Here is a 72,089-nt window from a genome sequence, read left to right as displayed (position 1 = left end):
TGGTATTTCTTTGGAATTGTCTAAAAATGAGGATTTAATCTGGGTGGAATTCATGGCATAATTTCCAGGGCAGGATATAATTCTTTACAGAGGCCAATTTTTCATGAAGGTGAACTTTCTCCTGCATTTAAGGGGGCTTATCTGTAAAGGTTTAAAAAAGAACCACAAACCTGAAAATCTAGGTTGTAAAACCTGTGCCTGGATCAGATAGCTCCTGCTCAGCAATCCTGGGAGCACCAGTGCTTCAGTGATAAACATCATCTTGGTCTCCTTGAAATACAATGTGGCTTTAGATAGTGAAAGTATTTTACCAAATGCAACAGAACATGGACAGCATAAAGGAAGATTAGGGTGAAATTCAGACATATACAGTTAAAACTGTAAGTCTCAACTAAACTTCAATCTCTCCCCACAGCACCTGGAAAATTCATTTCACTGGGGAGATTTCTCAAGGGCTCTGTGTAGTAGCTCTGGACATGCTAACAGCAGTCACTGTCTGGGAAAGGCTGACAGCTTCTATCCATCTCACTTCTAAACTCATCTATAAGTCAGAATATTCAAATGAGGTAACATTTTGGTTTCATCTTTTGAAGGTCTGATGAGTGTGCATTGCTCATGCCTGATGCATAAGGGTGACATTACAAAAATGTGTCAGCAATCATAGGAGATGAAGGTAGAACTATATCCAGGAGAGGAGAGAGCTGATTCAGTGCCTTTTCCAGCTGGAAGGGGTTCTAGGTTACCTCTCCTGTGTTTGACTTCCTGTGGTGAATCCATGTAGGAAAGAGCATGAGACCCACACAGTTACACTGCAGTGAACAAGCCCTTTGAATTACAGCCAGTGACTGCTGGACAGAAACACTCAAGACTTTCCATATGCATGTACCCCCTGTGGCTACAGAACAAGGAGCTCATGTTCTAGCAAATAATGAAGCTTTATAAATGTCATTTTTAGCTGAATTAAATTATACAAGTTCATGATTAACCAAGAGAAGAGGGAAGAAAGACTTGAACATTCTGCAGCTTTTACAGGAATCCACATAAGGCATTAGGAGACACTAGTCCTGAAGACTAGTTGTTTATGAACTATGCACACATAAACACCCATAATTAGATTTATGTTAATTTCTGTTGTAATTGATCTAAGTAACTCATTATAGTCAGAACTTTTCATTATAAAATATAAATTAGCCAAACATCTCTAATATATTAAATTGCTATTCTAATTTATTCTAATTCCTATAAAAACCCAGCCATGTACTAAAGTTAATAAAGAAAACTGATGTAGTTTTGGTTCTTGCGCCCATGATAAATTTAGTTTAAGAATTCAGACACTATTGCAACAAACAAGTGAAAGATAAAATTCATAAAATGAAATTTTAACCTAATGTGTTGTTTCTAAGCTGTGTCTAAGCTACTTTTTTCTGCATGTTGTCTTGATACATTTAAGAAAACAATTGCATGGATGTGTGAGTATGTAGAGTATAAAATAGCTGTCTAATTCATAATGGGACCATCTCTGGGTGAAGGATCAATGAAGCAAGTATGTTCTGCAAATGGCTCCCATTAGGCTACTGCTAGCATCAAATTTTAAAATATAATCTCTCTCTCTGCTGATTCCAAATTTTGAATTTAATTCCTGCAATTAATTAATGCAATGGTAAATTCACTTAATACTTGAGGTGGTTGTGTGTAGTGAGGTAATATCCTTGCAGAGCCTTAGTTTCCCTAGTGTTAAAATGGTATCTTTAAGTTCATAAATAAATCTGGATAGAAGGCTCTATATGAGGTATAGTTTTTAAAGAAAATTCTAGTGACAGTTCTACATATGCAAATATGTTTTTTTTTAATACTCAGAAACTATTGGGAGTTGTGTTTGGCACCTTCTGTTTGGAGTATCTGTTGAAGACCCAGTCACTGGATGAAAACCTAACCGTAGGGAAACAGTTTTAGGTCAAGCAACGAATTGGGCAAAGACTAGTACCCGCTGCCTGTTTGATCCTAACATTGTCTGTTCACTAGCTGCCTGAGCCTAAAATAGATGGAAAAAATGAAATGTTGCTGTAGTTCTAGACAGCGTCATTTTCACCATGGTCACAAGATGGCATAATTACAAAACCCTTCACATCAAGTAAACTAGAAAACCAGTTTCGTATGTAGGAAAGTTTTATCTGTTTTGCCATTGTTTAGACATATGAGAGCATTTATAGCTTTAATACAAGCAACTCTGTTTGCCTTTGAATTATTACATGAAATGATGTACTTATATACATCTTTAAAGTGTCAAATATCTTCTGTGATGTAGTGTATAAATAAGAAATAACCAATTTGGCCTAATAGGGTGGTTAGTGCTCTGTCTATAGTCACAACGGCTGACACAACGATTACACAGGTTTCTTAAGCCAAACTCAGAAAAGGGCCTAAGTGACTATAATCAAAACTACAACATTTCCGTAATCTATGTAAAAGCATTGCAAGCTTACTGAAGATATTTATTGCTTTGTCAGAAATAAGGGGAAACTATGCTCACATTTTTGAATAAGCAGCTAAGCATTTAATGACAGGCTGCTTGTCACTTGTTAGTGAGCGGGGCAGAATCACTGGATAAGGAGCTATGGTGCAGATGAAACTACCATGAGGGGATTATATAAATGTCTAGAAAACCAGTCTCAGAGACTACCTTGCAGTTATTTCTTATGAAAATGGAATTCTACATTGACTAGGACTTCACATGGGGCTTGGAATAATGTACTAAAATAATGAGGATGTGAATGGTAGAGTAAAGTGGAGATTATCTGAGATGATGAGAAACAAAGGTAGCATATTGGCTAAGCTGACCAGCCATGTGGTAGAGAGTCCCAGCATGGAGCAGGTCACAAGCTATACCTGTTACTGCAATACCAGATCACACGGATCAGGTCCAAAAAAGACAAATGTTTTCCCAGAGCTTACAAACAGGGAGAAAGTCTGGAGGACACGTGAAGTAATCTTCTGTTCTACTCCCCCAGTGTTAGGCTTCACCTGAAGTAATGAGTCCCTTTGTCCTTTCAGGGAGATATCAATCCATTGGAGAGAACTGAAGAGGAGGAATAAGAATGGTTAGAAGTTCAGAAAACATGTCAGAACTGGGGATATAAGTGAAGTCTGAGAAAGGACAAGGTAAAAGTTATCAAATGCTTTTCACAGAGAAAAAGAATATTTGCTTTCAATGCTTCAAGAAGTAAAGAATTTAAAGTGTAGCATGGGAATATCAGTTTGGATTAGGGAAATAGGTAGAGTAATGAGGCATCAAATAGATGCTTTGGAAGGTTATGGGGTCTAAATTATTTAAGTACAGATTAGAAAGGTACAAGCAGACACTTGTCAGAAATAACTTGTCAGAAAAAACTGATACTGTTTCGGGACAACTTGGTGGTCCAGAAATCCTGTTAAGGTCTCTCTTTGTTCAGTTTTCTATGGATATCTGTACACAAACAGCTCAACACATTCTCATGTTCAAAATGGGCCTTAAAACTTGACATGAAAAAATCCATGACTCTGAGTTCCAGACCTAGGCCTTTGGCTAGGCAGAGCAAGAGCTCAAAGTCACATTGTGCTGTGAGGTGGTAAACAGCCTTGAATTGGGCAGGGATGGGGCATGTGGCTCCATCATATAGTGTCCCTGTGACAGTCTGTCACAAAGTCTATGCAAACAAACTATTCCATAAAACAACTACCTTGCCCAGCCTCGTAATTACACAAGTAAACGATTTCTCATCCAAAGGTTTTTTGTGCTCACCTGGTTCCCTTTGTTCTACCTAGATGAAGAAATATATTCTGTTTGCATCTGCCAGAGAACCTATAACTACAGAGGCTGTCTTCCTTCAGAACTACTGCTCCACAGTGTTCAGCGTCTTTGCTAGTAAGAAGCAGTATTGTTTTTCTTTCCACTAGAATGGCATTTTCTAAGGGAGACTAGGAAACTGGGACCTTTCATAAATTCCCGAGTGATCCCTGTAGGTATGAATCAATTTTCTCCTGTCTACATATTGTTAATAATTTCTGAGAATACAATATATTTTAATTTAAAAAAACAACACACATAATAAGGAATAGAAGGATTTACATTGTATGTAAATTAACCTTATAGTTCTTGGGTCTAATTGCTGGATGTGACAGTGTGCCCAGGTGGCCAAGAAGGCCAGTGGCATCCTGGCCTGTATCAGAAATAGTGTGGCCAGCAGGAGTAGGCAGGTGATTGTGCCCCTGTACTCAGCACTGGTGAGCCCGCACCTCGAATACTGTGTTCAGGCTTGGGTCCCTCACTACAAGGACATTGAGGTGCTGGAGCATGTCCAGAGAAGGGCAACGAAGCTGGTGAAGGGTCTGGAGAACAAGTCTTACGAGGAGTGGCTGAGAGGCCTGGGGTTGTTTAGTCTGAAGAAGAGGAGGCTGAGGGGAGACCTCATCGCGCTCTACAACTACCTGAAAGGAGGCTGTAGTGAGATGGGTGTTGGTCCCCTCTCCCAAGTCACAAGCAACAGGATGAGAGGAAATGGCCTTCAGTTGCACCAAGGGAGGTTTAGACTGGACATTAGGAAAAATTTCTTTACTGAAAGAGTGGTCAAGCCTTGGAACAGGCTGCCCAGGGAAGTGGTGGAGTCACCATCCCTGGAAGTATTTAAAAGATGTGTAGATGTGGGGGTGGTGGGTTGACGGTTGGACTCGATGATCTTGGAGGTCTTTTCCAACCTTTATGATTCTATGATTATTCTATGATTCTGTCTTTATTTTTTAACAATTTCCATCACAGTTCTGTTGAATTTTACTGCCGTGAACCAAACCACACCAGATAGCAAAATTGCTGCAGCATTACCAAGGTTGTCCTCTGTACTATGCCCCCAAGCACACACTTGCTTCTATTTCATATAAAGATACACACTATTTCCTTCTTTAGGTCAGTTAACAGGATATGGTCTATTATCTTTGTATGAAGTCTGCAAGCCTCACAACAGGACAGATTTGTCTGATGTGGCCTTGTCTGCCTGGAGCTTTGTTCTAGCTTTTTTAAGCTGTAGCAGCAAATTGTGTAGAGATTTGGTTACTCTTACTTGGTTAGTTTTAGCTTTAGTTAAGCTTTCCACAACTATGTGGCATAACACCTATTTTTATAGTCATTTTGCTTTATTTCTGTAGCAAATAGCTATTCTATGTTGAGTACCTGTTTATGACCCTAAACTAAAAGTATAGTGTAATACAGAGGTATGGGATGATAACCGAGGAAAAGTGCCACCAGTAGTTAATTACTTATTACTATAGGAATGCACCATTGGGAGTGGGTAAAACTGGATTTAGCCATAACAAAGAGAACAAAGAGGAAATATCCAATGTAAACACAACATGCATAATAAAATCAGGTTTCACATGGAACTGAGAATCAATGAAGAAAGAGGAAAGTGTTGTATTAGAAAGCACATGGAAATTAGCACTAGTGGATTCTTGGATAGGGAAGACACTTCCATCAACATCAGAATGTTCCTTTTGGTAGAGAACGTGGGGCGTTGGCAATTTGCCATAAACCCCTCTCCTCTTCCGCCTCCTTCTTGAGAAAATCTGGCACTACTGACTCATTAGACCTCACCAGAGGGACATTAAAAAAGGTGAGAATGACATGAGAGGAAAAGGGGGAGATACTGGGGACTGTGTGTAGAACTATTTCCCCCTGCCTCTCCCTGCCCTCCCCCACTCTTTTTGTAATAATTGAATTAAACTAGTAACCATTTTTTGATTGGACAGTTTTGTTAGACTAACAAAAAATTCTTGGCTCCACACATGCAGTGTGTTCCCTTTTTGTCCCATGACAAATTTTTATATGTAAGAATTGCACTTCGCTTGCATAAAAACAGGGAATTGTGGTGTTTATATGTGATTAAATATTTAGCATCCACATTTCCATGTGTACTTTAAGAAAAATTGATATAGCAGCTAACTAGAGACAAGCAAACCCTAGGATAGCTGTTGCTATTAAGTTCTCCTTGAAGACTATTTTTAAATCTGTAGCGCACTTATGTAAAGAAAAAGAGAACCTAAAATTCTTCTTCAGTTTTTCACATATTCCTGGTTTAAAAAAAAAAAACAAACTTTTTACAAATGCTCCAGTGAAAAAAAGTAAATATTGTTTCTGTTCAGAAGTAGCATTTTGATGAGATTAACTCAGTCTAGGCATAATTTAAATCAGAAAAGTACATATACAAAGATTTTACAGAACACTAGAAAATAAATACTTTACACGTCTGTTAAATTGATTCCATATGCTCTTTAAATACTTTAAAGTGTTATTAACATACTACTTCAGTGTTTCAGTGTTTTCTTTAAAGTGCTTAATTCCCTTCACAGTTCATTAAGCCATTTGCTGTTCAAATTGCTGTAATCATTGTAAGAGAAAGTGGTTTTAAAGATATACATACCAAGTAATCTATGCAAAATAAAACCTTATTTCAAATTTTGAAATAACTGAATGCAGATCTTTCCAACAATACATACCAAGACAAACATTTTTTTCCTCCTCGCTTTTTTCTCTCCACCACCGATTCAACTCAAGCCTTAGCAGTACGCATTTGGATGAGTTCATATGTGTGAACGATAGTAGAATTGCCTGGGTTCTCTGGTGCTGGAAATGGTGCTGGAAAAAGGGAGTAGAACTAGCTTTCTGGTCCTTGTGTGCCTTTAAGAAAGCTTTTTTTCACCTGTAACCCAAGAATAAATTAGTAGAGCTTGCTACAATAAATTAGTAGAGCTTGCTTCGAAGACAGAAACTGCAATATCCCTGCTTCCCTTTATAACCACTGAGAGCGAGTGTCACTGAGATGCCCCAATTAATCCTCCAAATATTGTGGTACATAGGTTTGAAATGAAATATGAGTTTCAAAAAAGAGTGAAATGGCTATGGATTTATCTCACTAACTCCATGGTCACTCCTGGGACTTCCTACAGATCAAGCAGGAAGTGGGGATTGGGACTTTTTGCAATCTAGTCTTCACAACAGACTGCCTTCTCTGCTGAGCCAGAAGAACTGCGAGGAGATGGCAAAGCACTGAGCAGAGCTGCTCTCCAGGAGAGGCTGCCTTTATTTTAGGTGGGTGCACCTCCTGCTCTTCTCTCGCTTCCCAGCTCATCCTTTTATGTATGTTTAGTCAATGTGACTAAAAGTCAGCTTAACTAAATTGAAATAAAGTAGTCAAAAGATACTGTGATCTGTTTACCAACTGGCAATTTTAAATTAAATTAGCTATGTCATGCTGTCTGGCAGCCTTTAGTTTGCATCTTCAAACACATGTATCATTTTCTCAAAAGATTACTTTGAAATTTGCCATTTGTGTGACCACCTTGAAAGGACTGGACTTTAAAACTCATTACTTCAAGAAGCTGGGAAACATCAAAGCATTGCTAGAATGTGAGGGGTTGGTTTGTCTTATTTTGAAATTCTTCCAAAAAGCTGGGGTGAGATAGGGTAGAATTAGCACCTGGTGAGGTATATTTTCACTCATGAGCTGTCAAGTCTGTCTTTTTTAAATAAATAAGCAAAAGATAACAAACAGGAGTGGCAACAAAAAGTACTATATTAATCTCCTTTCTTTTTTTCTAATTCCTTTTCTGTTTTTCTCTACTCCTTTCTATTCTTCTTCCTTTTTATTATTTTAATAAGGCCTAATTCTGGCTTCTTTCAGTATATCTGATGTAATGCTAAATTCTGAATGTAGTTAAATGCATGTGTATGTGAATAATCAGTGTGTCACAGAGGTAACTTAATGTACATGGCAGCTATTATTCCAACTTTGCTACATGGTTGGTTTTAGAAAAATAATCTTCATGAATTCTAATTGTTTTGGTTTAATAGTATGAGTAATTATCGTGGGTAAGAATTTATTTTCAAAGTATGTTTCTTTTTTTTTCTGGGAAGAATTTTAATAGAAAAGGAGGATTGTATTTTGAGAGCTTCTTGGCATTTTTAAAAGTCGTAAGCAAGATAAAGTACAATTAATTCTTCAGGCATATGTACTGTTTGCTTTTCTGCAACATGAATTCTCTGCTAATCTTACAATAACTCTATCACACTTGAAACAATAAATATTCTAGCTGCCTGTTAGAAAAGTCTTCTTAGAAGTTCCTGTTCTTTCCGCAATGGAACCAGGATTTCATTTAACAGAATTAAAACCAACAGAAGTCAAAAAACACTTCGACAAAATGTTTTTAACTTAATCAAGAAAATTGCCTTTTGCTCTCATATTTTCATGTACTGAAGTTCTCACATTTCAAATAGCAGCAAAGCAATTAGTGGATACAGAAATGCCTCTCACCTTCTGAAGTGGTACTGCCTACGTTTTTTCTTACATTGCTTTATATTTACTTTGGTTTTTGGATCCTGGATATTTAAAATGTTAATATGTCAAAATACAGAGTTCTAAAGAACTAAAAACATGAGAAGGAAGATTGCTAGAGCTAAGCTATTACTCACTGTGTTCTTAATATTTTATGGGTGTATGATACATGTGAGCTGCATTAGTTGAACTACTGACCAGTTTATAATAGAATATGCTTATGTCCTTTTTCTCTCACACCTAGAGCAGTTGGATATTTCCTGAAGGAACATGGCCCTTGGAGAGCTCATACTGAAGCAGATTTTTCTGAACAGGAGGAGGAGGAGGGAGGCACCTTAACCCCCAACACCCTTCTGCTGCTGGGGGGGCAGGTAAAGGAGTTAAGAGTTAAGTTGAGCCCAGGAAAAGACAGGGGGGAAGTATTGTTTTAATTTTTGTCTTTGTTTCTCAGTATGCAACTGTATTTTAATTAGCAATGAATTAAATTAATTTTCCCCAAGTCTGTTTTGCCCTTGATGGTATTTGGTAAGTGGTCTTCCTGTCTTTATCTTGACTCACAAGTTTTTTCATCCTATTGTCTCCACTTGTCCTGTTGAGGAGTGGGGAAGTGGGTGAGCAGCTGGGTGGGTGTTTGGATGCTGGTCAAGGGTAATCCACCAGAGATTAATCAACATCTATTTTATCCAGATTAAATTATAATTGAGCATAAGTTCATTTCTTAGTTTACATTTATATTGCATATTCTAAAATGGCTAAATCCAATCTCATTTTACAGACTCTGTCTTCATTGATACAAGTGACAGAGTGTTTTTTCCCTGTCAAATAGAATGGTGAATGTCCTGGTGTGTTTTCCTTTGTGTTAATTCATAATTCCTCTGGAAAAGACTTAGGACAGAACCTCAGGGGCCTGTAAGTTTGTCCTCAGGTTCTCCATAGGCACAGAGATAGGATCCCTGACTCTATTTCAGTCCTTCTAAATCTGTCATTTCTTTGTGAAGCAGCAAGAAACTGCTGAAGAATCTGTTCCAAAAATACCATGGCTGTATGACTAGGATGAATCTGCACTTTCAAAGGTGATGGTAAGAAGTGTTGAATTTTGCTGTTTGATTGTGAGCTACATGTTGCATCTGTCAAGTAGTGTTTTGGCACAAAAAAAATTTGAAAAACCCTGACTTACTATACTTTTGCTGTTCACTTTGGAATACATGTAGAGAACCTTTCAGAGACCAGTTTGTAAAAAGCAGTTTAATACAGTTAACTTGCACTTTCTTCCAGATAGCATTCTTGGGTATTACCAGTTTGTGGTGTGTTGGGTACTTTTATCTCCCTCTCCCTGCAAATCGTGGTGCACCTCCAAGGCTTAGATAAATTTCTGTATCATGTAGTTGAAGGAAGACAGAATTTGAAACTAAGTATTATGGAAATCACAAAAAAATACCCAAAGCTACAGTATTTTCATTGTTCCAGTATTTACCTGTCCTTGCAGTCTGGAAGGATGGGATTCAACTCATTCAATTGAAGCCATTTAAAATGTATGGATCTAGTCTAAGCCAGTTGTCTTACGTATTCTTTACAGAGGTAGGTGCTGGCAGGGGACACTTCATATCATGTAAGACACCTACCATTTGATGGCTAAGTTCCCCTCTGGAAATGCTACCTCTCTGTCTGCATTAACATTTTATATAGCCTAGACAATCACTTTCAACTGTGTAACTAACTTTTAAATGACCAAAGATACCTGCCTGTGATTTATCACAGTAGTCTCCAAGGCTCTGAATCCATAATCAATCATAATCTTTCATTAGCTCTGGATTATTCAATTACACAATAACATTTTGTAAAGCTTACATGAAGTTGAGCTATCTTTCTTCTATTTTTATAACCTAGCAGGGATTGTTGTAGCAATTGGAATACCAGTTACAATCTTTACTTTAAATGTGTATCTTTTTAGCGTGTTTTAATAAATGTATGCATTTGAAATAGAATATATATTCCACATTCTTCCATACCTCTTATGTGTTCAGTACCCTGCTATTAGTATTGAAGACAACCATATTGAAAGATTGACAGGTATTTTGCATATATATTTTTATAAATACTAAAAGATTGATTGTAATTTTGGATTAAATTCACGTTTATATTTTACATATATTCCAATATCTAAATATATATCTGAATAAGTTCTTCTATCTGAGAAAATTATTATTTTTAATACTGTATTTATTTATTTCTTACTGTATTTATCATACTGTATTTCTATTAGGAAGAAAAGCTTGAAAATGAAATAATGAATTTTTTTTAAAGATTTTTTTTTTTTCTTCTATGAAAATTTTTACAATTTATTCTAAGATAAAATAATGGGATACTTTTAATTAAAAAAAAGGAATCCTGAGGAATCAGAAGCCTGCAGATTGCTTTTATCTTCCTGTATCACTGAGGAAAACAATTACAAATTAACTGCTCTTCTGACAAAATATCTGTCCAGTTAAAAAAAAGCTTTTTGTGCATCCTTTCAAAGCTGCCAACATGACCTGCTGTAGTGGATTCTTCTCTCCTTGGGATAGCGCCAAGAGAAATGTTTTCCTGATTGGCTCCGTCTCTTTTACAGCAATATATTTGATTTTCTTTTTTTTTAATTCTGATCACCTTGCTGTTCTAATTGAAAGTAAAGTTTAAAACAATGATGACACAGAAGAAAAAGATGTACTTTTTACCAAAAGGTATGATAATCTTCAGATGGAAAGTGAAAATATTTTACATAAAAACATTATTTCAAAATTCAAATAATTCTTATGGAAAGAAAATGGCTAACTACCAGCTGAAAATGGGAAATTTGGGAATAAAACCAGATCCACTTCAACACAGTCATTTAAATTCATTATTAATGAAAAAGAGAAATGTAAAGATAAAACACCTTTCTTGATATTGCTAACAGCAACTACAGCTGCTGAAATTCAGCACAGAAGTTCCATCAGAAAAACTTGGGGAAATTAATTTGTGGTTCTAGGAGTTGAGGTTGTTTGGTTGTTTATGCTGGGTGTTGAGAGCAAGGGTCCAAATGAGGTTCTACTGAGAGAAAGCGAGCAATATCACGATATTATTCAACAGGACCTCTTGGACACTTACCATAACTAAACTCTTAAAACTTTGATGGGCATGAAGTGGGTTGCCTCTCACTGCAGTGGTGCAAGCTTTGTTATGAAGACAGACAGTTTTTATTAATACAATATACCTAATAGAAAAGCTCCTCAGGCCTCTCTCACCTCTTCCACAAAATTATTTCACAGGCTGTTTTATGAAAGGGCATAAGCCTATTCGGAATGAAAAAAGTGAATGGTACATATCAGCAGAAGAATGCCCAGGTGACAAACACCCTCCTTTCTGTTCAGGAACTGGCTACGTCTTTTCTGGAGACGTGGCTTCAAAAATTGTCAATGCTTCTGTAACGATAAAATACATACATTTGGAAGATGTTTATGTAGGGCTCTGTCTTAATGCAAAGGGAATGCAGATAGTATCTCCACCTAGTCATTCATTGTTTAAGATATACAAGGTCCCATTTTCTCCTTGTCTGTACAATAATATAATTACATCTCATCATATTTGGACGAATAAGCATATACTCTATTGGGAAACACTGCAAAAGAACCATCACACATGTCAGACAGAACAGAAAGGCCCATAGCGGAGAGTCCCTTCTTTCTTTGACAATGGACAAAACAGATGTTTTCTTAGAAGCAGAGCATCTATGTAGTGATAACTTTCAAGGTTCAGGGACATCCTGAATCAGGGGTGGTATAGTTTTTGTATTAGGTTGCATTAAAAGGATTTTTCTTCCATAAAGCAGGCTTTCTCTATTGACTGAATACTGCTTGGTACCTTACTTTGTTTTGGATGAGGTGCCAATTAATTCTTACACTGTTTTAAAATATGGTGAGAGATCATATCAACTATACTGAAGAAAAAGCAATGAAGATGCAATGAAACTTAATTTTTCATTAACACGTAACAATAAGTTAATGTGTTAATTTTATATTGCTCAGATGTAATTAGCCTATGTATCATTACATTTACTCAGATGGCATTTCAATGTGACTGAAGAAGAAAGCATACATGATATCCTTTTTTGGTAAATTAGTGATCGAAATATGGATAGAAACTGCTTTTTTTCAGAAAATCTGTTAGGATTTGCCAGGTCTCTATTAGTGCATGCAGCTGCTATTACTCTCTGTAGTCATATATGCAAAGAACACCTCACACATGAGATACCATTTAGTTGTTTTTATGGAGATACAATAAACGAGGAAAATTAAATGCTGATAGAGTGTTTTGACAGGAGCGTTTTGGGGTATCAGCCATCTACAAAATACCCTCATAGCTAAGGAAAAAATAAGATGATGCTTAATAACCTCGTAAGCTAAAAGTTTCAGTCAGAATGTCTATGCAAGTAAATTGTTTTCCAGATTTCTCTCCAAGAATATAAATTATCTGCTATTCCCAATAAGAATTAAGAGATCTTTACATTAATTACTGAGTGGGCCAACTGGCTAGATTAATTGAATAGATAGAAAAAAGTACTTGTAGCTTTGCAGGAAGCTTATCAGATGCATGTGGGAATCAAAATGTCAATCACATAAATACCAAATACTTCAGCTGGAGCTGAAGTGAGAAACTGAGAATACAACATATGCTTCCCCACTGTCATTTTATAAGCATACATTTTGATGTTTAGTAAAGAAACCTAATTGAATTATATATCTTCGTGTAGAGAAAATAACCCTTTTCTGCAGTTGCTCAGAAAAATCCAAAATCTTCTTCCTGTAGGAAATTCACCTGTAGAAATCAAGGTTATGGACTGAGTTTCCTTTTTTCCCTCTTGGTAAGCAGGTTATTTCTGTGTGTTGTCAGAGATTTGAACCATTTAGAGAGAGTCCAAAGGAGAAAAACATGAATTACGAGGAGTCTGGTTAATTCTCCTGACCAACAGTGAAAACCTGAAGAAGCTAGAACTTTTTTCTCTATGCCATCTTCTAATTCGAGGTTATGTTACACTAATATGCCAGCAATAGCTTAGCTGATCTGCCCTGGGATAGAGGTAAGGATTGTACTTTTCATCCCTACAGCTAGAGAAAGCCCTGAGCAGCCTGGTCTGAGCTCACAGCGACCCCTGCTTTGAGCAGGGGGATGGGGGCTGGAGACCTCCTGAGCTGCTTTTCAAACAGCATTACCCTGTGATCCTATGATTGTATGACATGATATGATTATAGGAACTTATCTAAAACGTGCTGAGATTCTGAGTGATTGCAGTGGCATTTGGACAAGAACCAAGACGCGCTCCAGTAATAATAATTCTTACTGAGAAAGGACTTGCTTCAGCATGCTGCCTATTAGAGCTGACAATACTTGCTGATGCAAATTTTCCAATTAAGTCCAAAAAAAGAGTGCTTACTTGCAGAAGTTTAGCGAGTGTGTCAAACTGATATGTGTATCATGACTGTGCAGTTAGAAAATGTGGGCTCTAACAAACAGGGATGTGTATCTGGCACCAAAAAGAGAGAACAAGCCGTTAAGTACTGCTTTGTTTCTGCAATATATCCTAAGCCCTTTCAAAACATTTCTATCTGTCCCCAGAACAATAAAGACTCTAAAAAAGTGAGTGAGATTTGATTCTGCAATAATCATGGTACAAAAGCACTTGAAATTCATGTTTATATTGTTGTGCTTTGGGGAAATCTTTAGATTTTATTTTGCAAATGAAATCAATATGCCCTGTGTTAAGACATGATGCTGGTTCTTTAAGGCTGGCTGCAGACACAGGTGAGTCTTCTGATTGGGGTGATTTACAAACAGTCATGGCAGAGGTTGTGGTCTCTGTGGGAGAGGTTTGAGCTGCATAGTCCTCTCTCCTCTGGAACCATCCTTTTTTCAAGAAAGTCGTAATTAAGTCAGAAGCACTCTTACTGCTGTGGGTGGAAGAATATTGGAAAAATAAATTCTCTGCATCAGGTTCCTGCACTCAAGTAAGACTAATCTCAGGAAATACAAGCCCAAAAAGATTACTGTCTTCCAGTTCTGATGTTGGCTGGTAAAAATGTAGTATGTTTTGCATCTAGAAATAATTTAAAGCTATGTCTGAAAAAGCTAACTGATAATTCGATTTTGTTACTGCCTTTATGGTTGCTGGCATGTTGTTTACTGTTCTGCTTGTCAGTACGCAGAACTAAAAGAAGCTGTATTTTAGATTTGGTATCTTGATCTTTATCTTTGGGACTTCTGTACTTTAGAAGTTGTTGGAGAAGGCTATAAAACTTTAGGCTAAGTTTTATCTAATTTAGAACAACCATTTGTGTAGTTCAGTGTATAGAGATAGTCCCTTCGGCCATCCCCTATTCAGTGCAGTTTTGTTTTTTTTAATGGATGTGTTCATCCAAAGTATAGAAGAAAAAAAAATACCAGTGCAATCCAATTAAAAAGTAATCTCTTGCCTCTGATATTATATTGATTTGCACTCATAATTGGGGTTGTTTTCCAAACATTTGCATAACATTTTCAGATGACCAGAGAGCTGTTCTTATATTGCAATATATTCCTATTCCTTCTAGACATATGAATAAATTATTTGAAGAGGTCAGCATGAAAACTGAAGTTGCTTGATAAAGAGTAGTATTTTATATGCCACAAACACTGCAAGAGCATAGGAAAAGCGCAGCAATTGTCCACTATGCTGAATGCCTCGAAGGCCCATGGATTATTTGAATTATTCGGTCACTGGTTCCATTTAATAAAAAAAGCTTAGTTAGCTTATCATAGTTGATTGGTCTTCAGCTGTATTGAACTCTTATTTTATGCAAATTCACAAATTCCTTAAATGCTTTTAGAAAATGTTTATTGCCTCTACCATAATGTGATGGTGGCTGTGCAAACAGTAGCTCTTCAGATGGCAATAATGAAATGATACTAGGGGTGGATATTGTGGATTATATATAAAACTCCTATGTAGCTGCTGATAAATGTTTTAAAGAAGTCAAACCTGTAACTAGAGGGAAGGCAAATAAAGTATCTGTGTATGTTTCTAGCCATCATTTGTACCTTCATCTAGTCTTTTTTTTTTTTTTTCCCCCCAAAGCTGGTAATAAGGAAGTTCCATATGGTGATCTAAGGACTTTCCTGCAGAAACAAGCCCTGTTACAGTCAAAGTAATTAACATCATGTCTTCCCCACCCTGCCAAGCTAAATTAAAAGAAAAGCCAGAGGAAATTAACTACACCTTTCTTCTGTTTGTCTACTGGGGTGTGAAGCTTCTCTGCATTTGATGCAGCTGGGCTGCACTGGCCAGGTAATCTGCACAGAGAAATTTAAGTAGCCTATTAGTGGAATACTTAGCACCTGAGATTAATTTGAGGGACAGGTCCATTGCTTGATAGAGGACCAGGTTGTAAGCAGTGGGTTTTGGGTTGGTTTTGTTTTTTTTTTTTTTAAAAAAAGAATAGTGCCCCTTGTCCTTGGGAGAAGGGGGTTGTGACTGGGACACGGCCCAAGTAATTTGTAAACATTGTTCAAACTGCTTCTGTGACAATCTTCTTGGGTTAGAATTGGCATCTTACCCAGGTGTACGGTGTAAGATTTTCTTCAAAAGGACTAATGTCCTGCAACAGTTTCCTGGTTCAGCTGCCACCTACTTGCTGGTATGTAGAAAACCCGTCTGGTGACTTGTAGTTCCTGAGGCCTCAAAATGTTCTTCTACCGAAAAGCTTCTGCACTTAGTCACATTTTCCTTTTTGGGTCTCCATTTCATTATTTTGCTGTAACTATGTTGAGCTTTTTTGCTTGCTTTTTTTTCCTCATAATTTCTACATGGGTATATATTTTTGTGGGGTGTTTTTAATAGATGTTTGTAGCTTACAGTCAGATTCTTGTTCTAATAACAAGACTATCTCCAGACCTTCTTACACAAAGCCTCATCCTGCATGTGTGATTGGAGAACAGGCCATAAGACAAATAGTGGGGCAGGAGCAGGGAATACCTGATATGGGACTCGCATCTAAACGCTGGTGGAATGTAGCTTTCTAGCAGCTTTGCGTTGTTAGAATTTCAGTGATTGTGATTGCAGCCACTGTGAGAAACCTCAAGTTCCTCAGCAGTGCTGCTTTGATCTCTGCTTAACTAACTGTTGACGCTAACAGAACTTTACATGCATTGAAACAATTGCACTTAGTAAGTTTGGTTTTTCTGAAATGGGGCTTACTTTGTCAGGCAGTAGTTGGCTCCAATATGAATTTAGATAGGTAACATTAACTTTCTGGCTAGCATAGTGGGATATGGGTGTATTTTAAATATAAGATGACTTCTAATGCTTATACTATCCCATCATTGTCAATGGTCTGAGTGTAAGGAGCATTTATGAATAATATATTCGGATGCCTTATACAGGCAGGCTAGTATAAATACTGGAGCATAAGCACTATGTGTTCTCAATCTATCTAGAGACCAACAGTGTGCCCAATAACTGAGCAATTGGGGAAAGCTGTTGCAGTAGACCATTCTACAGTTCAATCATATTCTAGGAAAAACTCCTTTCATTGGCACTGAATCTTCCATCTAGGTGGAAAAAGCTGAAGCACTAAAAATGTGTTTCCTGTCTCACTATCCCCAAACAAGACAGTGAGCTTGCAAATGTGCCAACTGATGTAGGGGCAGCAACTACAGTCTTGAGAGTTGTATTAGATCAGCTTAATCACGACTGTGGAACACTCTCATAGGTAAGAACAACTGCAAAAATGAATTTAAATACTCTGATCTAACTGATTAGAGGGGGTTGGTAGTGGTAAATGACAAGAGCTTAAGTTGAATGATTAATGAAAAAATTAGTCATGATGTTAGTATGATGATAAATCAGGGGTTTGGGTTGAGCTGTGGCATGTCACCAAGGAGGAGTGGGCGGTGCTCTTGTCTGGATGAATTATATCTGCCTGTAGATTCTTATACTAGATGTGTATAGAAAAATATAGTTGTACTAATTTTCAATAGTGGAATAACTAGGACTAAAATCAGTGGCGTATTCTACCTTATTTCCTTCATTAAGTTTCTTGCTTTGGAATTAACATCTACTTTCCATAATATTTATATGAAAACCTGTAAAAATCAAAGAAATCTCTTTGCACTTCAGCCATTATTCTGGTTTGTGATTATGATTGTTTCTTAGATTGCCTAATCCCTATTAAAGCTTCCTGAGGACTGGCCAATCTCCCACACACACATTTTTACCCTGATTGCTGAGAGTTTCGATGCAACTTCAATTCTGTGTTCATTCTTAGTTGATGTTCAAAATAGACTCTGAGTTCATGCCATTGAGTATGCTGTAGGTAAGAAAATCTGAAACTTGAAGAAACTGATGTAGATATCATGTGCTTGATATTTCTTATATAGTGTTGTTGAGGAAAATGTGTTAAAACATGCCATGTTTTAAACTAGATAGCATTCCTATGGTGTGAAAGGTCTAGGGCTATGCTGCTCTGCCTTGTGTTGAATCCACCCAAGTGGTGAAAAAAATTCCTGACAGACAAGAATCTTCTTGAAGCACCTCCTTATTCCTTTCAATATATTTTCTTATATTTGAGTTAGGGTAAAGAAGAGAAAGTCAGCTCTTCTTTTTGACAAATACAAAGAAAGTGACAATTTTCAAGTTTTCGCTGGAGAAATGTAAAGCAAGCATTGAGTCAGCTTGGCGGGGAGCAGGGAGGAATGGAGCAAGAACAAGCATCTTGGCCATTGCTTCTTTATCTGAGGAGACACAAGTATAGAGAAACTTATCCTTTTTGTAACATCACCTTTTTAGCACTATAAAAATACCCTTCCCTAATCATTATATCAATCAGTCTTTCTGGTATGAAAGTGTATTAACTTTGTTATATATTAGTTCAGGTTACACACTGCAATGTAATGAGGTAGTGGAATTTTACTGGGGACTTTGGTATTGTTCATGCTTAAATAAAAGGACAGCCTCGCTCTGGAAATAAGAACTTTGCTTCTCAAAATCTTAGAGCTGTCTATGAAGGATAAAAGATACCTCTGGACAACCAAGGTAACGCTAGCATCCTAGCCCTTTTAACACATCTTTGAAACCCTCCCAGGGACATCTGAATCAATAGACAAGCAGTAAGAATGCTGCAAAAATATAGTTGCTTTTGCACAAAAGGAAAAGAACCGAAAAAGACAGCAGTGTTGAATAATAATCCTAGATTAAAGGAACAAGGGCGCGGAGATGTCCAAGCTGGGGCAGAGAAAAGTTTCAAAGCAATGGATCTCAAAGAACCAGAGACTGTAATTGTTGTGGACAACAAGGCCATTGGAAATGGGAGTGCTTGGTATGACAAAAAAAAAAAAAGCCTCCCAAAAGGACCTCTGAATGCTATGGTGCAATCTTTCCCTGCTCTATGCAGCAGGGGCAGCTACGTTTCACCCAGGATTGACAGTTAGCAGGGACCTCTTGTGTAGTCACTATAGGAGCCTCTGAATATGAAATATTTTCTCCTTCTTATGAGAATGCAGTCTTAAACCTTTTGATTAATGAACATAATTACCCCTGTCTAATACCTACAGGGAATACTTTTTCTACCTGAAATCAGTATACCTATTCATCTGGACTCTCAAGACCTTTTTGCATTTACCTGGGGAAAGATACAGCTAACATGGACAAAGCTCCCTCAGGGCTTCACTGGGTCCTCCACTATTGTTCTAAAATTTTAGTAAAAGTTTTACAGGATGTTGTGTTTAAAAAATGGATCCGTTTTTGACACAATATGTTGATGATTTGTTAGTAGCCGTGGGATCTTGTATAGCTGACGCCTGTACCTTACGTTAAGCAACGTAATAAGCTGAACCCTGCAACTCCACTCCCTTTACCGCGGGAAGGAACACCACATCATGATTGTGTGGTAATAATCTGTGAAGCTGGGACAAAAAAAAAAAAAACAAAACCAAAAAAAAAACCACAAAAAACCCCACAAACCCTTGAGAATATACTAATGAATGTGCCATTTCCAGATCCTGATCTTGAACTATGTGTAGGCAGGTCCTCATATCATCTGATCGGTAACCAAGTTACAGGTTACTCAGTAACTACTGTAGATAAGGTAGTGGAAGCTTCACCACTCAGTCTGAAGCTGAGCATGCAAGCGGCAGAATTAATTGTGTTAACAAAGACTTGCCAGCTGTCCAAAGAAAAGACTATAAATATACCAATTCTCTGCATTTGGAGTCTGCCACACCACTGGACAGTTATGGAAGCAATGAGGGTTTATAACTTCTAGTGGGAGTAAATACTGAACTGTTAAAAACTATACAATTGCCAAAGAAACTAGCTATCATTCATCAGCGAACCCATACTGGTGAAAGGACAAAAGAAGAAATAGGAAATGATCTAGAGAAGATTTACTATGATTTATTAATTGGTAGTGTGGGTGTTAGTGATTAGTCAAATCGTGTTGCACCTGAATGGTTTAAAGGTGTAAGAGCCCTATGTAGAACCACATTTCGGGTGCCCCAATTTGGCTGGGACACCTCATACACATGAATAAGTATTTACTCTTTTAATTCTATGCTTTGTGTAGAATAACCTCTCTCCTCGGTTGGCACAGGCCACTTGCGAATTTTTGTAACAGTATACAGTCTATATTTTGTAGCACAAATAGAAAACTTTAGTTCACAGAAACTTCAAATCCTTGTTTTTAACTTTACGAAGCAGAAATATTTGCCTTTTTAAGCTTCTTGAGAGGCTTGAGTTTATGCTTGTGTTGAATTACCGACAGCATTCTCGCATTAGTAGTGTAGGCAATAATGAAGTATACAACAAAATCATCATTAGTATTTTGAATTAACTTCAGAAGATGACCACAAGCAAAGTCTTGATCATCTCTTGTAATTTAATATGAATTAATAACTCTTTTCCTGTCTCTCTGCAATGCATATTCTGCATCGAGCACAAGGAACAGTGGCTGAAAATTTGAAGTGCAGCTCTTTAGACATTTATTCAATATATGTCTGTTTCAAAGTGGGGTGGGCTGTTTCTAATATAATACCAAGAATATGCAACAATATTTTATGCAGATTGCTTTATTTTATAATTCTGCATTTATATCACTGCCTTGAAAAACTATTTTTTTATAACCTTGTACAACTTGATGTCACTACACGGTGCTGCTTGTTTTTATTAATTCATTTCCAGATTGTAGTGACTGATTTCCCTCAGATATCAAGTGGAATTCAATGCAGCAAAACCTCATGCATCAGTGCTCCAAAGTTACAGAATGGTTGCTGTCAGCCCTAGCTGCCTACAAACTACAGAATTGTGTGTTACTTCTGGTGCACTTGATGTCATGTTTTCTACTGCTGAATCCTGAAATCTGTTTGTTCTTTAGCATTTTATTGGTGCATTGGTAAACAAAGATGTATAAGAAATATTCAATAATATATATACTTGTATACTTTAAAGTTGTTAAAGAGTAGTTGTAGTAGGAACCTGTTTGTTGGAGGGGAAATATGTATGCTGGGAAATAACTGTTCTTTTCCAAGTCAAAATGTCATGAAAACTTCACTAACTCATTCTACGGCAGGTTTTAAAATCTCAAACTGTATGCTTTCTACTTTGTACATGAATTAATGCATGTTCTGAAATTGGAGAGAAATAGTTAAGGAAACACACTGCATTCCACTGAAACATTTTTTGTGACTTTTTATTGCAGACTAGGTAACACGTTTTCATAGGTAGGTCTCGCCTTGCTGGAGAATTCCCTTGTGAAAATGAAGTAATTATTATCTGCTATCACTTTCTTCACTGGGATTGTGACTTTGGGTACCAAATTGCTTGGAATTGTTAAGGTAGTGTTGGGGAAGATGGGCATCTCTGAGTTATTGGTAGAAGTGAGTCAGGAGGAAAAAAATACATACAGTTAAGCACAGATTGAAATAATCCAATTTTTTTTTGACTGAGAGAAACAAATATAGATTATCTGGCCATCTGACCTTTGACAGCTGGTTTAGGATTAAATTGCCTGTAGGATGACCATTAAAGAATCGCCTCCCTGGCCACCAAAGGAACGTGAGTACTGTCTCATTCAGTGTTAATGTAGAGGTGCTTAGGATGGTTCTTGAAAGGTCTAGATCCTGCTAGAATGGGGTCTGTCTGTGAAGATATGCCAGAGGAAGCAAAGCTGTTCTGCTTTCAACATGAAAGGCAGTATATTTTGAATAACGGAACTTTGTGGTATATTATTCATGGGTTATTAGAACTTTTGCTTCATAAGAAGCTGTTGTTAGTTTTTATTACCTTGCTTGTCTCCAGCAGATTTTGAAGAGAACCAAGTATTTTGTTCAGAAAGATTGCCTTTCATTCATTTTAGAAACTGCAAGTGTCTCCAGCTGTCTTTGTGATTGCTTTAGCAAATCTTCTAGGGCTAATGAGCAATTAGAAATTCATTAAGCCTGGAGAACCATCAGGCTAACATTACATGCTACTATTCAACTCTAGCTGAGCAGCAGTTCTGAGCTGGTGGGGAAATGGATACACCTGACTTCTTGTTTCTACTGCTTTATTGGCTGTTAAATGCGAGGCATCAAGTCCTAGCTATAGATCCTTGTGGCAGAGAGTCCTTAAATCTGTGGTGGGTACTATAGGCAGCGTACAGGGAATGCCTGTGACCAGTGTGTGAATCACACTGAAAGCAGAGTTATCTAGCTTGCCAGCTGAAGGGTAGGCATGTTTCTGGAGTCCTGTCTGCCTACTTGAGACTCTGTTAGAAAGGCCTTCAGTATGAAACAAAAGATCTTCCTAATATTTTTGAGTGAACATTTTTGAGAAACTTGTATTTTTTTTTAAATATTCAACTGGAATACAGTCTTCTCACTGAAGGCATTAGAAATAGGAAGTTATCCACACTGCACATGCAATCTCTTCTGGGGTAACTTCTATGACAGGTCTTGGACAAGATCCTGTACCATATCCTGTTTTTTAAAAAAAACTGTAGACTTCAGTCTGCGCAGCTGTTTCAATTGTTTCATTTTTTCCCACAGTGTCTAGAGGGAACATTTGAAATACTTTGTGTTTACGTGTGAATCATTTGATAAATGACTCGAGTGTGTGAAAAAACACTGAACAATAATGCACTCTGTGCAGAATCACTGAAACCCTTCTGAACCATGATGCTACTTTAATATGTCAATATAAAAAAGTTGCTGAGAAACCCTATTTTCCAGTTATCTTTTCGTTTTAAAACTGGTACTTTTGGTCTTCTGATGGCTTTAGTCCACTCTGAGACCTCTGGTTTTTTTTATAATTGTGGCTTTGGATTTCTTAATGACTTAATATGGAACAAATTAGTTAAGTTTTGGAAGAATTAAGAGGAAGGGAGGGAATAATAGCAGATTTGCTGTCATTCCTAATATGAATGTGACTTGATTTCAACATCCTTACAATGCTGATAAGCATACTCACATCCATGAGTTGTTCGCTGGGCAACTTGGTATTTTATTTTTCAGAAATAAATTGTAGATGTTCTACCAAATAATATAGAAGAGAATACAAACAATTTTAACTGCATTTTTGTATGTGTAGGACACCAAGGGAATTCAAAGAATAATCAATTTTTCGATTGTAGACTACCTGCCAAATTTCTTGCACCAGTTCTGTATGGATGATTGTTACAGTAGGGTTTTTACCTTAAGCATGCTTTTCTCCCTTTGTGACAGATGGCAAAGCAAGAATGTATTTCGGAAGATCATGTACAGGCATGCTTAATTCTGTGGAAAGCTTGACCAATTGTGGCATTCTTGTATGTGTAGACTAGAGATTCTGTAGCAGCTTCAGATGTTTCATCCACTAGCAGATGCTTTCTTGTGTACTTAATGCCAAAATGGAGTCTTCAAATCCATGGTGCCTTTTCACGTGACGTGGTATTACATTCCTTTTATGGAATGAGTTATAAATTTCTTTAATTTTCAATGTGATACATAATTTCGTATGAAAATGTATCACATTTGGGTAATCTGAATGACTGGGCATATACGTACTTTGGACAGTTGCAGTTCTGGCATATTCATGGAAATGGGAAAGACTTGTGGTATGAATCGTTCCCTAAAGGGATGCTCTCACTTTTGTATCATAATCTAGTCAGGCTTCTATTGTCAAACTCACTAAGGTTAAGAGGGTTATATTTCACCTGAGCTACCTTTGTTTGCAGCTTCACACAGATAGTACCTTCCCAGTTTTTGCAAATGTGGGGGGCTGTCTGTGTGAGATGATAGGGACTTTCCTCCAGGTGGGCTCCTCTGAGCTAATCTTTCAGTGGATATGCCTCAGATCTCAACCTCTAGGGTGTGACGAGGCTGTGTCATTACAACGTGATCTGTGTAAACCCAGAGAACTAACACTTGAGTCCCGGAGGCTAAAATGGGACTGAAACTAGCTTGTTCCAATATAAATGGGTGTGAGATTGAAAATTTTCTCAAAGACTGGATTCTTGACATGCACAGCCTCGTTGGCGCCTTTAGGTATTAACATCTTTTCTACTACAAATTATGCATGGTCTCTCTACGGGCATCAGATAATCTTTACTGATGTATGTCAGAAGCTTAGTTACTGACATGCCGTCACCTTGATAAATATGCTTAGAAGCATCTAAGCAAAACACATGGTGGAATCTGTCATTTTTTAAATCATTTGTTCATATTGGTTAAATAGTAATAGGTGTCATAATTCTGTTAAGCTGACAAAGCTCAACTACTATATTGAACAGGCCACAAGCCTGACAATCCCTTAAATCAGAGTTTCTAGACACTACATTTCTAAATCTGGTCACTTACCCACTGTCATTTTGTTTCCAAAATCTGAATAAAATGTACCACTCAGTTTTTCAAAATGGTTAGTGGAAACAACATGTGTATAAAATTGTCTCTTAATTTTGTGATGAGTTACATATCAAAGTTGTGTTTCCTCCCTGGTGTCTTGTCCCACTGTGTTGCAGAAGCTGTCTTTTCGGCTGGGTGCAGTATTTGGAACATAAGACAATGGATCAGGTCGGATCAAGTATCTATAAAAAGAAATTATAACTCTTATTAAAAAGACTGAGCACAAGCAAGGATAAAATAAGTGCATACAGTTGTAATGTTGAAAAGATCTGAGGAAGACTTAGAGACTTATTTTGAAGATGCTTAGTCTAGTTCCTGTTGGGTAATTTGGACACTTGGGTAACACCACTCACTTTAGATGCTGATAATAAAGCTTTTCACATTTTGTCTGTCTAGACATCACCTGTATGTACTAGGCACAGCTGAACCTTAACTGTGACTGATAGCTCCTTTGCCAGTAATTCTGTATTTCTTCATGCATCTCCTTTATTCATTATGCCTTAAAGGAGGGACAAGCAGTCCACAGAGTAATTTCTAAAAGAATTCTGTGAGGAAAACAATAGATAATTCTTGTCACTGTGCTCAATAAATAAAAAACCTGATATTGATAATCTTGGTGTAGGCTGACAGTCTGGAGATGGACCCTTACTCTAAGAACTTAGAGTAGATCCAAATACTTGAGGACAATGCCTCATGAGCCTGAATCTAAGTTTGAGTTGTTTGAAATAACTCCTCTTCTTAGTATAAGGATGCTTCCCATTAATTTGTAAGTGTAAATTCTGCACTCTTTTGTCAGCTGTGTCAAGTGACAAACTCTCTGATCTGAGACAGCTTTTGGGACTGATGCAGTAGCAGCTTTGTGCTGCTGCAGAACTAACATTTCAGTGTTGTGAACTATCAATCAGTGCTTTCCAGTGCCACTCTGCTCCTAACGAAATGATAGACAACTAGATTGAATCCCAGTATCTTAAACTTGTCCCAAGATGACCAGTACTGTTGAAGCTGCTGGAAATTCTATTTCAAATCCTGGTTTTGACTGGGGTTTTTTTGCAAAGAAAGAAAAATGAAATGCAGGAAGATGAAATGTGAAAGAATCCTTTCTCTCATATTCTCAGAAATCTTGGCACCACATATCTTTCCATCTCCTCCTTATCAGCCAAATGAAAATGCTTAAATATCCATATACAGATCATGTGTATGCTGTGTGGTGCTTATAAAGATTTGCTGTACTACTTTGCAGTGGCCCCGAGGAAAGTTTCTGTTTTTACAGGCCATGAACTTCTACCATTCAGTATAGTGAGTATGTTTTGTCCCAGACGTAATTAAAACACCCTGAAAAATTCTTCAACAAACTGCAAAACGGAAAATCCTGATTAACTGAACTAACATGTTCTGTAAGAGTATGAGCAACCACTGTCATATTTCCCAAAGAACTGCTGTATCTGTTTTCAGCTCACCTAGTAACAGACTGTTCCTGCTTCCTCAAAGCATGGACTTCTGAGTCTGTGGGGCATTGGCTTTATGGTGGATACCCAAGAGAATCGCCTGATCTCCATGATTTGAAACACCATCTGCCTCTGTTACTTTGTTAATGTTTCTCCTTCTGTCAGGGTTAAAACAGAATAGCAGCATTTTCTCTCTCTCGTAGAGTTTGTTGTTACAAATAGCCTGAACTTATTTGTGTAAGAAAACAGTTGACTTAAATATGGGATTAAAAAAATCTACTTGTACTGTTCCTATCTAGATCATGTTCTCATGGTATCTATTTGGTTAAAGTCAGACTTATTACCCTCTATTTATAACATTTGATATTTATGTTTACTCCAGAACAACCTATTTGTTTTGCTGATCCAGCCAGTGAAACTGAGGAGTAGTGGAAGAGTCTGCTCTATTCTGTTCATCAAATCCAAATGAGGCATGTTTAAACACATGAAAAAAATCTTGCTTGATTTTTTGGGTTTTTTTTAAGGAATAAGTAGTCTTAGATTTGGAGGGAAAATTTGGAGGTGTTTCTGTTTTGTTGGGTTTTGGTTTGGTTTGTTTTGTTTTGTTTTTGTTTTTTTTTTAAGAGTAAACTAAACAAAAGACTTGTACCTGAAATATGTAAGTCACAAGTTCTACACCACAAATAATTTTGTAGTAAGTAAATCACAGCATCCCTTAAGTAAAAATGAACAAGACTGTTATATGATAAACCTTGATAAAATTGTAAGAAGCCCGAACGTATGACTAGAGTCTTGAGGGTTTATAACTGGCCTGATGTCACAGCTGCCAAATCTCAGTGGGCACCTTCCTCCCTTAAGCATGTCTGGAGCAGCACTGCATAAGCAATTCCTATGTGTGATCTTTGGATGTTACTACAGATTGCTGAAATTTGGAACTCCCAATTGCAACTCTTGGAACTGAAACTGCAACTCTGAATTTGATGTTTATATAGGGCTTCATCAACACCAACCCCAGAGCAAATAAGAAGAGTGTTAATCTCCACAAAAAAAACCCAAAACATGTCAAAGGAACAAACAGCCAGTAGTGCGGTTTTGGTATTTGGTTGTTTTGGGGGTTTGGGCTTTTGTTTGTTTGTTTGTTTTTAAATAAGGAGAGGGCCAGTGCTAGCAACAGAATGTATTGTACTAATTCTGGAATGAAAGAGAACAAGGAGTGTTACTGCAAGATCCATTTGCAAGTACTAAATTCCGATATAGAAAAAGAAAATCGTTCTCTGCTGAGAGTCAAAATGTTAAACGATTTGGTACAAAAATCTTACGGCTATAGAATGAAAATGCTGCTATTCAGTACCTGCTTTTTTAAGGCAAATAGGCTAGATGAAATATGGAGTTAATAAGGCAAAGTCTGAACATATCACTTAAAATGTAAATGCTTTTGTTTTAATTGTTCAATAAAGATAGTGAGTTAGTTGTCTGTTAAGCTTTATCAGGTCAAGATACTAAACGTTAGCTTGCAAAGCTAACAAATGCAAAGACTAACAAGAAAGCTTTTTGAGTAACCAACAGCCGTGAATGCTACTTTGGGTGCAACCTATCTCTAAAAGCTGAGAAAACTTCCTCCTATGCTGGTTCAGGGTTGTATATTACCTAATATACCCACGATAAATTACAAATGTAAGAGGATCACAGTGAATGCAAAAGACTTAAAGTTGTATAAGCATGGGAAATCAGAGAATGAAGGTTGCATCTATAGGACTTAAAATGAATGCATGTTTTGGCTTCTATCATAGCTATGCACAGAAATACGTGGTTTGGATAAGAATAAGCCATGTTGGCATAAAAGTGCAGCTAACAAGTGTGATGAAAGAGTAACCAGCTGGAGGAAGTCTGCAAAATATGTTGAGAAGGGGAGAAAAAAAACATAGGAAGACTAGCCTTCCGGCTTGTCAGCTTTTTAGGAAGGACAAATAGAAAAAGCTTTTTACCTGCTCTTTTGTGACTAAGAGAACTGTAGAAAAAGAACAACCTCTTCTTCCTTGCCTCTCCACTAATAATCCCCCATTGTATTGCATGAGGGTGGACTGGCTGCCTAGTCAAGAGAACTATAATCAGACAGAGTAGTGAGCTGGGATATTGAAGCATTAACTGTTATCCAGATACAAGGATCATGTTCCTTGTGTCAGGTTTTAAAAAAAAAAAAAAAAGAAAAAAAAAAAAACGGTCTGAGCTTAAGCTGAGACACAGGCCCACTCATTAAGCATCAGGAAATGAACATACATCAAGCTAGGTAACATATGTGCATTTACAGGCTAAATATGTGTAGGCAGCACACTACAGATTCAGTACCACTGCAAAATTATGCAATATTGGATTGCTGGGTACGTTTGTTTTTGCAAAGAAAGAAAAATGGAATGCAGGATACCTAGTCCACGTAGATAGACTAGGTAACAGTATGTGAATTTACAGGTTAAATATTAGTACACATACACATTAGTACACTGTGGAGTTCCATAACAATGAAAATAGTATTCCAAATATTTTCACCAAATTTTATAATTGCCTTTGCTCTTTGATACAGTTAATACTATGCTATGCTTTTCATATACTACAGTGCTACAAAGCACTATGATGATTTTTTTTTAGTATCAGGAGGGCTAACAGTTCAAACAGTTTTCCTCCTTGTGAGCAAGCAGTGAGGTGGGTCAGCACTGCTGTGGAGGACCTTGCACAGCTGGGCTCTGTGGTTTCTTTCCCGTGGAGCAGATGAGGCATGTTAGTATAGCAAGGCAGAGGCTAGAGGCAGAAATGGCTCAGGACCGTAACACAAGAATCGCATCGGACTTCAGTATGAGACAATGCCAGATAATTTTCTGAAATTCTTGATTTTCAAAACTTTCCTGACAGTTCAAATTTGTGTTCGCTTTTTTCTCCTTTTTTTCATGTAGTCTGCAAAATTCCTGGTGAGCAAGTGAAAAAATTTCCTGTGTTAAGGTCCTGCCATTTGTATTTCAATTATCTTAAGCATGAATATCACATGATATTTAGGGGAAGACTGCTGTTTACTTTAATGATCTTTGAATCCATGTAATAAAATCCCATTTGAAAACACTGATTTTGAAGGGTTGATCTTTCTGTTAAGACTGGGTAGCTAAACTATAAGCAAGAATTTAATGAGAATATTAATTCTGTGAAGCTATCCAGCAGATTTGGACAGATTATTTTTTAAATACACAGAGTAAGAGGAGGATAAGAGAATGTGGAGGTAAGAGCATTACTAACATACGTATTATATATTTATATGTGTATTTAAAATATATACATGTATGTGTATAATTAGGTGTCTATTTAAATAGAAGTCTCCATATTTTTGGTTTTGCAGGTGCATGGGAAAGTTTGGAGTTCTCTTCCAGCAGAAAGATAATAAAATAAATTCAGACAGAAAGTGATTTTTTTTTTTTTTTTGGGTGCTTTAACTTACACTATATCATTCAGCTCTAATCTTGTATCTGGAGAAGGATTGATCAGGATGTAAGAAAGGGTGTTCTGATGATCATTCATTTCATCTAGAGGACAAAAAAAAACCATACCAAATTAATTATATTTACAAACAAATTGTGAAAAATATGATTTCTGACAAACTAATTTGATAAAAGATTATCTGTCGTTCATAGAGCTGTCAAAAAGTGTCAAGTGTCAGTGATTTCAAATAAGTTTAGCAACTTCTTTTCAACTGTACTTGAATTGGAACTATCTGACATAGCATCTTTTGAGTTATCAGCTCTCAAAATATCCTGTTTTCTTTCTGAATGTTCTAAAAATGTTCTTTTGCGTTTTTTCCAGTCATAGCAATTCTGAATGCAACCCAATTTTAGTGTAATTTACCACTCTGTCATGTGGCTTATGTTAGTGTGTGGGAAGTAGGGACTTCCATCCTCAGTTGGCATAGAGTTCAAGTGATAAGCAAGGTTAAATGCAGGTGCATGGCATTCTCATCCATTTCCAGATTTGGTTAATATAAACCTTTTTTTTTTTTTCCTATTTATCTAGTAAGCATTTTCCTTTTATCACCTGTGCCAATGGGTTGAAATGTGAATGCTGTACAAACAGAAATTGGTATTTATTTCTTGCATTATTGACTATTCTTCTAATGGTGTGTTGCAAATGAAGGCTGACAGAAAATCTTTTTTTTTTTTTTTTTTTTAAAAAATAAGGTTTTTGCCTAGTTAAGTCTCACTACACTCTTGTAGCTGTCATTGCAGTATCTTTCGTATAGCTTTCTCTTGGTACACTTCCTGGGATACTGCAGTAAGACTAGTTTTAATTTGATAGGACAAAAAGGAGAGGCATTTCTTCTGTGTTAACTTCTCCCTTCAGCATTTTAGGGAAAATGATTTGAAAGAGAACAGCCCCATTCGAGTTTCAATGCAATTCCTAAATCTTTTGTTAATGAAGTATTCTTGATATGCTGTCTGTAGGTTGAAAATTACTGTATTAGGTATCTTCTAGTATGTGTAATTTTTCTACATGCTTGTATCACATATTTGCACCACCGTAAGTACTTCTGTCTAGAAAACAATTAGATAAGCTCACATAGACTCTTAGTATAGGTGCAATTATACAGCTAAAATGGTATTTTACAATACAGCTTATTTCTGTAAAGTGGAACTGATGCAAAGTATTGTAACTAGTTATACAAGCACCTGTACCACCATACTAACATCATCACACCTCTGCTAGAGGCTTGCATAGTCAAAACTGTGTTATGTCTCAGTTGGATTAAATGAATTCACAGTTAATTGAATTTAAATTTGGAGGTCTTAGAGGTTATTAGGTTATCATTGTAAAAAGGATACTGAAGATGTGAAATTGGCTTTAGCGATCATCCCCATACATGTAGATACATATGCAGCTGTGACTTTTGTTTCCTGTTTGGGTTGGGTTTTTTTTTTTCCATTGTTCCCCGCACATGCAGAGAGAGATAGTACTAAGGAGTATGTTTAACTTCTGCAGGTGCTAACTGGCATGATTGATTCCTGCTAGTTTGAAAAGAACAGGGAGACTTAAAAGTTTCTATTCCATGTTTAATATGTAGTGGGATGAGTGGGGAGTGAGCTAGCTCTGAAGGGGGGTGAAAGGCTTCTGAAATTTCTTTCTGAATGAGGGAGGGTGGAGAGATGGCAGTGGGAATGTGACAACCCAGGTTTGCAGCTGACTGCATGTGTAAAACTGGTTTGTGGTTCTTTGAGGGGGTTTTGTTGTTTGGTTTTGTTTTGTTTTGTTTTTTTCCCCCCAGAATGTGGGTGTTCCTGGGGTTGTAAATGTAGAAGCTTTCTTTATAATGAGGTGCATCTGTAAGAAAATAGGGAAGTGATCATGAAAATTTATAAATCAGAATCAGGGCAGATAAATGTAATCAGGTGAAGCATTTACCCATCAAGATTTTGCTGTTCTGCAGATGGTGTATAATCTTCCTAAATTTAAATAATGAAATGAACATTTACTCTTGGCTTTTAACTAGGATTTTAAAAGAAAAGGAGGAATATAATGAAGTTTTCTTGTTACTAGTATAAATATGAATCAAATTTACAAAACTTCTTTGTGGTTGATGAAATGTTATTGTGGCCTGTGTTACTCCTGGAAAACATTTAGTTCTGAATCTTCCTGCAGAGAGTTATATAGTATCCACAAAGAAAGCAGGAATAGTAATTATCCAGTTGGAGTGTGGGATAAAGAGCTTGTATTTACATATATAATTTGTAAAGATTGAGCAAAACTATAGCCATGTATTTTGTAGGAGCCTTCTCTCACAATTAAGTTGATTTCGTATCGATAGCAACAATAAGGACTACTGTTGGGTAGTACATTGCTATTGGTGTCAAAAGATGTTTTGACCCTGCGTGAAGAATGTGTGTAGTTAAAATGGACAAATAAAAATATCCATTCTGCAGGAAATACCACATTCACCTTCAGTTAATGGATATTTTAGGGATAAGTCAAATTTTAAAAGACATTGTGTTGAAAAATGAAGAGTAACACATTCAGTACATTTTGGATTCTTCAAATGAAAATTGAGTATGGGAACCCCAGTGTTCGTGCTTCTGAAGTAGAAAGCACTAAGCTCCATATTGGACCTACCATGCAGACAACTAAGTTGGGATCTAGAAATTCTTGGTGTTTCTAGGAAAACTAGAACCCATAGTTCTGGGGGTTTCCACACAACATGCTACAGAGCCAAGGCCAAAGAAAGGCAACCCAGGCAGCTGTGGTGCATATATTAAAAAGGATGTTACAGAGCTCTTGTCAATAGCTTTAAAAAACCAACCAAACAAAAAAGTAACCCAGCATCATCCTTGCTGGAGAAGGACTTGATGGATAAAAGTGGCATTTAAAGACCTAGTGAAACATGCGTCATAAAAATGACTTTAATGTGACACTTCGGCATTAATTTTAAAAATTGTGGGGAAAACACAATATCCTTCACATATAAACAACTCTCCACCTTGACATATAAGTGAACTTCACAACGCTTCTGTCTTCATCTATATTTCAACAAGTTTGTGGAAATATGGCGCAGTTGTTCAGTGACACGGGAATGTTTATATATTCTGCATATACATATCATATGTGCTAAATATAAATGCGACTGACGTGCTGCCTTCTGAGCTTTCCATCTGAAAATAGGAACGGGTGATAATAGAACCGGTTAAAAACACTCCAGCAAGTTCCTCTCGGTAAAAAAAACAAACAACCAACAAAAAAAACCCCAAACCAACAAAACAAAACCATTATGATAAACTTAATATTTTGTTTACGGCACCCTCAATTCTTAAAAATAAGTTCATCTTGCATAATACTAATGTTTTTACTAATTTAAAGTATTATAATAATCATACCGTATCCTGCTGGAGAAAGGCCCAGATGCTTCATTCTGTTTTTCACAAGTTCAGCAAGCTCCTGTCTTTCTGACCTCCTGTAAAGGTTCATTCGCTGCTGGTTTATCTTCTCAGCTGTTTTACCAGAGTGCCTTGGTACTCTTCTGCTCAGCCGTCGGGCCCACTGCATGCTTTTTCGTCGTAACAAGGGATGATCAGACTGATCACTAGATGTTGAGTTACGATGATTACTACGATAACTAATCTGTTCTTTGGTGTCTTTAGTGTCTTCCCATTCTTCCACACTGATAGAGATTTGAGACTTGAAAGGGAAATGACAAGAGAGATTAAGGGCTTTAAAAAATGGAAGCAGATTAAGATGTTTTCTCCTCTTTTCAATAGTGCAGTTGAACATGTGTTTTTGTTGCAGTGGAGCTGAGGGGATTCTTCAACTGTTCATACTTAGCAAGTGTTCCTGAATTGGGCACTCTTTATTAGACTTTGACTTTTTATGTAAAAAGCTCATTTATGATATAAACACATTTCTCAAGTGCAAAAGCAGTTAAGAGTTATTTAGTGCCCGATTCCATTTTGATTCTGAGAAGAACAACTCTAGCCTTCTGATACTGCCATTCCTGAATCTAGGAATCTGTTCTGAATGACTTCTCCACTTTCTTCCAAGTCTGCATATTTTTAGATATTCAAGTTCTGTAACTGCTTTTTAGATGTATGTTGTGGATTCATTAAATAATAGTTCAACTTTGGCTGCATTGTTTTGAGTACTCTAAGACCACAAGTGGAAGGTGCCTGTTACCTGTGTCTCAAATTCCCAGGCATTTTTTACCTTCCAGCACATAATATATGGAATATCTGGAATGCCTCTGTGTCTGAAAATAGGGTATGCAGTAGCCTTCAGTGTGATTCAGAGCACCTCTTGCAAACGAGGTAATTAATTCCTACCTTAAAGCATAGTGATGTTGCTTTTTTGCTCATATAGTAACTTATGAGTTATGGGCCAAAAAAAGCAGACTTATGGGCCAAAATCTGGCCCTCTGTTGCTGTGTTTTCTTCATGCCATGCAAGTATGACCAGTAGCATACGCATATAGCAGTACTGAAATAACTCAAGTGCTACATATCCAGTTCTAACATACACAAAAAGATCACAGGGAATATAAGAGGAAACATTTCAAAAGATAACTTCAAAATTGTTTTAATGTCTATTTTACATTTAACTAATACTTTTAGCTTCTAGTTTCAAAACTACTTCCTTATAATCCTGAGTTATTGTTGGGAACTTTGAAACATGTCTTTTATTGACAATGAAATAGTGAAGGCCTTGCTGGTATCAGCACAGTCATATTACCAAGTTACTGGTGACTGATTTCAGTGTGTTGAGTGTTTAAAATAAATAAATGAAGTATAAACCAAAAATTACTTAAAATGGAGCTGGTTCAGTTTGTATCACTCCCCAAGAACAGAGAGATTTCACAATTTGCTGGAAGTGATCAGTGAATAAAGCAAATTTAACTGAAGAGCTACTGAGGTTCTAAAGGCCTTTTCCCATTAAAATAAAATCTCAAAGCAAGATTCTGTTGACCTCATCAGTGTTGAATATAACCTTTCTTTAAGAGGCTCAGCACCCTCTCCCACACAGAATCTGTAAGGTTCCTGGAGCCCATAAAGTAATATTTGATATGAGTAAGTCTAACAGTGTGAGAAAGATACTAATTTCCCTTTTGCACAGACTTAGCTTTTATCTGTGTATTAAAAAAAAAACAAAAAAAAAAAACCCAACCCCCCCCAAACCAAAAAAAAACCTAAACAGACAAAAAACCAATCAAAACCAATAATTAAAAAGAACACTAAATATGCTTATGTTGTAGCGCTTCAAGTAAAATCACATTTTTAACATTTTAGACTAGGATCTTGCAATAAGCCTCATGCAAAGACCCAGTAATTTATTGAGGTTCTTCAGCTTAGTCTGCAATAGAAAGGTGTTTGGTTTTGTTTGTTGTTGTGGGGTTTGTCTGTTTGTTTGTTTTTTAAATTACCTGATTTTTGAAGTTTTGCTACTGACTCAGCTGATGTTATTTTGGGTAGGGCGTAAGAGAGAACCCTGAATCCCTGTGTACAGGAATGCTATTTGATTTTTGTTGGTTTTGTTGTTTGTTATTTTAAATTGTCGTTTTGGTTTTGCATGTATTTTACTGTATGGATTAAGGTAAGCAAAGTACATTCCATATGATAAGGTGTTACTTATGGATGGGAAGGGTCTCCTTGGTGTGAACAAATCTGATATAAACTGAGTATAAAGGATGGTCTTGTTTTGCCTGCCTTCCCGTCTGCATTGGTAGCTTTCCTTGTCCAACTCTTGATAAAACAACCATCTGGACTTGCTGGCAGTAGTATTGGAAAGGCAGAGACCAATCACTCTAATTATTACAGGAGGGTAAGTCACATTTTTTTGAGCCAGAGATTAATCAGGAGAGGCCAAGTAAAAGAAGTCATCTTTTGATTCTGTGAATCTGTAAATCCTTAACTTGAACTTGTGAAACACTGGGATAGGTGAATTGAAACAATAAAAGAAGGTGATAAATATTTACTTAGGTGACTCTTCAGTTTTTATGGTGCCTGTTGAGAAAGGTGTGCAGAATGGCCCTTCCCTGTACGCAGGAGGAGAACATTAAGCTGTTTAAAGACAAAGCAAAACCAAAGAAGCCCAAACCCTCTTTCAAAGGCAGCACAAAATCATGCCTGCCAGTGGCAGCTGTTTAATACATAGATAAAAGCCCAATGCAGAGTACTTCTGTGTGTCCCCCTCTGTTTTAATCAGTCTCAAACTTTCTTTAAAAATACTTTTGTAACTATTATTAATTTATTTTGAGGTTTGGTTGCTTTAATTTCTTTTCATTTAATTTCCTTTTGCATAGCTTGTAAACCTGCTGTATGAAAAGCATAACTGGGGGGAAGTGAGCGAGGGGCTTTGTGGTGCTTACTGCCTACCAGGCTTAAACCACGAAAACCACAACACCCAGAAACAGGCAGACAATAAGCAAATACTTACTTGTGAAGCCATTTCTCGTGACTGACAAAGGAAGGGGAAAAAGAAAACAAAAGACAATTTAAACAGAAGTGAATCTAAAGAAACAACATGGACTGTTTAACAGGAACCACAGAAAATGAGCTACGTAGGTAGTAAGGAAGACTTCATATCTCTTTTTTTTTTTTTTAATGAAATGGAAATGGTTTGAGTCATAGGTGCAGGTCATTGAGAGGCAGGCTAAATTTGCTTGTTACTTAGTAACTAGATCACTGAAAACTTGCTTTCTTTTAAAACTAATTATATTTATCTGTCAGTGAAATGAGGGCTTCTCATTTGCATAGTACAGAAAGGGGATATCAATGGAGAAATCGTACATATAGAAGTATTAATATTGGCATATTTTGTTCTTGTGACTCAAGTTAACCATCAGCTGACGCATTCCAGGTGTGTGCAATACAAATTAAGTTTTATATGTCTGTTTAAACTCAAATTGATATACATATTGGAGGTTCTCTGAGTTAAAACCTTCAAATTATGATTAGAAGCTCATAACTCCTGAGAAAAATAGCAATTTACATTTCTCTAACCTCCATTTTAAAGATCTCATCCAGCAATATTTTGAAGTTGTTTCTGGCTTAATATATTGAAAAGCTAAAATGATAGGCCAAGCTAATATTATTTTATTAGTGAAACTAGCTGAAACACTTTGCAGAAGGATTACAGTTTTCAGCATCTCTGCATTTATAGGTATCTACTCATAAAGACCACAGAAGCAGAGCTAGACGTTGCTCTTTTGTATTCTGGGGAAGAGCTAGGTTAGGGAAGATTCCCCTGCCCCTTTCTAGAGGGGGAAGGGCTTCACAAATGCTCATCCACTAAACAAGAAACTGCTGAAGTATTTAAGTGTGAAAATACCACTGGGGGTCTGCATTCAGAGCCTTGAGCTTTTTAAAAAGAGTAACAAATGCTTTTACTTCACTTAATAAACAAAGACAGCGCCACTCTTCCACATTAGTCCAGTACCTCGCAATTTGAAAACTTAACTAGGATATTTCCCCGCGCCCCCCCCTTCCCGCTTCTTCCTCTACCTCAAACTCTTCATGAGATTACCTGTGAAAGCTGGTAGGAAGTAGTAATAGAACTCCTCTTATCTATTGGACGGTGGCTTCCAGGCTGGTTTTGGTGTCTGAATGTTTTAAGAAGTTGCTTCTTTTTAAAAGATAATCAGTAACTATCTTAAACTAAATCTTGGCCTGGTCTGATCAAGCACTTGACCAGCTGCAAGTGTACAGGCTCCAGAGGTTCCCAGTGTTATGGTAAAATTGTGAGTTTGGAGTTAAGTGACTGATGGTCCCAAACCTTGTTTTCAGAAAAACATTTGAAAGGTCTTTAATTTTTCAGTTAAGCTTACCCCCCCCACCCTGCCAAAAAAAAAAAGTTCATGTAGAAAAGATGAGTATTACTCTTATAGTTACCCCTCCCCTGTACAGATGCTGTTTGCCAGTCAGCCTGTATGTTTGAAAGCATGCGACAACGCAGAAAGGAAAAAACCAGGCCACCAAAATGCACTCTTCACGATATGTTGTACGCTCACAGTTCAACTGTTTTTGATTCTCTTTTTTGGACCTGAAGTTAAATAGCTAGTTGTGAATGTGAGAATAAAGCACTGCTGTGAATTTTATCTTGCTTATCCTTATTTAATGAATTCTTAAAATCTGGCATGTCCTTTGTTTTGTTGAAAGCTGTAACAGACTCTTTTTCATATTAGCAGTGATGCTGCCTATATTTTTCTCCAGGGAATGACTTTGATAGATTATGTTAATGCTGCTATATTTAAAAAAATCAGCTGACATTATTGCAGTGGCACAGTCCACTGGCTAAGCTGTAAAAGCCACCTGTAGAGAGGTATTGGTGGTCCACAAAGAGAGACACTAGTGAACTTGGTGGAATCTTGCATAGCTTTTTGTAACCCCTATTTTTAAATTAACTTTAACTGAATGTTTGTTCTTCCTTCAAGATAAATCTTGCAGTTAAGCATTAGATGGCTTATGTTTTATAACATTTTTCTGAAATACGGAAAATACAAATTGTCTGTCTTGGAAATCAGTAAACTATGTCTGAGTATTTCAGAAGAAAGGAGAAAGTTGTTGTTCACTGTTGCATTTTAGAGCTGTATTTGAGTCATGGTTTAATGAGATGGCAGTATTAATGGTCACGTAAACGAATGGCTTATACATCACAGAAATGAAAGCTGTACAGACGAAAAAATGTATGATAGTCAGGAAAAAGTATTTTTGTCATTGTTTACATATATAGGCAGAAATGTATACATTTATATGGCAGACACATAAATACATATATATAAAAAATTACCACTGTTTGGCAGCTAAATTTAGAGAAATCGCACAGTACTTATAATAACATTAATTTATTGTCTTGTTGCTCATTTCTAATTAGAAATTCACGTGAATACTGAAATGCCACCAGTTTTGAGACATAGTGTTGACATTCTTATCATGCCTGATACAGGACCTGGTCATACAGCTGGTAATGGATACTGCCATTAGTCACCACATGCAAGTTCAGACTAGAGCTAACTATCCTAGCCTGTCCTATCTGTGCCTGAGCTGCCCCTTGTTCTCAATCAGTCAGTTCTCTGCAGGCAAGCACAGGAACGAAAGTCATATGTAGAGTGGCTCTGGGTATTCATGGAGCCTGGGGCTGAACGTGAGCCCTGAGTTAATGTGACCATATACATGTCAGCAGAGGGAGACCTTCAGTGGGTTATTGGAATTCTGTGCATTTGCAGATATGGCATTTATAATATTCTTTAAGTAAGTGGTTCCATTCTTATGAGGGCCAAAGAATGTTGGACACTCTGTAATCAAATCCAAAGAAAAGTATAGTAAACTGACATACCTCAGATGTTGTAAGTTTTTGGGATTCTGTCCTATAGACTCCAATTGGAATGTCTCCTGTAGAAGAACAAAGTTTCTGATATAGTCTGGCATATGTCCTAATCCATAGATCCTCTTCTGTGATTTTCATCTGAACAAATAATAATAGGAAGGAGGATTTTTAACTCTTGAGGGCTTATCATGTGTTCACTCTACTACTCTTGAAAAAAGTTTAAAACTAAACACTAGCTGGTAATGATCATATTGTAGTATTGCACCTTTGCTCCACAAAAAATCTTCTACTTCTACTGAGATTTCTTTTGTTCTCTCTCTGTCTGGGAGACATTGAAGTACAAATGGTTCAGTCTTATGAAATTACTTTTGTTCTTGTTTTAAAATTACTTAAAAACTTATATGGCATCCTTCATCCAGTGTTCGTATCTGACTAAAATATAAAAAAATTAACTAAGTATTAGCAGCAGTAAGAAACTGGTGATGGACAGACTGCAGAACGTGCAAGAATTCTGAATGCAGCCTGGTAATTGTTTACTAGACTGAATATTTGGGGAGAAAGTAATACACTAAGCATAAATAGCATAAGAAAGTCTTAAATTAATTTCAAGTGTTTCATTGCTATTACACTAGCTTTGTTTCAAGATATGTGAGCCCCTTTTCAGACATTCAACTGTCTTGCATTCACCGTAACAAAGCTTAATGATTGACCAACAAATCCATAATTGTTTTTTATTTAGACAACTTTCTTAAACCATTATTGCTAACTTCCTTTTTGAGAACAACATCCTGCAATTCTTTATAGTTCCCCAGAAAGCAACTGGTAAATAACTCAACTTCTATTTATCTGTTTGCCACCTGGGGTGTGATGGGTGTGGGAGAAAACAGGAAGGTGGGTTTTATTTTTAATAAAAAATGAATTTTTATCGCTTTTTTTTGTGTGTGTGTATATACATATGAAAAATAGATATAAAAAAATAAACTCTGCATTGGGGAATACTGACATACATAACAACAAGATGACTTTTGAACTTTGACACCTAAATTAAAGTCATTTAATACATCTTATCTTTATGTAAAATCCAGTTCTGTCCTTTATTGCCTGTGATGGAAATGGGTTTTATGAAATAGCATTGTGTGTAACTGCTAGCCAGGCTGTACAATATAGGTAGTGCTTCCTGATTTTTATATGCTTAATTTTTAAAATTGGTTGCTGAACTGCCATTGCTGTGTCATATAAAATGCACTTTTCCTGTGTTTTCCTGTCTTTCCTATTTTCCTTTGTGCTTTATAGAATGTACTGTGTTTTCTTGGGGGGCGGGGAGGTGGTGTTTTTGGCTATGGAAGTAACTAAAAATGGGTATGTTTTCTACCTAATTTTCTTGTCTTCTTCCCTGGTGAAAAGGAAACCGATGGCCTTTCTTGGACTTTCACAAAAGGAAGTGCTGTGCAAGGAAAGTAAAGTTATTTTGCAGACAGTACAGAATCTTCTCTGGTACTTTTTTTTTTTTTTAATAACTTACAGAACAAAGAAATCCAGATCCTGGTGTGGTATCAAGTCCCAGCAGAAGTCTTGTGATAGAAATCATATAATCTTTCACAAACGACTGCAAGATTTTTAACAGGAGAGATGGAAAAGAAAGAAAAAAGCTTTAATGAACAGTTGAGTAGGTAACCATTAGCACCATGTGTGAATTTCAAAGAAATTGTACATCTGTGTTTACAATCAATCACTCTATCTTTTAGTATCTTAATCACTGTAGAAATAACTATCCCTTTCTTTGTGCTGAATCTACTTAGATAAAATAAGTTTTCTTATTTGGTTCTGCATGTGCATGCAATGTACATACAGGATTCAAAGAGACTAAGGCATAATAAGGCACCATGAAAGCAAAGATGAACATAGATGTGCGATCAATGGAAGGAAGGTGTTAGCCTTATTAAGTGTGAAATTCTAATAATGAACTCTTCTGTGCAAAAGAAATGCTGTCGTGTTAGATGGGTCCGCAGTACTGAGTAGTAGGTAATACCAAGGTGAGACTGCTATTATTTTAATTCAAACGAGTCATTTGCCTTCGCCAATCCATATATTTTTTTAAGGGTTGATCTGCCTTATGTCAGGTCAGACTTGTTGCTCTGCTAACAGAAGTGTTTTGCTGATTGGCTAAAAGGTAGAAGTTAAGCTGAACGTGGAAATGTTGGCTAAGACCGGTAACAGACATTAGATCAGCTAAAATCACAAATATTTCCCCTCCTTATTAGTTGCGCTGCTGGAATCGGAGGGCCAATGTCGGGGCTCTGCTAACTGTGGTAGGACTGTTCATTGCCACCTCTTCGTGGGTGTAGCAGGGCAGCGTTCAAGACAGGCTATCAATCCTTGTAGTCAGTAGCACAACTTGCAATTAGCTCTTTTGGCTTAATGCAAATAAGGAGCTAGCAAATAGGTTTTAATAAAGAAACACCTTACAAAGGTGTTACGTAAATCTTTTAGAGCTATAGCATCTGAATCGGTTTAAACTCAGAAGCTAGATAGATTTGATCCATAATTTTTGTACTGGTAATCTTCCAGTTGTGATGGGGTAAATGCCAATGAGACATCTTCTTGAAAAGAACAAAATTTTTTGTAACCTTCACTTATTTGTTATCTTGGCTGCATCATTTATGCCATGGAATTATCATTAGATTACCAAGTGTATTCACAGGATTTGCTAGACCAAGTTTTCGTTTTTCAGTCAGTGTCCTAAAGATAATTCAAAGGCTTTTCTTTTGGCCTAAAATAGGAAGCACCAGATGAACCCCACTGTTTCCCATGTCACTTACTCTGTTCCTTGTATGCAGAGGAAAAAGATGTCATAAAGAAAAGGATGGGACCATGAAAAAGAACAGAGAGAACTTGCTGTCATAGTGTTTGTAACTTGGAATAAGAAAGATAATTCTAGAAAAATGACAGTTCACCTGAGCAGTAGGAGTTCAAAGAAAGAATGGGTAGAATTTGAGTGAGAATGAGTGTGTGGGGTTTTTTGTTTTAAACACTTTCTGGTGAATGGTTTTACTCTGTCAAGTCATAGCATGACTGATCATGTCTGGGAGCAAATATAAAATATTGAAGTTACTTATATACTGGCAGGAGTTGTTGATGATGACAGATCTGTTTCTATACAGGTGTCTTAATCTACTTTTTTTAAAAATTTTGCCATATGTGATGTTGATATTCTGGGACATGATTTTTAAGCAAATGCTTTTATTTCTAAAACATCTAGAATTTCATAAATGGCTTTACATCTGTTGGCTTATCTGCTTTTGGTACCTGTCCATATACATGACTGTTTTATATATTAATGACTTTTTGAGAAAAGCTTAGCTCCAGGAATTTTTCTGTTTACATTGAATTTGCCTTCAGGGAATTTATTTGGAAGTAGTATTGAGATCAGAGAACACCTTTCATGCACCAAATTACCAAGTAAACTAATTTCCCTGAAAGGGTGTTTAGCACCTGAATACAAAAGCATCTACAGGCTACCTCTTAGTATAGGCAAAGTAGGTAGCTCCTTGGGTGAGCAGACCACATGGGCCATGGTGGTGTTGCTGCTTATTCTGCATAGCTAGATCCTTGAAGGCTAGTGCTGGGGGCTGCTGCTTGGGCATCCTGATGTATCAGGGTGTGCAGAAAGGTGGTCATTGCTGAGGAGAGAGGGCAATATTCTCCTCTTTTTCCACCCTGAAACCAGCAACTACTACCTTCATTTGTCCTAACCCTGTATTTTCTGATATATTGTTTCTTCAGCTGTCTGAGGCTCTTGCCCTTCCCTTACCCCCACTGACTGTCGTCACTTCTTTTGGCATGAGGAGCTCCGTCCTGGATTCTTGGGCAACAAGATTCAGTGCTGCCTCTTCCTCCCCCACCGTGTCTCTTTGTAACCACTGCATATATTTCTTGTTAAGGCCAGAATGGGTTACTTTAAGATATAATGACTGGTCATCTGGAAGTCTAGTCAACATGAGTAAGAGGACAGGACACAATGAAGTAATTGAGGCCTCTATCAGCAAATGCAGATGACTGATAACTTACTCATAAAAGTAACTCTGTTGATTTTCATGGTTGGAGACACTACTTTGTGGGAATGGGCACTGCCTTTTTGTTGCAGAGTACAAGCATTATTAGTCTGTATAATCTGTATTTTATGTAGGCCTTATCAAAACTATCCCGCTTATTTCACTGTGGAGAGGTTCACAAACAGTATTATATTGTTTAACAACAGAATTCGTGCAAGGACAGGGTGATTTTTGGGTTGATAAGACAGCTAGTACTGTCACATGGAACATGCTCCATTATCTTTTGCCTTTGATTGTTCCTGGTACAGACATGCATATTAATGGCTTACATGCAGGAAAACAGGGTCATCTAACAATGAAGTACCATAAAATAGGTGGTAACAATGCATGTCTGTGTTAAGATAAGTCACACTATTGTTCGTAGTACCTGATAAAGCAGCGTATCCAACATACTGATGCTGAAAACCCTGCCAGCAGCAAAGGGCAGTCGAAACATAAATGCCAGATTAGATCCTTTCTCCCGTTCTTTCTGTTAAGGAATTAAAAAATAGAAAATACTTTTAGTGCTGGTTTTGAAAGGACTATAATAAAAACATCAGATCGATATTACCTTGGAAGAGGTCAAAAGTGTAAAATCTCTTTACTCTGAATATAGTTTCTTTCTGTAAATATATAGCATCTTTGTTCAGTACTTAGAGTTTTTCAGGTTGAAAGATTTTGTTTAATGCATATGTTGTTTCAATCATCACATCTCAAATTGCATGGGCATGTTTTACCAGATCATTTTAAAAATGATTGAGGGATTTCAACAGTGCTTAGAGCAAAGCTCTTGTTATTCTTGCTCTAATTCATTGGTGCTGACAGTGGACTCTCATTCAGGCCCAGAAAGTCTACTAGGAACAGGAGCATGAAACATGAACAGAATCTGACGCAAAAGGGAAGAAATAGTATTTCGGTGAGTGTGAGGATGTGAGAGGAGATCAGACATGGACTGGGGTAGAAACTTCTGGCTCTGATGCTTCTGGGGAAGGGATGCAAAAAAACATAACTATAGTTATGCCTTTTTCTTATCGCATCTCACTTGCAGAGGAATCACACCACAATGTGCTTCTATTCCTTCAGTTATCAGAGAGTAAAACTACAGGTTGGAAGTGATTTTGTTATTTTAAGAAGAGAGGAAATACCAAGCTTTCAGTTCAGAGATGTCATGAAGAATAAGATGTGTTCTCGAAGTACAGAAATGTTACGCGTCTTGGAATTGAGACACTTACAATCCACCAGATACACGCAGTAGTACATGCTGAGGACTGACTGGCAAGCAGCTTGGCAGAAAAGACCCTGTGGGTCTTGGTGGACACCAAGTTGAACATGAGTCAGCAATGTGCCTTTGTGGCGAAGAAGGCTAACAGTGCCCTGGGCTGCATTAGGAGGAGTGCTGCCAGCAGGTCGAGGAAGGTGATCCTTCCCCACTACTCAGCACTGGTGAGGCCACACCTGGAGTACTGTGTCCAGTTCTAGGCTCCCCAGTACAAGGAGAGATGGAGCTACTGGAGGTAGTCCAGAAAAGCACCACTAAGATGATCAAGGGACTGGAGCATCTCTCCTATGAGGAAAGGCTGAGAGACAGCTGGGACTGTTTGGCCCAGAGAACAGTAAGCTCAGGGAGGATCTCATCAATGTGTATAAATACCTGAAGGGACTGTGTAGAGAAGACAGTCAGGCTCTTCACTGGTGCCTAGGGGACAGGACAAGAGGCAATGGGCACCAGCTGAAACACAGTTGGTTCCTTCTGAACGTCAGGAAACACATTTTTACTGTGAGAGTGACTGAGCACTGGCACAGGTTGCCCAGGGAGGTTGTGGAGTCTCCCTCTTTGGAGATAGTTAAAAGCCATCTGGACATCGTCCCGGGCAACTGGCTCTTAGGCAAGATGACCTCCAGAGGTTCCTTCCAACCCTAACCATGCTCTGATACTGTGATATGCAAATGAGCAGCCTGCTCTAACTAATGGTTTCATTGAACAGCAGCATTCTAACCCCTGTTTGTTGTTGTTGGATAATCTGGTTGTACCTGTTGATTTCTGTGGCTTCATGTGAGTCAAGTTGAAAAAGACGTCACACAAAAAGAATTTCCTCTCCAGATAAAAATACACAGCAAATAACTCTTAAAAATATGACATTAATCTGTCCTTTATAAAATGTCACCTCTGTCAGTCTTTTCAGATTAAAGGGTTTTCACAATTTTTAAGGAAATATAATAATTATTTTAGAGGTTTTTTTATTCCAAACATTCTCTATGTTCTGACCAAATACTACTGGCTTGTATTAGTTTCTTCTCCATGAGAAATGCATGCATACATACATATACACTCATGCTCTCTCATGCACATATGCAAACACACGCGTGCTTTGATGGCTGAGCAGCAAAGGGGTGTTTCTAGCAAGTTGTGTACTTCTGACAGTTGAAGAAGAAAGCAGTCTAATTGTACAAAGAGCACTTTACTTAGATAAGCATACCATTGTGCCTTACTGGTGTAAGCCACAGAAACAAGAACTTATGTATTTCTTTTGTAGTTTGATTTTATATATTTGAGTGCTTTTCTTTTAGTGCAGTCAGACAAAGTAGAAGATATTTTTCTTCAACTAGTATTGAGAAAAAAACTTGTGTGTGAATTATGGAAAATATTGTAAGATTTGTCTTACAACAAATACTTCAACATTAAAACTACATGCATATTATAATATACATTACATTAAATCCTTTTAGATTCAAGCCATAAAATATTTTATAGGGAACTGGCTGTGAAGTGACTATCCTCCTTCATGTATTATGTTTATCCTTCCATCTGTTTAGAGAAATTTGCAGCAGATTCTGGTTTTGTGCCAAGAAAGGTTGGATATTTGGGGAATAACTTGATTCTTATCCAAAATTCTGATGATAAAAATAAGGATGTTTCTATTTGTTTTATTTTAAAATGGAAGCTTAGAATTTTATTCTCCCCCTTTGTTTTAAATTTCTTATATTGTTTCCTTCCATCTCTTATTACAGGCTTGCTTTTTTTTTATTCTTGCTTAAAAGATATTTGTGAGAAACACAATTTTTACTCGGGTACTTTACGTTGAGTTCTGCTTTATTAGTTGCAGACTTACTAGATTCCCAGAGAATGCTGCAGATGTAGAAGCCAGAAATGTGCCAAAATGCCCCAGCAGTTTTATTTCACGGTAAGTGTGATGCCCAGCAGCTCCTTCCCTGACACTTTTTGGAATTAATGAGGAAGGGGATATAACTACTTAAAGAAAATCATAGATCATTTCTAGGAACATAAATAAAAGATCATGGCATGAGTGCATCCTGTAGAACTTCACAGATATAGATGACATTTTAAGGCACAGCTGTTAATAGATGGAAATCTTTACTTCATCCTCAGTCTTCCTATGTTTGTGGATTTGCTCAAATCATGAAGTTCAGAATTTTTACTGCTTGCTTTCTAGGTAATAACAGGTGTACACTTGTGGTTTTGAGAGGTTCTTAGCATGTGCTTCCTCCATATAGGCCATTTAATTTGAAGTTAATTAATTATTTTCTTTTGGGTATACATATTGTCAGAATACCAGAGAATATCTGTCCAGAAGGTCAGGTTCATAAGCTTTTCAGTTTATTTCCCTCTTTTCTACCTCCATTTATATTTGTATCAAATCCTTTTTAGGGTTCTTTATCATGGTTTTCTCTCTTTACTATTTCTTTAGACCATAGGTGTTTTGTTTTTCCTTTTCTGTGTTGTATAAGGGCCATTGCTTTCTCCTGTCTCAGTGTTGAGTTTGGTGTTCAGGTTTATTTATCTCTAAATAAATACCTATTCCTTCATAACAGTTAATTCTATGATACCAATAAAAAAGTACCAACCCCAAACTAACCTGAAGCCCTGTTTTGGCCACTCTGTCAGTGGTTGAAAGAGATCTAGAGTCCATCTTGATTTAATGTATTCTCCTCCGATAGAGACAGTAATATAGGAACTGCCACGATAGGCTGCAACTGTTGTGCACAAACAATGCAAAGTTGCTTTAATAAACATGCATGGATACGGGGGTGGAGGGTTGGGGGTCATGCAAGAACATATAAAGGTGACAGGTAGTGGCTTATTACAGGGAACAGTTGGTGCACTGTTAGTTTTGGTAAATGTCAGTTGTTGCCCACATCAGATATAAGACTGGTAAGAAATCTGGGCGTGGAAACCTCTTTACAGTACCTTTCTTGACATAAGGGATTTTGGATCGATAACACTTCACCTCTAGAACAGTTTACAATATTTTGGACTATGTGTCCTTAATTGATTCTGTTCTACCTTTTTAGCAAGAACAGATTCATTTTCTATTGTTGAGCTGGAACAGCTTTCTAAAAACCTACCAGTTCAACAGCCAAATGTGTATGCTAATTATTTATACAGTTTTATAATTGTAGCTGATGGAAATCATTAGAGGTCCATCTAAAATAAGACTTACACCAATTAAGAGGTACAAATTTATTTTTTATAACCCATATATCATTACTGCTTGCTGATACTTTAAATCTGCTTAAAACCTGAACAATATTAAAAACAAATGGGGACAGCATGCCCTTTCCTTAACTGAAGGTAAAAAAAGCAGCCTGGCTTTGTGTATATGACTGCAAATATACCCAGGGCTATCCCAGATAGATTTCCGCTCACCTAACATGTATGTTCTTATCCCTTTGGAAGATATAAAATCACAGTATTGGTATGATTAAAAGATGTAAGAGTTTGCACATATTTTAAAATGATCACTTCAAGATTTAGAATTTTTATCCTTCAGTTAACACCTGTGATATTTACTTTGGAAAGAAAAAAAAAATCATAGAAAACTAAACTGTGAATCTTATCCAAGACATTCTAAACCCTTTCTTTCAAGAAAGAGGGACTGGTTACCTCATTTTTTCTTATCTAAGACTATCTTATTTTCTCTAAATGGAGGACATAAGTTTTAAGTTTAGAGCATGGGTGTTTTGTTTTTCCTTTTCTCTGTTGTATAAGGGCCATTGCTTTCTCCTATCTCAGTGCTGAGTGTGGTGTTCAGATTTATTTATCTCTAAAATGAGGAAAGTTGCAGCTGCAACAGCAGATGGACTTCTCTGATTTGTGCCTCTTTCTTCTGCAGCCCATTAGGTTGAAAAGTCAGTTTTGCATGTGTGTTTCAGTGCTACCTGAAGGCAACTTGCCTAACTTTTGTAGTCTTTCTGAAAATGAGGTGTTTAATGCAGAAATAACAATCAACTGTACATTTGACTGCATTAGATAATTTTTACTCGAGTTTTTAATTGCCTTTCATTTTGCATGAGGGAGTTCTGAAACTCAAATGAACCACAGCACCACCTGTGAAGTGCTCCCTGCAAATGGTAAGATTAAATGAGTGGGAAATATCAACAGCAGGCAACTTCAACAGCAATGAAGAAAATGTTCTTTCTTTAAGATAATTTATCTACCTCTATTTCAGCTTAGCATAGTTTGGATAGGAAGCTAATTAACTGTTCAGCTTCCAACCTATATTCACAACTTTACATTTGCACAATAAATTAATAAAGATAGGGAAGAAATTATAATATTTCTAATGATTTCCAGAACCTTTGCTGGAAAAATGATGGAGCCTATGTAAAGCAAGAAAGAGAACTGAGAATAAAAATCCTGGTTTCACTGCATTGAAGTAGACAGGCTACAGCCCACGCAGAATTCCAGAAGCAATTGTAGACACCACATACTGGGAAAGCTATTACTATTCTTACCTCTCCTTATCACTAAACTGTATGGGTTAAGGGATATGTTTTAAAGAAAAAAAAAAAAAAAAATTGCTGGTGGTTATAGTACACCAAGGAACTAAGTTAGGTTGGAACATAGTCTTGAAGGTGCCATCCAGCTGTTGGCACTTGTTGCCCTAAATAAACTGGCAATGCGTGATTCCAGCCAGTTCCAGTCTATTCTTCCTGAAAGTAACGTTGAGGGAGGGAGTGCTAAAATGGAGAAGCCACAGGTGCAAACCTTAATGGATAGTGGGAGTGGCATAATCCAAATGAAGATGTGCCTCCCACTGCGAATTGCTCCTCTCTTTGTGTAGTAACTTTTGTTTAGCTTCCTCACAGTTCTCCATTTTATGTGCTTATCAGAATACCACCTAAAACAAGATTAAGCCTTCGTTCTCTTTCAGGCAAAGGTCAACAAATCACAAAAGATCACCCAGATATTTACATCTTGTGGTCGAAATGTAAGCATGATAGTCAACCGAGTAGAAGATTGACTTCTAAAACTTATACTGTCTCATCTAGACAGGCTGAATTTTTGCAGGATTCAATTCCTGTGTAAGAAACTGGGAGCTGGCCTGTGAAGATAAGTTTGTATGAAAAGCCTCTTTTCTATTAAATATATATTAAAATTAACTATGTGAACATTATACAGTAAACAGTGAAATATCTGAAACTCAATGAAATATCTGAAATCCCCAAAATCTAGGAAATTTACTGTACAGCTAGGAAATGGAAATTATATGCTAATTCTGTATGATGATAATGATTTTAACATGAATTCAAATTTGCTAAGATATGTAAGATATCTAAGGTGAAGAGATTGGGATGCTACACAAGAGAACCTAGCAATAATATCTAGATTGATAGCAAGGGGAAAAAGAAATTAGTGGAGTGAAAGGTCTCTGTCCCTGAAGATTGGCACAGTGATATTATTTGTCTTACTCTCATAAACTCAGAAAATGGCCTGAAAGATCATGAAGGTGATGCTGTAAGTTTTGTGGACTGCAGAGGTAGGTAGGTCAGATCACCAACTAAGATCTGTGAAAAAGAGGCTTGTCCTGGAGTTTACAAAGTTAGAGATGCACAAAGTTACTTTGTATGCTCCATCTAATGTTTTAGCACTAGTATTTTGGACAAGCAAATTAAATTCAACTTATCTCCATATAGCTTCCCTGTTCCACATGAACTTTTCCACTTGAAAATGCCAACACGTGCACTAGAATGTATAGAATATGAAGGTTTTATCTACCATTTAAGTAGTATTACTATTCTTATCATCACTAGGACTGCCCTTCAACAAATTGCTGTTCTCAAACTGTCACAATAACGCAAATACCCCATACAGATACATGGAAATGTATACAGCATATGTAATTATAGTGCCTTTAAAGTGAAATGGAATAAAAAACGCATTATAATAAAAGCTGTATATGTTTTAAGTGTTTAGTCAATTAAAATATTTTCCACATCAATTGCCTATGGCAGCCTCTTGGAAAACCGAATTAGCTCTAAATATTCAGTTATCCAAAAATATTCAATTTTCCTTGAGCAAATTCTGTGTCCACCTCTGTCTAGAGGGGTGGTGGATTAATATTATATTGTGAAGTGATGGAACTCAAATCAAACTTCATTCTTAAATGAGGGTAGAATTTGGAAAAAATAATCTTTTATATTAGCTCTGCAACCATAAAATCATTTCACTGTTTGCACTTTTTTGAAAGCATTGTTACAAAGTCAGAAAAAGTGTTAAAATTATAACATTTAAATTAGGGTCGGGGGAAAGAAATCTCCTTACCTTTTCTAATTTGGATAGAGCAAGAGAATAGCAGTCTTTGGCTCTGAACTGCATGAATCTCATATTGGCTGGGTGAGTTAGTTCTGTGATAATGCTTAGGCTTGAGAACAACCTGTATTTTAAAAGAATGTAACAGTTATACCTCTAATTATAACAATTTACAAATACAAGGCTCTACTTAATGCTATAGCTTGTGCTCATGTCTATGCTTTTAATGAAGTGCCTGAAGCCTGTGGTGGTTTTTGGCACAATAAAATGCTGGTAAAATAGCAGAGGAAATTACAAAACAATCTGTAGAATTCACAAAGAAGCAAACATACATTTGAAGGTTGAGCTTATAAAATATTTTAATGCTAGAAAGGAACCCCTTAATTTCATTACCAGACATTTTATTTAATAACTTCTAAAATGACACAAATCTGTAGGAAACAACAAAGAATGCAAAACTATATAGCCCGCACTTAGTATCTGGTTGCATGTAAACTACCATTTTACTCTTGATTTTTTTTTTTTTTTTGAGTTCTGTTTATATGCTCTGTGTCCACAGACTGAGCAACATAGACAAAAATCGACACTTCTTGGGAGTTCAGCGATTTAAATTGCTGAGAAAATGTATGCTTATGTAGTCTTATGTTCTCACTTTGAGATATTTACATATACAAAATATTTATAAGTTAACACTAATACAGGCTTCCAATAAAAACAAACAGTGAAGAAAGTTCAACTGATCTGGCTGAATTACAGATTTTCATGAAGCAGACTAAAAAGCCCCTCCCCAGCCCTCAGGGCTCTAAGAACTAGAAAGAAATTTGTAGTTTATGCTATGCAAATATAAATATCTTGGAATAGAACTCAGATTATTATTTGAGTATTTCCTTTACAGATTAGTGTCAGAAAATGAGATATGCATTTGTAATCTGTTCTGCTGATCCTCAAAGTACTTATCTACATGTGACAATAGATAATTGTAGTACTAATGACATCATTAATGTGGCTCCTGTTTAATTCAGGTTAAAATTAAAGTGGTTTTCTTGAAAGCTGAATTTAGTAAGTTAGTGTCAAATGGAACCCAATGTACCTTTTTGTAAGTCTTTAGTCTTTTTCCCTCATTTTTGTAGGGAGGAGCTTCACTGAAATGGCAATTCAAGCAGAGCCTAAATGTGGGGAAACGTGTGTCAAAACTATCTGTCAGTACGTGTTAATGCCATCTTATTGCAATACATTTTCCTAGGTCTGTTGATGCCAAAACTTAGACTGGTAGTGATCATACGATCCCAAACATGTTCTGAACATATGATCATATGATGGTAGAAATCCCAGCCATTCTTATGTTAGCAGTTATCATGTCCCTGTGAATAACCAAATATTAAATGTGATCATATAAGGAAAAATGGACTTGGCTAACCGGGTGAGAATGTGAATCACTTAACAATGACCATTTGTGTACACTGTAGGTTGAAAGGCATTGTGCATGCTCAGGAATTTCTGTACCTTTTTAGCTCTTACAGTCAGACTTTGATACAAACTCTGAGTGGTGCAGTATTGTTACACAAAGTCTACTTATGTGCTACTAAAGATTAAGCCCTTAAGGAATGGAATCTACATACATAGCTTAAATACATGATAACCACACCCTTGAATGCAACTGTGGTACATCTTCACTTTTATGCTGTGTATAATAAAAACCTGTGAAGTACTCGTGAAAATTGAAAAAAATCCTGATAATATCACACTTGTAGGTATGAACTTGTACTTATTAAGTAGCTTAACAAATGTGTTAAAGTTCTGAGAAGGGAGAATAAATTTCCTCTCCATTAATTCTGTATCATAGAAATACTTAAGCTTCTGCTGGCTGGAAATTTTCTTGCATTGCTGTATTAAAGGACAGGCATTCGTATTTGAAAACTAACAATATAACATTCAGAACTAAGAGTAACAGGAAATTAAAAGCTGATCTAATGACAAAATATACACAATTTACAGGAAAAAATGCAGGTTACCAGGTTTCTGTTAAAGATGGGTTTAGTTTATCACCAGAATACAAAAACTGATTTATATTAGGAAATCAGTTTCAAACCTGGTATTGGTAAAATTGGTATTTTACTTACGAGTGCCTTTTAGCGGAATTAGGGGAAATGACTTTCCAGGTAGTCAGGGCCAGATTGCCTCTTGCCCTGGGTGTAAGGCACACTGCCCACAAGCTTTCAGCACCGGAGCAGGCTACTTCTGTGCAAAGATCCCTCTTTTCTATCTCTTTCTGGTAAAAAAGGACTGGATGGGGCAGAGAAAGCCCTAATCAGCCTGATGGAAGACATGGGTTGCTGTTGAACTGGTATTTGGGAATCAGACAAACAAGCAATACACTTAGTTCTTTCCTGAACCAAAAAGATAAACCAAGAAAACGACGTAATGCCATCGTAACACCTCATTTTTATCTATAAATTGCTGCTGACTGCTAGATACGAGGCAAAATATTGACTTGTTAGGTGTACTGCTGTTAATAGGCTTCTTGTAGTATTTGAAACATAGCCTTCAAGATGTTAGCTGATTTAAAAACAGGGCCTCCCAAACACCAACATTTAAACCCATTAATTAATAGAAAGCAAGAGTAAATATAAACACTCCTAGTACAAACCTACTGCCTAAGGACCCCCTATTTTTCTGAGGTGGACTCATAACTGCCAATAGGGACTCAATGATTGGCTTCACGTTTCATATTAAAAAGTGAAAAGCATCTCTAGGACACAGTCCAAAACTAGTAGTTTCTCATTGTGCTTTTAAACTATGCTAATTTGTTCTTTCCCATCCAAAGGATTAAAGATTTCCTTTCTTTAGTCAGTGTGACCACTTGAGTCACACTTCTTTACTCCTTTTAACTGTAATTAAGTCAGATAAGCTAGTAGTGTGTCACAGTTTTAATTGGTATGGAACAGTTTCTAGCCTTAAAGGTGCTAATAACCCAGTCATTATAAACAATGCATCTATCTTTAAGGTGTGTGTGGGGAACTCTTCTGGCAAAGCAAGATTATTAATTTATGTAAATCAGGGAATAATGTCAGAACAGCTATATGAGAACTGGCAACCTAGGCCAAACAGTACTGCAGCACACTTACACCACCTTTTCAGGCCTGTCCACAAGCCTCAATGAGGTGAGCTGATCTGAATCAATCAAATCAATGACGTTTAGATTAGCCTGTATCTTCTGAATGATTTCGCTTGGTGTGACTTAAGTGGAATCTTCTTCATTGATGTGGTATCTTTGAGACCAGCATATATTAGCAAAACTCCAGTGGTTTAAAATCCTTCTTTAACTATAGTTTGTGTCAAGTGCTGTTGTTCTCCACCATGTCCAGCCTCTTCTTCATTAGTTTCTGATATTATTAGCTATTATTAAGTAACAAAAAACCTTTAAACATATTTTTAAAGTTCATTTACAAAACTATTTACCTTGGTGCAATGAATGTAGCTTATTCTGTAGAACAGGTAAATGCCACTACCTTATGCCTCTTCCCAAAGCTTACTTATTTCTACAACTTTTACATAATATAAAAATGCAGTGAAATTATTGTATGTGTTCTAGGGAAAAAAATTAGAAAAAAATTATAAAATACACTACTTGTGAAAGTTTACGAAGTTTTCTGAAAAAGTATTGTTAAACCTTAAACCAGGATATTTATTCTGATTTCTTTTGATATTTGTAAAAAGTGCCATGCAGTCTTAAAATTATACTGAACCAGATATATAGTTCATACATGAGTTAAAGCTGCCATCTAGTTGTAAGCATTGTGCAAGACAACTGAATGATTACATAGTAAGTTCTAGTTGGATACCTATGGTACACAGTGTACTACTATGATCTTTTTTCTTTTTCTTTTTTTTTTTACTTTCTTTTACAAGGTAGAACATATCTACGGGAAAAATCAACTGGTACTTTGTAAGTTTTATTTTTTATTCAACTCATTTTTCTGTCTTATATTTGGGGGTAAAACATATTTCTGAAAAACTTAAAGTGATGTATGTCAAAACCTCAGTGAGATACCCTAGCACAATATGGTTGAGAGTAGACTTCAATGAGGTAGAGATTAAGTTCAATTATAGTTTCTAAATTAAATTTAGGTGTGATTATGAAACACACACCTGTGCTAGTATCAGATACAAATTCAAAAACTCAAAGTTAGAAAAAGACAGAACTAAAGTTTCTCGTGTGACATAGATTTTTCTTCTTTTGAGCACATGCAGAAATGCTAACAGCATTTAACTGCATTTTCACACATGGTTGCATTAAAAAAAAAAAATCTCCATTGAAATACTTGTGTTTTAATGAGCTCAGTTTTCTAAAACACTGACAGATTCAAAAGACTTTTACTATGCACCTCTCTCCGGTCTTATGTGAAAGGCTTGACATGGAAAAGGGCAGCAATATTGAATGATACTGAATCCTCTAGGGAAGGACTTCATTTTGTCCAGGTCTTACTAGAATGAACAACAGGAAGTGTTAGGCTTAGCCCAAATCAGGGAGGCATTTCATGCTTGACTGTATAGTGTGTTTTGTTTCGTGTGTTTTGGGTTTTTGTGGTGTGGTGTTTTGTTTTTTAAGCATATAAGAACTTTTTTTCAGTTTAAAGGGACATGTATCTTTTGGTATTTGTTGAAACGATACTTAACACAAAGTGAGGCTTTAATCAGGAGAGGTTCTCAAAAGAACAGGAAATCTCAGTTTGTTTAGCTTTTTATCATAGCACTGCCTTCTCAGCCTCTTGACTAGACTGATCATTTTTTCACTCTGTATTCAGTTATTCCTTCATGACTCTTAGTATGTTGTTGTCATGTAATGTTGCATACATGTGACTAAAAAACTAATTTTTGTTCAAAACTAAATATTCAAAATGTGAACACTTAATACTGACTTCATAGTGATGCATTGCTTACCTTTTAGAAGGATCTGCTTTTCATATTGGCTTTAGCATTACTGTGAAAGACTGCTGCACTGAGGAAAAACTTCTTTTCTCAACTATCTTTGGTCCTAAGTCTTCAAGAGTAGCTTTCTTTTCCTTCCTGCAAACCTGACAGTGGACTTCTAAAATGATCATCCAGTTTTGGAATGCATAGAAATTCATCTGAGATTTCAGGAGAATACCTCAGTACTCTGAGTGTATTGCTAAGCAGGGTGGGAAAAGGTTTGCCCATGTAAAACACAAATTCATATAAGGGGAAGTAAAAGAAAGAAAAAAAAAAAAAATCATTTCTTATCTGAGTACAAAAGGCATTAAGTATTTCACAATTAACGAAGATGTATAGATAGACTGCAAAAATATCTTACCTAAAGAGTGTTTGAACATTTACAATAGTCTTAGCATCTGCCATGTAGTCTTCCTCAGCACTCATCGTACTTTCTTTGTCCACGACCACCATATTAGCTGCAAAGGTGACCCCACATCTTAATAAGTCATCTAGGCTTTTGTGAAGAGAAAGAGAAAGAAAGAAACAAGTAACTTAAATATGTAACACTTAAAAGATTAGGGATGGTTGGAATTTGCAGATCACAGGCTGAGTTGCGGGTTCCCTTCATCTCCATGTACATATCATAACTTCCAATATAATCTATATCAAGTATATAATCTCAATTAATTGATAGAATAGAATATGAATAATTATTTTCCTTGAAATCATACAGAATGCATTTCAGTAGGTTGTTACAGTCCCTCTCCTTTTGCAAAAATGATAAATTTATTTCAACTTTTTAAAATAAGCCTTTAACCGTTTCTTGGGAAGACAGTATGTCCTTACATACTGCAACAACTTGCTTCATTGCAGTTACTTTTGGCAATAAATGGACCAAAATAAATGCTTTGGGTTGCTCTTTCCCACAATTATATTTCAGTTTCAAAATGCTAGTAAAGGTTCTGCCAGGACATGTCATACATTCCTCTTTTAGGTTAATCTATGAGTTGGAGTGTTCTCATGATGCTTTTAGGAGCAGCTGTACATCAGTAAAACTTTGCACTCTGCTGGACAATGTTTCTTGTGAAGCCTGACCATAGAAAAAACTCGCAGACAACTGAGTTACAGTTCCAATCATGCCTTATATAGCTTTGTTTCCAAAATGAAGCATGTCTATTGTTTTAACAATAATATTTTCCAGAGAAACTAAGCACTTTTTGAAAAGTTTAGAAAGGACTTTTCTGTAATGATAAAGATTGCTAGGAACCTAGCAATTTCTAAGTCAGTGAAAATAAGAAAGGATTAATTGCATGGTTTCCAGGGGAAACTGGAAAACTAAATTTTTGCATCATTCTGTTTACTTTCAAGGTGAAAAGCTGTTTTGGCATTATAATTGCTTCTCATTTGGCAATCTATAATATTATCTTAATTGTCCTGATACAGTTTTTCTTTTCATCAATGATCTTAGGTTCCTAAGTTTACGTAACCTATTATAAATTCTTTTTGAAATTTTGGATAAGGAAAACTCTACAAATTCCTGTTATTTATTTTAGACCTTATATGTATTCTTCCAAAACAAATACATAATATAATTATTTTTGAAACTGTGCAGTATCACCAGTGGTTGACTACAAATAAGAAAGGGTGTATTTTATATGATCTATTTTAACAACTTCAGTGCACAAGTAGAACTCTGACCTTTCTCTGAGCAATTTGTATTTCTGCTTTTTCAGTCTTTCAGTTGATCCCTGAAAATAGCAGCATATTCTGAAATATCCAGATTTTTGCATTTCAACATTTCATAAGCTCAACAGCTATTCTTATTTTAGCAGTTACATTCAAGTAATTTGTGGAGAATTTAAAAAAAATACTAGTATAGAAGTATTATTCTAGTTCTCAGGTACCTCAGCTATAGGTTTCTTAATACTGAATAGGTTTCTACACAGCTGTGAAATCTGTTCAGCTACAGATCTCACATCATTTATACATGAAGACTGCAGAACAGATTTCTACTACTTGATGAGATATTTTGAAGAAGTTCATCCCAGCTATGAATTTTGGTAAAGCTATTTTTTCTGCAGGCCATCCACTTCTAACAAAAAGGAGTGGTAAATAAGAGTAATTCCTTTGGTGGTTTTCTCTCTAAAATGATGATGTTTCATGCCAGGTGACCAAATGACAAATAAATTAGATACTTAAAAGGTAGTAGGTGGCACTTTGGGAATGTATTCCATACCTATTAAATAAGAAAGGAACCTCTGCATATTTTACATTGTAGTTCTTAGCTAAAGATGATCAACTTCTATTAATTGTACATGATTTAAAAACATGTTTAGGAAAACACAGGGAATAAGTATGAACTATATTTTTTAAAGTCTTGTTATTGATGAAAACAGATGTAAAAAAATTTTTTTTTCCCCCGCCCCGCAATATGATTGGTTATTGCACCAGGAATTAAAGCGATTGTATTGTCAGAAAAGATGCAGAAGTTCATGCTAGTATTACTGTAAACTGTAGAACTCTGTATAATCACTTATTTCAAAGACTCTACGCACTTTTTTTTTTTTTTTTACACCCTCGGTTCTAAAAAGACCTTTAGGGAGGGATTTGGTGATTTCATTTTTGATATAAACTCAGTAAATTTATTTAAAGTTTAATCTTCCATGTTAATAAAAACAGGTTAACATCTTTGGGTTATTAATTACTTTGGATACTTTGAGCCAATTCAATTATTCTGCTGGTATGAATTCTTTTTATAATTGTTCTGGAATTAAGAGTTAAGAAAGTAGTAGATATTAACAACCTGAGACACTTTTTTGGTTTAGAGTAAGAAATGTAGAAAATGAAAAACACTTCTGTAGATTCTTTGCAAATCTCACAATGACTATAATATCACCAAGGTAAATCTGTAACTGTATCACTATTACAAGTAGTTTTAAAGCCCTTGTTACAACGGGTTGAGATGGAGAAACGTTGAATCTCCAGAATTCTCACTGAAAAACTGGATTCTGTCAATTCAGGGCAGGAAGTTAAGTTTTTTGATTTCTGCCTGGGGAATAAGTATTATGGGCTTGTAGCCCCAACTCAAAATTAGCTACGTAGTGAAGCAAACCATTTTGTTCTTTAAATTGACACTCCACACACAGGAGTTTACTAAAATGCAAATGAGCCCTTGCTCTTCTCTTGTTTCTGCCTGATTTTAGACATTAAATCTATGTTTCTAAACCTGGATATGCAAATATATATTAGCAGAGGTGAAGACAGAAGTGTAGGAGTAGGTGATATTTTAAGTAGTGGAAGATGAAGACTGTTGGACACATTCAAGACTGTCTTAGTCTGTCTACATTCTGTAGCTACCTTTACAAAACCCTAGTCAGTAAATCCAAACAAATTATAACTAAGTACAGAATGACCTGGCAATTTGTAGAAACATATTAATGCACCTAAATAAGCGTTGATCTTTTTTTTGAAGATATTAACCTGTGTTCCCGGTCATACTTTTCACTAGTGATATCCTTTATAAATCAGAAATTTGAAATCCCAAATTATAGCACACAGACACAAACCATGCATGCAAAAAGTTCATCTTCAAATACAACACACACTTAAACATGCAATGACAATACACACAACAAATCACTGAGCACTACAATGTTAAGTTTTCTAACAGTTATTTCACCTACTTGTCGATAGAGCCCACCATGTAGTAAACCATTGGAAACCAACAGATTGCATCCAGAAAATGCATATCTGGCCTAAGCAGCAGATGGGATTACAAAATGAAACATAATATCACAACAGCAGCATCTCTTCTAAAATATTTCAATAAACTGGTAGCTTTTTAAAAAAAATAACTTTTTAAATTTTTGGCAGTATAATATCACTTTAAACAGGAAACAGGTTTGCAGAAAGCTGTGAATCAACAGTTTGCTGTGATCCTAAAGAATGATCAGAATTAACATGCTTATATTAATAAATGCACCTCTTAAATCAGAAATTTTATGGCACAGTACAATTCCAAATATAAGAATGAATGACTGATGTCAAAGACACACTACCAAGTTATACTCCAAGGCATGACTTAGGAGTACTTAAGCAGTGAGAATTTTCAATTAAAATGTGAAGTGGAAACCCAATCATCACTTGCTTTTTGTGCCAACAGCTCCATTCAAGTCAATGAGACAATCTTAGATGAAACCTTATTTTTAAAATGGAATGTGAAAACTAAGATACTGTATTTTATTGCATTGTTTCTTTAATCATAAATTTTACTGTGTTTCTTCTTGCATACCAAGAAACATTGGAAATCTTAAAACACGTGATGTGTAGATATCAGAATAAGCATACTGTAATAAATTGCCTTGATAAATAGAGAAAAGAGAATATAACAACAAGGCATAGATATGTTCATCGAAGGTGGCTGAATCCTAAATTCAATGAAGGAAATTACAAAATTCAAATTGACTTAAATGGCAGCCTGAATTCCACTTCATTTATGTATGAAAAGCATGCTGGCTTTTCAGCTAGCTTCTGTAGTCCCATGAATGCTGGCCTTTCAGAGGAATCACTGCAAATGCTGTGTAGAGAGAGACAACACTAAAGGTATTAGTTTTATTAGCAACCATAGCTTTTACTTTATGCTAATAAAAAGTGGTTTTAGCCATAAATGTCACAACAGCATTAAAGTTTGTAAACTCAGGCACTATGCTGGAAAAGAGAACAAGCACTAGAGGGCACTGTATGCTCAAATCTGAAGTCCTTTAGCCTAATTTAGGCTTTTACCAATTTGTGTAATTCGCTCTATGCCATAATACGTACATAAAAAAGCTTCTGTTTTGCAAACACAGGTGTATACAGCTTCACTAAAGAGCTGTCTGAGGCAAAAGTGAGACACTTCACAGCAGGCCTTTGTATAATAAATCACTTAAACTAGAACATATATATGCAAAGGGAAGTGTCAGCCTGGAATCAGAACCTATATGAAATTTCTGCTGCTGTCATTTCTTTGAGTCATAGTCTGATCTAATTTTCTGTATACGGCTAACCTCCATTTTTGTATCTTCCAAATTGTGATTTTAAGTACTTGAGCAGTACCAAAGTGTTGCCCCCCCCAAAAAAAGCCTCTTTCATTCATTGTCAGATTATAAACGAACCAGTCTTGCCAGAGAAGAATTTGTCTGAAATTTGAAACAGCTAATGCAAGAAACGCTAAGAATTCTAGCTATCTCCAGACAGATATGGTTGTAACAATAATAAAGCAGGTTTTAATTTTCTTCCATGACTTTATATAATTGTAGGCAAAGTGTGTGTGTCGGGGGGAGTGCCCTACTGGCTTAAAGAACTGTTCATCTTAGAGTCTAAAGTTATTAAAAAATTTTTAATATTTTTAATAATAGTGGTCCAGGCCACTAAGTGCCTTGTGTTAAGTAGGTTAGTGTTGTCTGAAGTGCTGTTATGTAGCTGTGAAACTGTTACACAGTTTGCTTTTTACAGTGTTTATGAAGTTATTTAATTTTAGTAGTAATATTCACGTTATTTTAGGTATTTTTAAGAAATACGTCGCTGACATATTGGCCATGAAGAATAAGGACATTTAAATTTACTATGGCCATTTACAGTCAGTAAAAAGTCAATTTCATATATGACAGTGAACATAGGGTATTATTTTTGTCACCAACTCTTCTCAAAGATAAATGTGCCATAATGTTTTTGATTTTAAGTTGGCCATGTGAAGAGTGATCATCTATTGGAGTAATGGTAAAATGAGTTTAAAATGTATCATTAAAAAAAAAAAAATATTACTTACGGGTTATCCAGGAGTAATACAATGGGATTTAGTTCTTTCTTTGGTCGGTAATAAGCTCTGAGTGGAACAATAAAGTTATATAAGCCATTTCCAGCAGTTTCTGCTGCAACTATAATCAATTTATTTTTGAATCCATAGGCTTTGGCGTCTTCATAGTAGTTATGTTGGCATCCCTAAAATCAAAATAAGAAACAAGTTCAGTGGATATGAACAAAGAGATTTAGCTGTGACATTAAAGGGTTTTACCATGAGAAATAGAAAATTGTATCAGATGACCTGATATAGACCTGATTAGACATAAACAAATGCTTGGTGATGAAAAGGATGAGAAAACACGTTATAACTTAGTAAGTGCTGAACAAACCTCATCTCTAAGCAGAAACCAGAATTTAACTGTGTTCAGATGCAAGAGACAAATGAGAATGCAGTTTTATCCAGTAACAGAAACTGCCTTTACCTTATCTAGTCTTAGACAACAGAAGGGTACTTTTTCATGCAAAAGGTGACAAAATGTGGGAGAGCTTCCAATATATGGAGAGTAAGGAGGATAGCCTTTGGCATACCTAGGAGAATAGAACAAACATTTTTCAGTATAGCAAATTACTGAAACACAGTTGACTATACAACTATTTTATGGTATGTTTATACCTATGTCTAAGTTTTGCAGTTATCTGTACACTGACAAGAGTCAATACATGAAATGAACTATGTTTCATAAGGATCAAAAGAATGTATTTTGTAGCTTTGACCAATTCAATACAATTTAGTGAAAGCTATCATGCTTTTGTGGACTAAAGGAATTTTGCTTGAGGTTTTTTTTTTTTGTATAGGCATCTTTGGAAATGGGCTGATGTATCATAGTGTGCTGTCCTAGTATTTTGAACTGTGGTTTTGAACATGTGCTGGAAACTTCCAAGGAAGGAAAAAAAGGAAGGAAAGAAAATAGAAATAATTGTGGTACTTCTGCTCTTCTTCCTCCATTTTTCTTTCAAACACTTACCAAGAATGAGTGAAGTCATTACCTTCTTGCTTTAATAACATACTTTCAACATGGTTGTAATAAATTTTAAATGGCAAATCTTCTTGCTGATGAGATGAAATTTCTAATTGGCCTTAGTTTTTAATACGAGGCCTTTTAAATCCTGGTATTTCAGTCTGCAGATTTAAGATGACTTGTTCTATTACTTTTTTCATTGGCTCTTTATGATCTTCCCTGGGGCTTCTCATGCTTGCTACTGTTGGAGATGGGAAACTGTGCTAGGTGAGCCACTGGCGTAATTGTGTTTTTCAGTTTTAACATCCCTGTCAGTAATCCCAATAAACATAATAGCTTATCTGCATGGCAGTTACAGGATTGAATCTTCTGTTTTTATCTGAGTAATGCATCATTATTTTCCATAATGTGCTAACAAACATTTTATATTAGATGTAATAATTTTGTCTCATACTGCTTTTTTTGTCATTCCTACATTTTGAAGTCAGACACCTAGCCCAAGTTCAACAAGCCTGTTGAATGATCTGATTACCACTGCATTCTCAGGACAGAAGAGCTTACCTGTTTACAAATTTGTTGAGTCCTGTCTTTATAACTATAGAATGTAAGCAAAATGGTCATAAAAAATGCTATAAAAATTGCAATACACAATTAGATCTTTATAAGTGAGTATAGAAAATCTCCAGCAAATGGAGGAGTTAATCTGTTTTTTTTTAATTTCAAAATAGGCATAATGGCATTCTGCTAACAGACAATAGCATTTCATAAAAGGGTATAATTCCATAATTGGCCTTTATGGGTCTTGCTTGCTACAACTGCTTGGACTGATTTGCATGTCAAAAAATTATTCATGCCATTTACATAACATTAGCTTTTCAAATTATGTTGTTTATTTTATATTTAATATACATACTCTAAGCCTGCAGAGACTTCATCATCTGATGGGGTAGTTTCATCTTCTGACTGGTCACTTAGCAGGTCACATGTCTGAAGTGAGGATGAGTCTGCAACCTCCAAAACAGGTGCTATACTGGGCCGTCTGCCCTCTTTACCTCCCTCGGAAGGAAGAGCTAGCGTAGGTCCGCTGGATGTTCGGCATCCTGTATCTTGTAAATCGATAGCCACTGTCCCTGAAGTAGTGTTGAAAGCATTTTCTCAATGTGGTTGTGAAAACATTTGAATGAGATTCCTATGTTTAGTGGGGATTACCTGACTGCACAGCCAAAGACTGAAAGGAATACTATATTGATTGTGTTTATTACATTAAAATATAACAAATGTTTAAACTATACCTGAGGAAGCTTTTTCTGCAAAGTAGCGCTTTTTCTGACCATTAATATATATTTTCTTGTTCACTACCTTTTTAAAATCATACCTTATATAATTAATCCATATATAGATGCATCAACAACCTGTAGATTTTTATTGAGCAAGGGCATTTTTTTAATTAAAGCAGCTTATGAAAACTTATTACAACAACCAGTTATGAATGACAAAGAAATTATCCATGTGATTTTCCCAGTTTTTTTGCTTTGCATACATTTTATTATGACTTTTTTATACAACAGTCTTAATTCCATATTGTCAAGTAAAAGAAAAACATAACCAAATTCCGTTGGGTTGTTTTTTGTTTGGTTTTGTGGTTCGGGTTTTTTGGGGGTTTTTTTTTTTTTGAAAATATGAGGGCAAGTGTTTAATATTTTTTCTTTCTGCACACTATTGGAATTTCTTATATATTAATTCAAATTATAATTTTAGGACTACATTGTTAAAAGCTTTAAAATGCACTATTCATTGAACAAGAATATGTTGTGAGGCTTTTTTTGTTTTTTTTTACTTACCCATGCTGGCTATTATACTGTGTACGGGTAACCTAGAAGCTCCATGATAAGATAATTTTGATTCATGGTTTTTATTATGCTTTTCTTGCTTCTTAAAAGCAGAATTCTCTTCTTTGGTGATATTTATATAAAAGCATATATCTGTAGAACTCATGATATATCGAGGACCTGGATTCAGCAAAATGTTTTTGTTATCTTCCTTTCTAACACCAATCAGACAGACTCCAAACCTTAATTAGAAAAGGAAAGGCATGGTTCATTTTGCATAGTTCTGTATATACCAGAATTTCCACTGTCAAAAATGAACCTCCAGTATATTTTTATTTTGCAGATTATGAACATTTGCAGATTTTTGGATGACAAATATGTTGAAAAATGTTATCTCCTAAATAGGCCACTTCTGATCAAGCAGTTTTTATGAGCTCATGAATCCCTAGGTATTTGAATCCAGCATTTTTCTTAATCCCCATTATATTCTTCTGATGCTGTTCCAATTGATTTTTTTTTCTATCGGATGAATAGTCCCTTCTGGGAAAATATTAGTAGAAGAATGGATATATAATATGAAAAAGTATTCATCATATTAAATTGTTCCATTATTCATATGTAACGGAAACCATTTTCAGAATTCATTTTTGCGATTCACTCCTAGAAATGTATTTGATTACTGATAGAAAATAAGGAATTAAAGCAAAAAAAAAAAAAAGTCTTTCTCTCACTTGTTAAGTATGAGAATAAACTCAGTGTTCAGGATTTGATATATGTTCATTTTGTTAAATATATACAAATATACATGATTTGTGCTCACAAAAACACAGAGCAGCACTGAATAAGTGATGCATGATCTGGAACCTAAAGAAAATATGTTAGCATCTAACAGAAAAAATACGGTTTTATTTTGAACAGTCACCAGAATGTAGCATGTACCACCTTTAAATTGAACATTTTGCATAAAATGAACACAAAGGAAGCCAGATTTCCAGCTGACTCCTAAATAAATAAAAAGAAAAATACACTAACACACTCCCACCCACCTTTTTCTAGATTGTTTTGGACATGGAAAGGGACTGGTGTTCTCATATAACCTCCTGAGGTACAATTTTTTTCAGGTTGTTGGGCTTATCCTATATATCCTTTATATTCTGTTCTCTCAGACTGAGCTGGCCTATACAGAACCAACATGAGCTTTTACCTGACCAGCTGTAACTTACAGGAAAATATCTATGAAATATATTAGTGGCCGGATATTTAAACGCAGAAAGAGTAATGTGTAATACCGCACCTTTGAATGCAGAGCTATGTTGCAGGCAAAACAAGTAATTATTTGTTTGAACTTTAATTGATAGGAAAATAAACATACTTTTTATGTGCATGGAAAGAAGCATATGTGAAGCTTTTCCCCTCATACTCAGCAAAAAAAGTACTTTCTTCCAGGTTAATATGATACACTTCATTACCAGAGCATCTGCCATACATTTTCTGCCATTGTTCCGGTGATTGCTGAGTCTCCCTGAAACATGTACAGATAAAGAGAATACTTTAAAACTTACTGTAAAATTCTTATTAATCAGAACAGTATTTCATGGCAATAGAAACTACAAATGTCTATTAAAAAGGTCCCATGGGCTAATCTGAAAGAAATATTTGAGATCAAAGCTTGGTAATACTATAAGTACAGAGATTATTTTAATGAATTAAAGAGCATTTTCTGCTAAGTAATAGGCATAGAAGATAGATGTACTTTAAAATCTGGAGAGATATGGCTGAATTTCTTTAAATTCACACCATAATAAGTAGATTCATTGCAACTTAAAGATGATAGGTGAAACCAACAGCATGCTCATTCTATTCATAAAGACAGTCTCTTCAGATGCTCCATGGCAGATTGTCTGGTTCCTGTTTCAAGTAGGTAAAGAATCATTAAAAATAACTTATGTAGCAAAGACCCTTTTGGCTTCGGTCACTTTGTCTTTAAGAAAGATTTTGGTTTTTCTGCATTTGTTTATCTATTATCTTCAGCATTTACCCTATGGACATTTTTAGTTACTATGCCTTATATACAATAACAGGTATATACCTTCTTCTCTCTAGTGCAAGAAAAGAAATTATTACTCTAACCATATTAAGCATATCATCCTTTACTATAGGCAGCTAACATTCTTTATCCAAATGGACTGTTAGTGGAAATGTTCCAAACCTCAGCTAACACTGCAGACTTGGGGCTTCTGTGAACTACTTACTTTCATGTGGAAACAAGGTTCTGTCTGCATGAGTTTTACTGGATATAATGGATGCATATATATACATATATATGCGCAGATAGGACATAAAACTGACAAATGTGCTCCGCTTGCCACTTGGAGCTAAGATCTCAAGATACTGGGATATGCTCCTTTGTGTTCATTTATACATTTTCAGTATCTTAACACAATTTTTGTTTTTCTTCAATTTACCATTCTTCTCCATCCTCAGCATAAAAACATTTTGTTTCAAGATGGAAATAAGTAAACAATTTTTACTGCAACAGTAGTAACAAACAGTGCACTAGGTGTAGAATAGCAGAACTAAAAATGTAATTACAAAAGAAAATTTTTCTATATTTCTTTTCCCCCTAGAATAGAATGTTCACCTGTTTAAAGTCTGCTTCGTTCCAGTTAGTTGTCTAAAAGCTTCCCATGGGGCTGTTCTGTAAAGATCACATTAAGTTCAAGTCAGAAAGGCTATTTTCTTCCAGTATTTTGTATCATAATACTTTAATAAAGTTCTATTACTAGATTAGATAATTAGATAACATTTAAAGATAAATATTAAGGTTAATAATTAAGATCAGTAATAAGATTATGAATAAGATTCAAGGTAGAATTTTGATGTCTTGCAGACTGAGGTTTTGAATTCCATAAATAGCTGAGAAGACAATGGGATTATTTACATCTAGTTTGTTTAATCTGAAAAGTAGTATTAAACACCAAAGCCAGTTTATATAAAGAGCAGCAAACTTCCCCTTAATTTTAATAGCAAGTTGATCTGGCCAAAGTTGCTTAGAAAATGAACATTTTCCCCACATATTAATACCAGAAGATAAGGTGTTTTTAATTTATGTACATGTGTTTCTTTTTGTTTACTGTTTATTGTATTATCTTTCTAATTAGGATTACAGAGAATAATAATTTTTCCTGTGTTCGGCTGCTATGTATTGCCTTCAACTTCCAGTAATTTCCCAGTGTACATATCTTCATGATTATGAGAAATGAGCTTGTATTATTAACAGTGTCACACTATTTCTTAATAAATATAGGAATATATGGGAATAATATAGATTCCCTGTGGAATAGGTAGCACTTCATTTGTTAAAGAGTACAACCAACGGTTGGGACAATGTTTTACCTATAAACTGTCAATGAACTGTTTAATTCCATTAAAATGTAAGTCACTTAGGTTAAGATCATAACTTCACCAAATTAACAAATGTTAAGAAGCTAGAATTTGAAAGTGGTCGTATTTTCCCTTAATGAATGACTTTTCACCAGGGAAATGACAAAAAGCAAGAAACGTTCTGGTCAGTTCCTTGATAACCTCCTCTGGTTACATGCACCTAAAATACTGTGTTAAAAGAAGACCCGTTCCTTGTGGAACGGAAAGGCATAGGTAGTCATTTGAACTTCGTTATCTGTGATAACTTGAACAAACGTTCCCAGTCACTATATTGAAGTTACTAAACTTGTAAGTCAACAGATATGGGGCTTCTGTGAATGGACGCCTGAACTAATTATTAAGAAAATCCTCCCAATGACTTTGAATAGACTTTATAAAGATTACCCAAGGTTGGAAGCAGTTGATTCACTGCAGTGTCCCCATAATCCAAGTCTGTTCTTTTTATATAAGGAAGTCAATACTGACAGGGATTTAAAACTCAAGTCTTACATAAAGTTTAATGCAGGTGCTGGTAGTAACCAGGATAATGAAAGGATAATGAAACAGGAACGAATGTAAAGTAAAGCAGTTCACTGTTAACATTGGAAGTCTATTTAACAAATACTCTTCATTATTTAGATCTAATTTAGTATTTAGTTTGGATATAAATGCATGCATAGTTAAAATTTTTAATTGTAGTTTAAATAATCTATTTTCACTTAATCTTTTTACTTACACTTAGCCAAACTCAAATGTTCATCTGATTTCATCTTTCTTATGCATAAAGGTAATTTAACCTATTTTAACAATTAGCAGTTAATTTACCTATTGTTCAACATTAGACGATATCTAGAAAAGCAAAAACAATTATTCTGATTTATAAATTAGTCAAATCAGTTTTATGTCTGCAATACAATGACAACCTGTAGATGGAAGCTCAAAACTGACAGCTATTTTGAAAACAGATTTCCCCCTTAAGACAATGAAGTGCAGAATCATTTCTTTTACCAACACTCTTCAAACACTCTAGAGTCAGTGCAGAGGTCAGGAAATGCCTATGAAGAATGTAAGTTTACACAGATTTTTTTCCTCTAAAATATTAGTTTATACTCAATAAGAAAGCTTGAAAATAAATTTCTTGACTTAAGTATAATACTTCTAAAGAGCAGATTTATACCTGTATCTAGCTATGAGTTTATTTTAGTTCACAAGTGTTTAAATCAATTATGGTATTGCACATAAAAAATTATGAATAAAAAAGTAAAACAAGTATAAGATTGATAAAACTGGGACATTGAAGTGGTAATTAAGGAAAGAGAAATCATTTTCACATATTTAAATATTTTATACAATTTTTTCAATTATATGTTATTACTGTTCTTTGAATTTAGAATATTATATTCAAGAAGCGCATACTTGTTAAAAATCAGTGGTTAAATCTCTAGTTGTTAAAAATCATCTTAACTAAATATTCAAGGACACAAAACTTCCAGATTAAACATGGCCTACGTTACACTCGGTTATAAGCAAAAAGTAAGCTTAAGTACATCATTACTTAATGTTTTCAGCAGCACAGTTGGGTTTTTTAATAGGATCAGAGCAGTCTAGCAAAACAACAGCTTTGTCCTCGTTTCCTAATTTTGAATGCTTGACTTGGTGACTTTTATCATACATTGAACAGATTTGTGCACTTGTACAAAACTTAATGAAAAATTAAAACCACTGTTAAATTAGACTTTTGAGAACATATTCCAACATTTCCACGGGATTTTAAAAAGTTGTAAGGAATAAAAGGGGAGGCAGAACCCCACCAGTATGGGAATTCTATAAATTTTTAGCAAAAACGAAATGAAGGGAAGTAGCAAAAGTATTAAATTTGAAAGCTTAAAAAGTGGTATTTTGGGAGAGAAATACTTGATTTTTTGAGGTTTTTTTATTTTTAGCACTGTGAAGTCAAGACTATCAAGTTTTAAATATTTTTGAAGTTTTTTCCCTCTAATGTGTCTGTTTTAAACTGTCACAGATACAGTGTGGTTTTAAAGAACAGTCATATCTATTCAACCAATTAGTCCAGCATTAATACACATGCTCTAAGATGTCCAAAGTTTGCCATTTTTCAGCATTTTGGAGCCCATCTGAGATTAAATGCTCTGATGAGTGCTGACTAAAGTAGAAGAATGACAACTAGACATTTTCACTTTTCCAGTCTTTCTGTATTTATACAGCAAGCTTGTATGTTTCTGTAAGGATTCAAAATAATGCTGACAACTATTTGTGCAAAAAAAATTTTTTTTGCTCCTAGTATATAATGACCAGACTAAAAATCAGTTACTTTAACCACCCTGATCACATCAATTAATTCTGATTGCAAAAGAAATAGTAAGCGCTTTTGCATTCTACTATAGTTATTTTGCATCACAGTTAGGTATCTGTATAAATGATCAATATGCCTGTGTTAAAAATGAAATGCTAAAGTTCTTAAGTACAGCAGAAAACAGTCCCTTTCATATGTCTGTTTTTGTGCTGATGGAGAATTCTCTGCTAGTGTTAATAATACTACTATTCTTTTATGTACATAGAATACGAAATAACTAAAAAAGGTTCTGTATTCTGTGCATGTCAGATAATGGAAGCTAGGCTGATGAAGAACGTATTTCACCATGATTCTTAGGAGGCATGGAAACAGTATTTTGTTGTCGTCTTAATAATTCTAGTACAGACAGTGCCATTAAAATCTTGACATTTGTTGTTCTTGGTAGTAAGAGTTCTAGCAATAATTTCAGTTTTCCCCATCCTGCGCAGAGGGGAATACTACAAATGCCATATAGAAAGTTAAATAACTCTGCTTGTAAATATCAAGATATTACTGAGTCCATGGTTACTTAAAAAAAAAGTATGCATTTTTACTAGACTCTCAAATGTATTCTCGTGCAGTTTATATGCACGTGTTCCATTTCTACAGATATATTTGGAGATTTACTCTTTAATGCCTCTCTCTGCCCACAACATTTTAATAAGAATACCTTGTTATTCCAAGAATGTAGCATAACAGAGATATACTAGATGTGCTTAAATTATTTTGGTAAATATAGAGAGGCTTTACTTTGACTATGCAGTCTGTAGAGACACAATAATTCTGCGACCCTTCCAGCAGTGTGGTAGTTATGTTAAAAACCATTTCTTCACATGTATGTTTGCTTGCTTCTTAATGTACAGGCACTGAATAGCAAATAATATTTTATATGTTATCAGAAAAACATTTTTTTTAGCTCAATGAATAGGAATTTTTATACGTGTACAAAAATAGACCTTCAAATTACATACTTAAATAGGTATTCTTGGGTCTGTTGGTGTTCTTAAGTAGAACTGTGTGATAGATCCACGATTCAATCTACTAAATTGGAAATACAAATTTTTCATATCTTCTGTTGTGGAAGTGGCACAACAGCATGCAACAAATTGTTAAATATTGGGGGGGTGCTCTCTTTGAAATTATAATATCTTGAGTAAAACATCTTGATGCTTTTATTATGCAGAAAGTTCCAATTTCTTTTTAAAAACTGTAGTTGTCTGGGAGTTCAGGGTAAGCTATTTTCCAAAGAGTATCAGCTGTAACTTTTACAAAGGGTTGTTTTTTTTTTTTAATGGTAGTATATACTTACTGTCCCCTAGATGTATGAACCAGCAGTGTGATTAATGTAGAGGTAGCTGGGCAAATACAATTTAGAGCTAGCATAGCATATTTGAATTCCTCTTCACACACAACATGATCTGTAGAAAAGAAGAAGATATAAATTGTTTTACAAAAATACTTTTCATTGAACAGAATTACCACTTCCTTTCCTTGTCTAGGAAAACGGTGAAGATAGGTACAATCAAAATTTGCCTCCAGATCTTCATCTTCCACTTGAACCAGGAGAGCAGCTGTGTATGATTTGCCTTATCTATGCTATTCCTCAGATTGCATGAGTAGAGTTAATTTTGCATCCAGTTCATACTTTCTGTCCTGCAGCTACACATGGAGAGGATGCAATGGCTCTGTGAATCCCAATTCCACTACCTTGCTGCACTAGTTCTATGAGTAAGCCATGTAGCATACGTAGAATACTGCAATGCAGGAGTGCTGATCAATTAGATAGGCTGTACTGGCTTGCAGACCGGTTATTTGGCAGTGGCTCTGGGATTTTGCACTGCACTTCAGTCTGTCATGTAGATTGGACTAATATCTCCCCCAGCAACTGCGAAAAGCTGCTGCCTCCTTGCAATCTAGGCAAGGAGGGTGGTGGTTTTTTCTTTTCCAGTTTTTTACAACTTCGCATTCTTTTTACCCCGGTCCTTGTCTGGCTTTTGTAATCACAAAATTGTGCTTTGTTTTTGAGAGTCCTTACAAGAAAGTATGTCTGCACATTGGTGCTTGCTGTGATGGCACAGTACTATTTTTTTTTTTTCCTATCTTTTAATGGAATTTAGGGGAGGGGAAGTGAGAAGAGAAGGCGACAGAGGCATTGTATCTAGTCCTCTATATTGGCTTATACTTAAAACTGCCAAATCTTCTGTACATGCTTTCAGTATTGTATCACTTATTATTCAATTTGGATGGCTAGTGCTTGAATTCAGATCACAGTTAAATGCTCTGCAGTGCTGGTGACGGCATGAAAAGGAAATAGAGATTACTCTTTAGTGTCATTCATGTATACCTGTGACAGTATTAAAATAAATATAAGGAGGGATAAGCACAAAACTTACAACTTAATTAAACTTCTTGTCAGTGTAGAAACTTAAAGTCATAAAGGTTTTCTAAGGTCATGAAGGTATTTATTGCATGCTAAGTAAATTTTTTTTCTTCTGAATTTAATGTTTGATTCAGTCTACGTTACTTTCAATGGGAGCAGAATTTGCTTCTGATGAGAAA

At 35.9% G+C, this 72,089-nt stretch overlaps 1 protein-coding gene and 1 pseudogene across 1 annotated transcript; one reads left to right on the top strand and one right to left on the bottom strand.

Annotated features, from left to right (window-relative positions):
• The first annotated feature begins 8,601 nt into the window (after positions 1-8,601).
• Positions 8,602-12,042, top strand: LOC104081313 (annotated as a pseudogene).
• Positions 12,043-23,927: 11,885 nt separating this feature from the next.
• On the bottom strand, positions 23,928-70,948 carry KCNT2 (potassium channel, subfamily T, member 2; the record flags this gene model as incomplete). The annotated part of the gene is made up of 15 exons (XM_009584007.1): positions 23,928-24,439; positions 29,181-29,265; positions 32,596-32,896; positions 38,539-38,667; positions 40,052-40,135; positions 43,009-43,110; positions 50,185-50,296; positions 55,505-55,639; positions 58,809-58,880; positions 60,932-61,104; positions 61,389-61,494; positions 62,839-63,055; positions 63,767-63,996; positions 65,127-65,276; positions 70,840-70,948. Coding segments are annotated over 15 exons (2,117 nt in total), but the record flags the coding sequence as incomplete, so codon positions are not given.
• Between the last annotated feature and the right edge of the window lie 1,141 nt (positions 70,949-72,089).

The sequence above is a fragment of the Fulmarus glacialis genome, unplaced genomic scaffold (genome assembly GCF_000690835.1).
Source record: "Fulmarus glacialis isolate BGI_N327 unplaced genomic scaffold, ASM69083v1 scaffold838, whole genome shotgun sequence".
Classification (NCBI taxonomy): Eukaryota; Metazoa; Chordata; class Aves; order Procellariiformes; family Procellariidae; genus Fulmarus; species Fulmarus glacialis.
This window is presented reverse-complemented; position numbering and strand designations above follow the sequence as displayed.